The sequence below is a fragment of the Mesoplodon mirus genome (genome assembly GCF_964341445.2).
Source record: "Mesoplodon mirus genome assembly, chromosome: 2".
NCBI lineage: Eukaryota > Metazoa > Chordata > Mammalia > Artiodactyla > Ziphiidae > Mesoplodon > Mesoplodon mirus.
Genome location: NC_138977.1, coordinates 218026391 through 218098479, shown reverse-complemented (window position 1 = coordinate 218098479; position 72089 = coordinate 218026391).

The following is a 72089-nucleotide window of genomic DNA, read 5'->3' as shown; positions in this document are numbered from 1 at the left end:
AAATCAGTGAAATTACTTTTACTGGAGCAAAAGAAACCTCTCAAATCTAAGTGTTTTTCTTCTTAAAAAAGCATAATTTGTCAGACATTAAAATAACAAAAGGGCTTTGAGAAAGGATTATGGGTTTCTGATGTTTCACCACTAGAATAGATTTACTTTATATCCGACTGATGTTGTAATCTTGCATTCTGAGGTAATGTTTTAGCTCTTTCTCTTCCCATAAATAAAGATTTCAATGATAGCACTTCATTCCTTCTCTAGAGCATTCCTTTGGATTTTTTTCCTCTCAGACTTGTAAACCATTTCACCAGGAAGGAGTACAAATTGGATGCAGGACTTCTGTCGGGGGCAGGGAACTCATTACCAGAGGTTTTCATTGCTAGGAGCTTAAAATGGAAAATGTTTAAAGTCTGGAGAGTTTGAATGGAAATGCTTTGCATCAGATGCTTTTGCTAACCACGAAGAGGAGGAGAAACTCTGCTTTTGAAATGGAGAGTTCAAAGTTCTCGTCTTAAACCCAAAGGCGCCTGGCCCTGGGATTTCTCTGAGCCTGAGACTGTCGATGATGAATACGAACTCAGGTAATTCTGATTTCAGAAAGAAAGCGCCTCTTTACAGCACTGACCCGCCGATCGCATGTGTCTCCTTTCCCTGTTGCAACCTACAACTCTCTCCGGACAGTATAGATTTAATTAGGGTGAAATCCCTTTAAAAATTCACATACATATCCCTTCCCCTATAAAGCAAACGCAGAAACTACCCAGGCTTTGAATATCTTTTGAAACTGAACAACTGTATGTAAATAAAGGGCTGTTGTTTACCAACAAGAGGACAAAAACCCGGGCACCCCTTCAGTTCCAGGCCACTGCAGGACACCTCTCCCGGGCAGCTTCATACTTATTAGCGTGATTGCCAACTTTGGTTTGTTATTCACAAATTCACCCTGAGCCCAGCCTTTGAATGCAAGGAAGAAATGGTGTTTATGTTCCAGATTTTTTGCTTTATTCTCAGGACTGAAGTAAATGATGAAGTATTTTCTGCCTCAGCAGAGCCAGCAGGGAAGAAACGCATGGTGTAATTACCTTAAACAAGCAGGCAATGGAAATTGCTTCTGGAGCTGCCTGCTAGGAGCCCCGGGGAAAAGTGGGGGACACCGGATGTCCGTCTACACTCAGACTTCCACGTGTCTACTTACATGGGGACTTTAGTCTTTCCCCTTTAGGAGGGACCCATGATGTATACCTTCAAAGGTGGCCTGTGCCCAATTTAGAGACAGAAATGCTCTCTCCAGCCAGTAAAACACATACTATTAATTGGGTATTACTTTGATTTTTCTGAAAGATGAAAATTGATGAACATGTTTAAAAGTTTTTAAAGAAAAATCATTGTAGTCAAGCCACACAAAATGACAGGAGCAAATCTAAACTTTATTAAAAATAATCTATTAAAGGGGCATCACTTATGATAAACACTTATGGATCTGAAACAAAGATAGCTTCAGACAAAGATTTTGATCGGGACAAATCAATCAATATGTACTTTATCAAAAGTACAAATGGTATTCAGTGTTTGACCTTAAATAATCTCCAACTCTGATATCTGGTTTGGGATCTGGTTCCAATATAATCATCTTCCTTCATAATCACTAAAAAGAGCCTATCAACTATGTCTCTGTTTTAAGCAATTGGGGTTATCACTGGGGTTTAGGCTTAAAAGCAATATTTTTATTAAACAGTCTTCAGAGCTTCTCTACCAAATAATGATGCCTGATTGTCCTTGCAGAGGTCTGGGGAGGGCGGTAACTACTGCAAAGGCTTGGGCAGTGCCCCCTCACCCCCGCCCCCATCCCTGGGGAACAGGGTTGCGGGGGTGGTGGGGTGGTGGGGTGGAGCCTGTCTCCTGGCTCCCCTCCCTGTTTCTCTCTCTGGAGAGGGCGGGCAGATTTCTTTCTCCTAACTTCTATACTTCTCCTAAGTGTGTGCGGTGTTCCTTCTACTACTAAGTAATGTGAGAATAGAGAATCAAAGAGGGTTTTTGAAGGGGGACAGATTAATCCCCTCGGATATGCCTGGAGGCAGGCAAGATATCTTCTGTTTTGTTTTGCAAAATTCTGCAATTAGATGTGCAAAACTTCCATTTTTAGTAAAGATTTTGTTGACAAATTTCATCCACTTCAGAGAAAGACACACACACACACACACACACACACACACACACACACACCCTATTTCCAGGAAACGATTTTGAAGAGAATGTATTTTTGGACAACTGAAAGATTCCTGTGCCACCTCCCCTACCTGGCGGAGTGCCCTGGTCTTCAACGTAGAGGGTGAGCCTGGAAACTCCTCAGGGTGGACACTGCTTTAAACACAGAACTTGGACATCCCCTTCTTCATTTCAGCCCTAAAATGACCCTGGCAGGTGTCATTATTGCCCCCATTTTACAGATGAAGAAACTAAGGCTCAGAGCAGTTAAGTGATTTACTCAGGTCACACAGAGTGTAAGTGTTGGAGACAAGATTCAAACCCAAATGGCTTTACTCCAAATCCCAACCTCTTTCCTCTGGGTTCTCCTGACATCCTGCAGGTTTCATGGAAAAGAAAATGCAAGTTGGACATGTAATGCCACTTCAAGCTTAATTGTAACCACGATGAAAAGAAGTCTGTGTCTCTCTTGTAACTCAAAGATCGATATGTGAAATGGAAGATAATTACAGGTCATGACTTAAATATTTAGTTTCTGCTTAATGCGCACAGAATTCAGATATTAGTTTCTCATAAATCAGTGCCCTTCAATTTATGCTCCTGGTCACAAATAAACCCTGGAGGTGAGCTGTAATCAGTCAGGCTAAATGCGCTGTCCCTTGAAGTACTTTTCCCCTTCATGTGAAGAAAGGGACTTACTTCTTGAAATATCACTGACACCAGAACATCTTTTCCCCTCCCTCCACTACCAGTTCAGAAATTGGTGCCCACACTTTCCTTTTCTAGTGTTGTTTCTGAGGGTCAGTTCTTTACATCATTTGGCCAGGCTGCATAAAACAGCATCAAGTTGTGCTTTCTCTTTTTAAAGCCTCCAGGGGAAGGGAGGGGAGTGGACATGTTCTGGGCTCCTGCCCCACGCCCACGTTGTGAGCTGAGTTACGGCACTTGGTCTCCCCAACAGCGCTTGGTAGGATGAATTGTGATTCCTGTTTCCTGGATGCACAAACTGGTCTCCAGGAAGTTGAGAAGCTCATGTGCCGAGGACACTGAATGAATGAAATGCTGTGCCCTTCCAGCCTCCCTACCATCTCCCTAACAGGTCAGGAAATTTACATCTTGATGCAGAATGTCCTTGCCAGAGCCGCCTGTCACAATCCTGGAGGATAGGCACTGTGTACAGTCACAAATCCCTTCCTCAAGCCCATTTTGAAGGTGGGACATCTGTGAGAAGGTGAATGATTTATCCAAGGTCTCCCTACATTTACTTAGTGGTGGAGTCTGGATTCAAACTGGGGTCCTTTTATTCCTCATCCTAAGCTCTTGACACTTAAAACCATATTTCTGTCAGTATCATTTACATTAATTAAAGTAGGATAGGTTAAAGAATAACAAGATTATGGCTGAAGATGAGGGCTATTTCACCTCTGAATCCAGTACAAGCCTATGAGAAGGAAGGTGTCTTCAGAGCTTCATCGAATGCTAGACATTTAGTGTTAATTTCTTACTGATCAATGCATCAGGGTTCTTCTCACCCCAAGCGTCCTGGTGAACACTGACTGTGTCCCCACTTGCAGCCCCTAAGTTCCCCATGACTGTTAGGGCTTTATATATTTCTTGAAGTCACATAATTAGGCTTAAATCACTAGTCCTCAGGGTTTTAGCTTGTGCATGGCTAACACGAAAGAGGAAGCTGACAGGATATTTAGCCAAGAACAGAACACTTTTCCGGGACTAAGATGTTATAACCTCAGCCAAACCTGGACCTCAGAGGCCGCCTGGACCGCAGTGGACCAGAGCATTTATATTGTCCAACCACTGCTCTCTGCCACGCCTAGTTTGAAGAGAGAACAGGCAGATGCAAGAAGATGGGGTAGGGGCCTGGCAGTCCCAGGGACCATGCCTCAGGGCACTTGTGCCCCAGTCAGGCTCCCACAGGTTGCTGGCACTAGTGGCCAGGATGGAGCTTGCAGGACTGTGAGGTGATCCAAGTTTCTGTTTTATGCCCCCCTTCGTGGGTCTTCTCAGAGCTCACTGGGGTCCCTGTGATTGGCTGCCCGGCCATACTCCAGCTCTTTGTGGCCTGGGCCTTTTGGACTGTACAAATACCAAAAGTGATGATTAAAAGCAAGAGCGCTGGAATCTGACAAACCCAAGTTTGCTTCCTAACCACTTAATTGCTGTGTAACCTTGGACAAGTCAGTTAACCTTTCTGAATCTTAGCTTCCTTGTCGGTAAAATGGAGATAATAATACTGCTTATTGGATAAGGATTATGTGAGATCATGTATATAAAGTACTCAGTGCCTGGCACATAAGTAAGTACTCAGTAAATGGTAGCTTATTATTTTTATTAGCTGTGTATTTTGAATATACAGCTTAAAGAATACTAGGCTTAAAATTGTGTAAAGAGCTCTGATCCATGCTACGACACTGGATGAACCTTGAAAACATTATGCTAAGTGAAAGAAGCCAGACACAAAAGACCACACATTGTATAACTCCATTAATATGAAATGTCCAGAACAGGCAAATCTATAGAGACAGAAAGTAGATTAGAGGTTTCCAGGGGCTGCGGGGAGAGGTGAAGGGGAGTGACTACTTAATGGGTCCAGGGTTTCCTTTTGGGGCGATGAAAATGTTCTGGAACTGGATAGGGGTAATGGCTGCACAACATTGTGACTGTACTAAATAACACTCAACTGTATACTTTAAAATGATAAATTTCATGTGTATTTTGCCACAGTTTAAAAAAATTGGGTAAAGCAGCAGTCCCCAGCCTTTTTGGCACCAGGGACCGGTTTCATGGCAGACAATTTTTCCACAGACGGGGGGTGGGTGTGGAGAGGGGGGAGCAGGGAAATGGTTCAGCTGGCAACGCGAGCCATGTGGGTATGGTTCAGGCAGTAATGTGAGTGACGGGGAGCGACGGGGAGCAGCAGATGGAGCTTTGCTGGCCCGCCTGCCGCTCTTCTCCTGCTGTGCAGCCCGGTTCCTAACAGGTCTCGGACCCACACTGGTCCGTGGCCTGGGGGGTTGGGAATCCCTGGTGTAAAGAACACTCACTTCACACATGTCTTTATCCAACTGAGGTCACATGTTTACCTTGATAGTCATAGAGGCAGGATCAATCTCTGTACTCATTTACCCTAAAGATTAATTTGTCAAAATCAAAAGCCTTCACATTTTAAATAGAGCTTTATCATTTGCTCACATGAAACCACATTCCCCACCATACTGTGAGGTAGGCAACAAGTAAAACTGCCCCCATTTTACAGATGAGAAACTTGAGGATCAGTGGAAGTAGGACCAGTTGTGGTTGTTATAGGTGCTGTTTTATAGCATTGACCTATTTTTGGAGGTCACAAAGCTAATGGCTGTTGGAGGCTAGACTCAAATTTTTGTCTTCCGGTTCCTGGGTCAGTGTCACATTTCTTGACCATACATTGTATATTACACATACTACTTTATTTTTATGTTAATTATTTATAAATGATACTGTATTAGTGCTTATTCCTGGCTGACTCACAGGGAAGGCAGATTTCATCTTTGCGGAGAGTTCGCATTTGGACTGGTGGCTTCCCTTATTTAACTGAAAATTACCGCTTTCACTCGGGGCCATTAGCATATCAAAATGGTGTTTGTTGAGCCAGGAAAAGTGATACATTATGCTTGCATTTATTCTTTGGTCCCCAAAGACTAATTGTTGGTTTGTGTTTTTAAACATGCTTTCAAGTGCTAAGAGCCCCTAATGAGTTAAATTAACAAACCGTTAGGGTTAAGAATAATGGTGTGACTGCACCAGGATAAGACAGTGACTCAAACACTACAAACCCCTCTATTTCTGATGCTATTTGTCACATGACAGAGTGTTTCTTCTACATTGTTATTCAATCCATACATCAATCTTTTGACGTGGGGAACTAAAACTGCCATTTTACAGGTGAGGACATTGAGGCTTAGAGAAACGAAGTGGTGCCCATTCAGAGCTCGTAAGGGGCATACAGTTGTGGGTTGTGATACCCCCAGAGCCCACCCCAGAGAGCACCTGTTTGCTGATGGTGTCACACATTTGGTCAGGTTTTGGACATGCATGGCACTTGTCAGGTTTCTATTATAAACTGCCCAGAACCCACCTCAATACTGGCTTGGAGGTGATGTCCCCTGATTCCACTTGAAGACCTGACTTATTAGCAGAGGGCAATCTCTTCATGCAACTAAGTGACCCATGGTAAGCACCCTACGAAGCTGTTAAAAGAAATGTTGGGGGGCTGCCCCTAAAATCTGCTGAGGTGATCAGCTGATTTCTCTGAGTGGATGGAAACCCAGCCCTACTCCCCAGTGATAAAGCAGCAGCCATGTTTGGAACATCTGGAGACATCCTCTGAGTGGATCTGTTCCCAGGGGGCCTAGGATATCACAGTTTCAGGATGAGGTTGTTAATCTTAACTACCACCATCATTTCAGCTTCCTTGGCATTGGGTGCTTAGCGCTCCATGTATGTAGGATATTGAATCATCTCAGCTGTCTCATGGGGTCAGTACTATTGTTTTCCTACCTTGCAGAAGAAGGTATTGAAGCTCAGAGCAGGTGAGTGGCTTTCCTGAAGGTACAGTAGCCACTGCTCATGTGTCTCCTGCCGTACTTGCTAGCTTCCTCCCTTGGGTGGTTCTAGCATCATTGCTTGTTCTCATGATCTGCTCAGCTGAGCTCCAGAGGTATCAGATTCATCACACCCTATCAAGCCAGGGCCAAAGCTAAGCTGAGGAGGTCGGTGAGAATGAGTCAGGAGGTTCAGGTCACTGGCAGGGCCTAAATCAACCACACACAGCCCTCATAGTTTAGGAGACTGGGGAAGATGGGCCAGGAATCACTCAAAATCAAGGGCCTCTGCTCTGAGGGAGGTGTGTTTCGTTGCACTTAGCAAAATAGATCATCTGGCCCTGTCTGAAGTTTTCTAACCAAAAAGTCTCGCTCCCCAGATTCAACCTCAGCATGGCCTATGTGCTATTCTGAGCCATACAGCACTTATGGGGTCTGCCTGGTGCTAGGGGGATTGCGCTGCTTCTTAATACGTAATAATCATCATCACCTCTCAATTACTTAACAAATAGACAAGCGCAGGGCCATGTTATTTCAAAAGAGCCTCCTGGGAGTAGGGCTGGAGATCTCCAAGTGCTACCCAGAATTAGCTGGGAGAGGGCAGGCGATCAGATCTTTTAATATGTACCCAGGGGAAAGTGCACATATTATGTACTAATAACTTAGGCAGTGTCATAAGTGTTCCATGCCCTTTCCCTCTAAGCTCTGACCTGGGAGACACCCTGCTCCTTCTTTTCTTGCTAAGAAAGAGCCAGTCCATGGATGAGGATTCAATCAGGACCCTTCTGTTATTAGCACAGGTGATGAATGGGCTACCTTGCTCTCAAACCTAGCAGACCTACCTCTAAGTTGGAGACCAAGTAGCCATTCAGGAAAGATGAAAAAAAAAAAGTGAAAAGGAAAAAGAAAATCAGTAAATGAAATAGTGTGGAAAAAAGAAATTAAATTGTTTGGTGTTGTGTAGACCATTAAAAAAAAAGTAAAAAAATGAAAAAAACAACAACCAAAAAAACTGGATTGTAAGACATCACCCTCCCCTTTTTGGAATTATAGTAGCTACCTTGTGTTTGAGTTTGCCAATAAGCGAGTACTGCTAAAATTCTATGAAACAGATGCTTTGGGCAAGTTAAACATAGCCCATTTTCTTGAGAAATATATTATTTCCCAAGGCAATTTTTAGTGTCTTAAACAAGCACTGTTTCCTATGAGAAAGTAGGAACAAGTAAGACCTTTAGTTTTATATCCAAGAATTGATTTAGATTTAATGTAGATTGCAACTCTGAAAGGAGCTTTGGCTTTTCTGGTGCCACGAAAACTAAAATTAAATTTGGCTTTAACTAAAAATTCTCAGTGCAGGGCCTCCCTGGTGGCGCAGTGGTTGAGAGTCCGCCTGCCGATGCAGGGGATACGGGTTCGTGCCCCGGTCTGGGAGGATCCCATATGCCGCGGAGCGGCTGGGCCCGTGAGCCATGGCCGCTGGGCCTGCGCATCCGGAGCCTGTGCTCCGCAACGGGAGAGGCCACAACAGTGAGAGGCCCGCATACCGCAAAAAGAAAAAAAAAAAAAAATTCTCAGTGCACAATGAGGATTAAATGTTAGGGGTCTGGCTGCCCATGAAACTTTTGATTTTGTTTTGATTGGCATCTCTGAACACTCAGAGCAGAAGGCACATATTTAATTTACAGGAATATGGAGACTTCAGGTACTCTGCTTGCTAGCTTTGTGTGGGTCTTTACACCGAGTGAATAGCTGTGCACTCCTCGTAGAATCAAGGACTGAGGAAGTAAAGGGGAGAGAAGAGATTACCCTTTCAGAACCCCGATTCCCACTAGACCAAAGGTAAGCTCTTTGTAACTATTGACCAGGAAATAAATCCTCTTTAGTATTCCACAGATGCAGGAAAACCTCTTCTCCCTCTGCTTTTCTTCAACGCTTCCTGCAAACACATAGTTCATACTGACCTTGCATTTCTCCTCACAGACTGCCAGTTTGGAACTTTCTTGACCTTAATTGCTGATTTTTTTTTTTTTTTTTTTGCCTCTTCAAAACAGGAAGTGAAAATACCTCAGCTGGTGAGTTAAACTTTTCTGTCCAAAAAATGTTCCAAACCATTTACCATTTTCAATTCACCCGGTAGGTAAAACAGTAATATATTGCAATCTTAGTCATGTCATTGTAGCCTCTCAAATCTCACATTCAGTATCTTAAAACAATGCTTTTTATTATATTCAAGGAGTAACGATGTAAGTACTTTAGATTTTTCTGTTAAGAATTAGATTATGACTCTACGTGATTCTAAGGAACCCATCAATATTTTTGAGGATATATATTTTTTTCTTATTAATGCTCTGCCCAGAAATACTCAACTTCACTCAACTCACAAGTCTTTGCCAGCGGTAGCTAATGATCAACCACTGCAGAGGTGGTAGAGGGGGAGTGATGATTAGCACATATATGTTTATGTTATTTAAGTAGAAAATCCATGTGCCATTGGTAATGAATTGAAGGTTAAGTGACAATTTTTCTTTACAACCATTCTTGTCGTATAGTCTGTGAACTGAAAACTGGATTAACCTTTAATTACCCTCTACGATCTCTCAACCCCAAGACAACATTCCCACTCCTACCAGTAGTATTTGCATATACAATTTAATGAGAGAAACATCTGTTTGCATATTTGGTATCATTAATATTATGCAGATAAATAGAGATGCACAGTGTGATGGGCATTCGTGTTAATGTCTCATTTTCTTTCTTCACTTCTAGTCTTTCTTCCTCCACCCACTGATTCAGCTAGACTTGTATTAATTAGAAGTAAAGCCTGTCTAGAGCCAACAGCCTTGTGCAGAATGCACAGACGCACTAGAATCTGAACGCCTGCAAAGCCACATTTTATTCAACTGGGGAAAACACTGCTGGGTTTTACGAAATGTACACTTTATAGGCTTGTGTGAGTGTCTGCATGTGTGTGTGTGTGTGTGTGTGAGATTTAAACAAAACTATGCTTTCCCCTCTTTAATCAAAATTTTAAAGAAATCCTTTGTATGTCTGTCTTAGGAAACATTTGCTTTCATACACAGCTTTCCTCTTCAATGACTGTATCAAAAACTTCCTATATGGAGTTTGACAATTTTAGCACTGACAGAGCCCTTGGAGGCCAAGCCAATCAAACCTTTATTTTTGAGCCAGGCTAAGTGACTTGCCTACAGTCACCTTAATGGCTAGTGATGTAGCTGGGCCTGGGCAGGGGTCTGAGCCTCTGGACTTGAAGCCTAGTGCTTTGTTGACTGAAATGTGCTGCCTCTCTATGTGAATGAAGTTTCAAGACATTTACAAAAGCCAGTAAACCCATTTCAAACAGTTTGCTAGAAATTCTATGTGGTTATTAACTGAGGCCATTTTAAAGGTGTGCACATATGCATTAAGAATATAAGATGCACTCTATAAATACAATCTTTATCAGTAAAGGTTATGTTTTGTGTATAAGTGTTTTGATTTTTGCACGTGCAACGCTTCTGTTTTTGCATTGATCCAAAGATAATGAAAGATTCCTTAAAGATTTTCAGGGCTTTAATTTCACGGTACATTTTTCAATACTTCTTTCAATATGAAAATAAAGTGCTGCTTCTTTATGCTTTTTAAAGTAGAAAAACTCTCAGTTCTAACTTAATTTCACCCCCTTCTGATCATAAGCCTTGAGCCACGCACTATCCCCTTTAGTACTTCCAGCTTCCCAGCATATGCCGTGGAAATTATTTGATAGAGCTACTCCCCATGACTGTATTGTCTCATGAGAATGAAGAAAATTCTTGGCTTTCATTAGTGAATCCATCCTCATTAATTCAAACTAAGTGGTGGTGGTGGTGAAGGGGCAGCCAGATTAACTAGTGAATACTTTGAACCATAGAGATTTTTTATGGGAATGTACTATGCTTACTTCCATGGATGTTCTGTAATTAGAGCTGGGCTGTGACTCCAAAGGTCTTTAGGATACATGATTAACTCAGTTGGTTTGTGATTTCATATCCATTATTTGCAGGCAAAGGTGCATTACTAGACTATTGGAAGCAAATTGTTCTCTAAACACTTTCAAAATTCTCCTTGTACCCTACCTGCTCACTTACACTATCTGTAAAATAAAAAGCATTTCTAGAAAAGAAAACAAGGGAGAGCTAGTTCAGATAGAATATGGGTTACTGTCATTTCCAAATAAGTAAGATATTTACCACATTCTCCAAGTAGAAATGGATACAATGTCACAATTTGATTTCAAAAGACATTTTGAACACCTGATGTGAAAAGAACACTGATCGAGAATTAAGTTTCTGTCTGAAGAATCGTCATTCTGTGCAATCATTTTAGATGCTCTGTCTTCTACTGTTGTCCGGCAAGTAACATTTAAATACTAGGTGAGAATGTCTCCCTGCCAATTGTGACTGTGAATGCCTGACACACCAATAATAACAATATTCAATGTTCATTAACAATAAACATTTGTTGGATGGCTGAATGGATGGATGGACAGACGGATGGATTGTGGTAGCGTGAGGCATCCTGACTCTGTTAGCCACTTCTAGAATCTGAAGGAGCCCACTATTTCCAATGACCTAAGTACAAATTCTAGTCCTCGGGCAAATTTTCGTAAAGAGAGGTGTCACTGTAATTCATGGCTTCTAGCAATAGCTGTTCTATTATGTATTTCATGGGTATCCAAATATGAATTCCTAATCACTCTAGAATTGCTTGGGTAGCAAAGTTAAGGGGTGTGTGTGTGTGTGTGTGTGTGTGTGTGTATGTTTTGGGGGATTCATAAGGAATCTACCAAAAATTGCATTTAATAGACAATTAGAAAGTACAAATTAGATTCCAGCTTCCTGGTGACCCATATATTTTGAAATTTATGCTACAACTTATTCTTGTTTTTATTTTGTATTAGACTTGACTTATAGATGCTCTTATTGTGTTTCTGGCTGTGTTCTAAAATCTAGAAGTTATAGTATATGCTCTTGGGTATGCTGATTTATGGGTCATGAATACATTTACTCCAAGACAGGAGGGAAAAGATGTTAGAAGGTTCAGGGCCAGATTTCCATTGTGGGGTGTTAAGGGTGCATCTGCTGATCCACTGGTTGGAACTTCTTTGGCTCCTGCCGTAATTGTAGTTCACCTGTTTCGACTGATTTAGGTCAGAACTCTTGGCAGGTGATCAAGCTTCTGGTTGCATTAGGAATTGGAAGCACGTATGCCTTACTTAGATGCACTAGAAGAATCTCTGGGGTAGACCTTGGGTTTCCACGGGCCCATCAACTCTGGGGCATTTGTCGCTGTCAGCAATACACTGGGGCGAGGGAAGAAAATACTAGAACTTCTATTAACATATTTTCATGAAAAAGATAAGAAATAAAATAAGCATGACTAGTACTTATTATAATGGATTAAATCGGTATATACATATAATTTAATCATACATATACTGAGGATGATCAAATCCTTTTTTCAGGGATGGGGATACATGGTCAGAAAAGTTGGGAGACCTCTAGTCTATGGGAAGATACACTGCATTTCCCAGGACAGCTGATCAGGGCTCTTGTCTACCTTTCCAATTTTTTTCTCCCACTCCTTCCCGATCATTTCCTGTAGCTCTGGACAGTCTGGATACCCCACCCAACATTCAGATCTGGGCTATGCTGCTGTGTCCCTCAGGGCCCTTGCACCTGCCTTTTTTTTAACCTTAGGTTTTCTTTTCCCTCTGCTTAGTGAATCTTCATTTTACTTTTGTAAACAGTTTCCCGTATTTTTTGGACTGTGTGGGTCTTTCTTTTCAAGGGCCCAACCATCCCCTCCTCATGTCTCTGTTACAGCTTTATGAGTTTATTGCCCTGATTGTCTTCTGGACAGCATGAGGGCAGAGATTGTTTCTTGTGCCTTGGTGCATAAATGCTTGTAGAATGAATGAATGGAAGACGTGAAAGTAGTCTTCACTGACAACTAGCTGCACTGTTTGGACCCTGTGGCTTGTTCAGGTCACCAGGAGGGGTCGCTGTTGGCACTTCTTGCAACGGGGAGAGCCTAGCTGTCAGATCTTGGCTAACAGTGAGTTCCTTCCCAATATGGCAGAGTCTAATTTCAGGTTAAGTTCTTCCCTACCCCTTCTCCCACACAATCACTTAGGAAGGGGAGAGAGACTAAGCCAGAAGGCAAAGCAGAGCCTTGGACTTTATGATGAAAGTTTTTTTTGTACCTGGGATACCCTGGAAATTGTAGTCTGGGAGCCCCTGACATGTGGGTCCATCCTTGGATGGAGTCACAAATGCTACCGGAGAAATTGTTGATGCTGTCTTGCTTCTTCTAGACCAGAGAAGTTGTTCTGGAACAAGCAATGGAATATTAAAGAGGGTTTTGCAAATATCACTGGCTGAGAAACAGCAACCAACACCCAGGAGCAGATTTTGTGAGGCACAAAATCACTTCGCTGCCTCTGAATGCAGCTGGGTTGGAAGGTTCATTTGGCTTCCCTTGGTAAACTGGATAGAAAAATGCACCAAAGTAGGCGAGATCTTTGTATTAACCATAATGTCAGAGAATGCATTGCCATTTGCCATGACAAACTGTGCTTTTAAGAGGCAAGCAGGAAGGAGTTGCTGCAAATAAAAAAGGGGTACAGGATGTTTCAGTCCCATCCTTTAAAATTGCTATTCATTTTTTCCACTTTATTTTAATTCCAGGACATTTTTATACCTTGGTAATAAATTAACATTTCAAAAGTACTTTTACCTGCTGAGATGGTTCATTCTGCTAATATGGGTAACACTGTGGGCTCGAATAATTAGTGTAAATTGCCTTTGAATAACACAGAGCTGGGAACAACTCTAACTTGCCAGGGCTTAATGCCCCTTGCTGTACAGGATGAAGAGTCCTTAATGGGGCCTGGAAAAACAACTAATACCTACAAATCAAAGGAGAAAAGCCGTTTTTGATGCATTTGTCTGAGAGTGTGAGTTTTAAACTAAATTGTTAACACTTCCTCCCCTGCTGAGGGTCATGGATTAGCTAGGCTGGGAGATTCTTTGAGAATCTTTCACACTGACCAGGGGAGGTAGGGGGTTCCAAATACAAGTGTTTTCTTAACCCTAATCCCCACCTCCCTGACCAGGACAGCTCTGCATTTCCCTCTAATTAGGTGAAGAATTAGGAGGTGGATAAATGTGCTCGGGGATGAGGATAAAGTGATTAGTTCACTCCAGACCATGATAGCGATTTTGAGGCGCTACTTAGTTCCTTTCAAGATGATAACTTTTCTCTTTTCTACAAAAACGTATTCGAGCAAACCTCAAACATGTATTTATAAGCAATGATAATTATCTTCGGGCAAGTTTGGGACAGCATATTGACAAACGATTTTTACTCCCCTTTGCATTTATTTGCTTTTCATAAGATTTTTATCCCATAGAGGAAAATCCAGAGCAGTTTCTAATCGGACTCAAGTTTTATAATTATTTGTGCAATCTGAACACAATCTAATAACCTAACCAAAAAATAATGCATTCACATTTAAATGATCCTTTCAATGAAAGGGTGGAAAGGACACATTGCTTAGGAGCTGAGATAAAACCTTTTTGACACTTCTTCTGCATATGAATGGATACTACTGGGTATGCCTTTTTTTTTTTTTTTTAAGATCTTGTAGATGTTCTTCACTGAAGTGTAATTTAAAATTTCAGGCTGATGAAAGCAGTTACAGAATAGCTTCAAACTTTGGTGATATTAGCAACCTTCACCCATGTCGACACTCCCAGAGGTATCTAGATTTCTAAATCAGTTTCTGCACACAAAACCCACAGCCAGGTACCAAAAAGAACATATCGTCTTTTACACTCCGTTCCAGAACTGCATGCATCAAATTTTCCTCTGCTTTTGCCATTTCGCTCGCTTATAGACTGAATGTGTCACCTTTTAGTCTTACCTAGTACATGTCTTTTTGTGCTATAAACATATAATGAAGATAACCTCAGGAAAAGGAAAAGTGTTAGTGATAAATAACAAAGCGTAATGTTCTTCTACATCTTTTCCGAGGGCGTTGGAAGGCCCCAGGCTTTTTTCCCCTTGGTTCTGTTTGAAGACCCATGAAAGGCAATGATCTAATTGTGACCTTTCAGAACAAGTTCTCCCTGTTTCACCCTTCTTGGACGTTCATCTCTGAGGATTATAAATGAGCCAGAGCAAAACAGAGGTGAAAAGTACAACTGTAGCTGTGTGCTGGGTCTCCGGGCTTAATTTTTCTTCTCTCTCTCTCTCTCTTTTTTTTTTTTAAGTTTAGGGTTTTATTTTTTTTAATCTTATACTTATTTATTGAAATATATGTTAATTTTTCCCCCTTTTAAAAAAATTGAAGTATAGTTGATGTATAGTTAGTTTCAGGGGTACAGCAAAGTGATTCAGTTATACATAAAAATGTACATGTATTTTTTTCAGATTCTTTTCCCTTATAGGTTATTACAAAATATTGAGTATAGTTCCCTGTGCTATACAGTAGGTCCTTGTTGGTTATTTTTTTTAATATATAGTAGTGTGTATATGCTAATCCCGTACTCCTAATTTATCTCTCCTTTCCCCTTTGGTAACCATCAATTTGTTTTCTGTGTCTGTGGGTCTATTTCTGTTTTGTAAATAAGTTCATTTGTATCTTTTTTTTGTTCGTTTTTAGATTCCTCGTATAAGCAATATCATATGCTATTTGTCTTTCTCTATCTGGCTTCCTTCACTTAGTATGATCCTGTCTAGGTCCCAGGCTTAATTTCTGAGTTAGTCTCAGCCCACTGGGAGTAGACCCTGCCCCTCCAGATCACCTTATGGTGAATCATAATTATGGGAGGAAGGCACACCACATTATTTGAAAACAACAACAGCAACGTCTTTTAAACTGCTCTAAGTTTTCCTTTCCATTCCTACAAATATCACGGCTGGTTTAAGGTGTGATGCCCAATTACGCTATACAAGACAGATCACACTACATTAACCAGGATTATGTTGCCTCTTGATCTTATCAGCTTTGTTTCCTAAACTACAAAAAGATCTAACACAGCGCTGGTTAGCAGTTTGGCTTAGACAGTCTCCACAGTCATCCATCACTGTCACTGGTTAGCAAGAGGCATTAGGCACCAAGCAAGGAGGCAGGGTGCTGTGCTGATGACTCTTCCCAAGCCAGCTCTCTCATCTCCCACTGATGTTTGTCCTTCCTCACTATTGAAACTTTCTTTTCCTTGGTGAAAAGAAATCTATACCTTCTGCCTTATGAAATCTTAGGCAGTATGTTACACACTTCAGTTGTTTGCTTGTTTTTAAATTCTTAGCAGCTATAGATAAGACAGAGGGGGAACATAGAAGGCAAAATATACATTCCTAAGCTAAAAAGAGGGTAGAAAGTCAGATGCCTGAGGGAGAAGAGGCTAATTAGCAGATTAAATCTGACCAATACCATCCTCTGGGTTCAACTTGGATAAACTGTGTGCCCATAATGGGGATTCTCAGAAGAAAGATACGGTCTAGCAACTGGGATTTAGCATCTTTTTTTTTTTTTTCCCCGTCAACTCTGGGATTATTCCAAACTTGTCCATTTCTGTTTTCTAGTCTGGCTCTTTTAAAGAGCCCTGGGAGTTAGCTAACATATCTGGATTCTGACCCACTGTAAATGGGAGCAGACAGCGCCTGCGCTGGGCACTTACCTGCGTTAGGCAGGTATCACGGCTGCCTTGTCGGGAGATGTGAAACAGAATGAGATTTGTAAACAGAATCCATTACCCTGTTTGTGGTCAAAATCTGATAGGATCAAGTAACTGGTCTCCCAGTAGAAATATCTACGTGTCAAGGAGTAAACTTGATAATTGTAAGAATGTAGTTAACGCAGCAGGAGAGAATAGCAAACCAGATGAACATTTCTGTTACATAATTACAAGTTCAAGGAGTTCGGCCTCTTATCACTTTATAGTGAGTATAGAAAGTAGGAGTGATCTTCTTTAATTTGTAATTGTTTAACTGAAATGTGAGGTCCAGCGGCCTTTCTCTTACCCTTCCGGGCTGGCAGACATTGGTATGCAGAATCCATGCGAGAAGGCACAGCACACTACCAGAGGGAGACGTGTTTGATTATTCTTTAAAACCAACTAAGAGAAGTTAATCTCATTGAACTTCTTTTTATTCAACAAAAGAGTTGGATGTTTCCAAGTCTAATGTGACTATAATGTTCATTAAATGGGCTTCTTTACACCTTTAAATGGATTAACGGCACATCTTCACAGTCTAATTATTATACATGTCATTCAAAAAAATCACAGATCTAATTCAGGGGAGGTGATAAAGGCCTTTCTTTTACAATGATGGAAAAGACACTGCAGTAAATGGGTGTGATTTTTATCTGGGCCATTTTTTTTTTAAAGGGCACATGCTGCTCCGAGGAGGTGGGAGGGGAGGATGTGGTGAACATGCCAAGTGTTTCTGCCCTGGTAATTTGCGTTTGGAGATTTAGGAGCTGACCATGTCGGAGCTTGCCCCTTCCGGACTCACCGTGCCAGGTACCTTAGCGGTTCCTCCCACCCAAGCCTGCTCGGCTAATGACTTCAGTCTGTCCAAGACAGCTCTTAGGCAGATAAGCGATAAATTATGGACAGCCCCCTTTCAGTCTCAGGCCTTTGGGGCTTCTCTGAGTTCCTTTACCCAGACCTTTTTTGAAAGGCAGAGACACCCTCTCATCATGCCCCAAGAAATAGCAGTTCGGTTTTCACACGTACATTTCACATATACCTTTGGGCCCGTACTTGTCTCCTTTTTTTGCTGGGGGAGCATTAAACTTGGCATAGTCTGGCAGCTCACTGGTGTCCTAAGAATGTCATAGGCCTTGCTTGGTGCAGGTGGGTACAGAATGTTCTAGAAGCCATCCAAGAGCTGGAGGGACATTTCTCTCCCTAGGGGATGGGAAGTCTAGAGGGGGAGCCCTGGCACCCCACAGGGAGTGATTCAGGCCTTTTCCGGTTTAAAGCTGAAGAACGCAGAGATTTGTCTTCATTCATTCATTTTGCCAGTATTTACTGGGAAATTATTCTAGGTCAGGTACTGGGCATAGCCTATGAGATGCAGCGCAAAGACAAACAGACAATTCCTCCTCTCAGGGAGCATTCAGTCTGAGAGATACTGATATATAATTTTGTAAATCAAAGGAGTCCCCAAATTTTCTGGACGAGAGGGGCTTCGAGTTGACAGTCTGGTTAGAAGTTGACTCTAGAGGACTTGCTTTGAGGTTGTGATTGCCTAGAAAGCTCACACAGTTTTTATTTACATTATACCTATATGGAGTTGCTTTGTAGTGGTGGATGGAGACCTGAGGGAAGAAATGAAGCACCTAACCCCTCTCTTGGGGCCACTACGAGACACCTTCCTTGGAATCATCAACAACCTTTTTACCTCCTAGGGATACTGGGGAGGGATCACAGGTGAGGACGTAAGGTGTGTCTTTGGAGCATCTTCATGGCATCATGGAAGAAGCATACACTGTGTCAGGTAACCCAGCGGGGAAACGACAGCACGGCTACTTCCAGTGATTGGCCTGTCAAGTTACTCATCTTTTTTTTTTTTTGTGGTATGTGGGCCTCTCACTGTTGTGGCGTCTCCCGTTGCGGAGCACAGGCTCTGGACGTGCAGGCTCAGCGGCCATGGCTCACGGGCCCAGCCGCTCCGCGGCATGTGGGATCTTCCCGGACCGGGGCACAAACCTGTGTCCCCTGCATTGGCAGGCGGACTCTCAACCACTGTGCCACCAGGGAAGCCCTGGTTACTCATCTTTTTAAGTCTCAGTTTTCTCCTCTGTAAATAAGGATAATTATACCCATCTTTCAGTGTCCTTGTGGGGATTTAGAAACAACACATATATAGAGGGTCTAGCGCAGTGCCTGGCACATAGTAGCTGTTCAGTAAATACTAGTCCCCCTTTTCTTCCCTATCATCTGTTCCCTTCATCACCCTCCTCTTCTTCCCTGTCCCATTATTAATTCTCACAGTGAATCGTTTTACTCTGAGTTAGGTCTTACTTCATGAACAAAGTGTAAAGCTCAAAGCCTATCTGTACTGGGGTCTTTGCCTTCCGAAAGGAAACTCCTAAGACATTCAAAATCCTAAGGAGCAGTGGAGTGGTGCCCAGTGGGGTTGACATTTGGGCAGATGGACATGCCTTTGATGTGGACAGCCGCAGAGCCACATGACCACAGATTCTCACGGCCAGAGGCCCCATTTCAGGCTCCGTGGTCTCACCCTAAGCCTGTTACCTCAGATGCCACCTTAGGCCTGGCCAGGGCCTGACTTACAGCTCTGGATTATGCACAAGGTTGGTGTGGCCCGGGCTTAGCACGTGCTGTCCCCAAGCCCGAGCTGCCCAGGCTCAAAGCTGAGATGTGACACTTTTGCTCCCATCGTTGCCCATCTTCTGGTCTCCTTTGTGTCTGGTGTTCCACAGGATACGGCAGCAATGGGTGAAGATACTCTTAGAAATGCCTGCACCAAGGCAGTAAACTCTTTCATAAATCGTTTAAGATCCATGCTGTACCAACATCAATTATGAGAATTAATTGCCCCCGAAAGCATGAGGAATTGTGCTACAGAGAGTCAACATGAGCTCAGGAACAGTAAGGCTCTTCTTCCTGTCTTCTGAAGGCACGCCAGGCAGGTACCTCGATAAAGCAAACATCAGCCTTTTGTTGTGTGCTAGGTACTGTGTCCCCATTTCCAAACTAATAAATACTAAATGAGTAAACAATTTTGTTTTCTCTCTGTGCTGTAAAGAGTCAGTTTTATTTGGCCAAGTAACTGCAGGGAATATCATTAAATACTTTTCCAATAGTGCTTTCTCTAAACCAGAGTCTGCTCTTGGAGTGTGCCTACAGGTCAATCTAGAAAGTCAAGGTGGAAAGAGGTGGGGTGCAAACCCAACTCTCTATAAGAGGCCCCCTCAAAATTGGAACTGTCCTCACCGAGAGAGAAATCGACAGTGGAGACATGTATTGTTCACTTACCCATTTACTCACTCACTTGTCTTATTACTTTAATGACGTACCGTGGAATATTAAATTTCAGGAATTCAAATGTTACCCAAACAAATACATTTTGTAAATAATAAAAAGCCAGAGAAAAATTTAATTATAAAAATCTGATTTCAGGATATTTAATAGAATTCTAATATTTTATTTTTTATGTATAGACTGTATATATGGATATAACTTTTATAGCATAAATGTGTGGTTAGATATATAAATAACCTGCATGTTACACATGAGATGATATGAACACCAAAAGTCTATACTCTTTAGCCAGAAAACAGATTACTACTTCAAGATTTTTCTCTTCCAGGGCATTCTGTGAGATTCCTATTTCCATCTTAGATATACTTGATTCATAAGGTAGGAAGAGTTAAACAGCCGCATTATGTTTTAAGTTAATTTTGTCCTAGGTCTATCAGGTAATAGACAGCATGCTTTGATTTGCACTTATGCAGAGATCTGACACCAGCTTCGATGCTTGGGAGGGAAAAGGATCTTTGTTCAGGAAGTTACTTATTGGACAATTAACATGTGGAAACTATACTGAACGGTATGTGCAAATGGTAAGTTCACGTTGAATTTCCAAAGGGCGGAGGCTCATTCTTCTTATAACAAGACCGTGACAACTCTTGCTGATGGAATAAATGGGATCATTATATTTCAGTCTCCAAGTGATTATCAGAAATGAAGCTTTGTGAATTCTTTCCTAATGGGGCCACCTGTCACCCTTCCGTCTTTGTATATAATGGTATTTTGTTTCTGAAGACCTCGGCCCAAGTTTAGCTCTTCCAAATGTGAGGGACCATGTCCTGACTCCCCGTCTTGCTGTGATGAATAGATATATTTTCAGCCAGTTATCCACCTTCCACCCAACACGTGATTCTGTGCATCCAAAGTGACTATGGCAGGTATGTAAAGCGACAGCAAAGCCAGGTGTTCCACCATCATTGCTTGCCCATCAGCAGATTTGATTGCTGAGACATCCGCAGCAGGAGGTGACTCACCTCCCTGCCCCCATTCCCCCCACCCCCCCAGCCTGCTGCCAGCTGCTCTGGGCTTGTGGCAGCTGCATCAGGCTGTTGCAGACACTGAGAGCTAGCAGTGGCTCTCTGTGGCCTGAGGTCAGGTGAACTGGGCTTCCAGGACCTTACTCAGGGACTCAGCCAGAACGCCAGCTCCACGTCTCTTCTACTGGCAGGCTGGCTGCGTACGCTCAAGGCTTTTCCTCTGAGGCTGGACAGAGGATGCAACTTGGCCCTGAGATCACTTGTGTGACCCACAGGCTCTTAGGGGTGCAGCTGTCTTGTAGATCTCTGGTGGATGATTCAAGATTTTTCTCTACCAGGGCATTCTGTGATGGCCCTATTGCCATCTTGTTTGATCTGTGAGATAAGGTAAGAAACGCTAAACAACTCACCATATTTTACATTAATTTTGTTCTGGGTTTACTAGTTCACGCTGAATTTCCAAAGGTGAACGCCTACCTCTTCCCTTTCTCACGGGGCCAGAAGCCTGCGTTATTGGGTCCATTGATAGCTTTAAATAGTAGACTTTTCCCAGAGCGGGTGTGGGGTGCGGTGGGGACCTCCGAGGGGTGCGGCCTGGCACAGTGTCCTTACCAGGGGTCTCCTCTCCTGGGCAGAGCTATGTGGACAGAAGACCAGGCCCACAGGAGCTGATCCGATAAAGTACTTTCATTAGGTTGTGCTTTGTGCTTAGTTCTCTGAAAGAAGGAGGGGAAATCCTCAGAAGGTCTTTTTCATTTGAGTGAAAAGTGCTTTTCAGGGCTTGGGAGTCGAGACTGGGAAATAATATTTGAGTGCAAGTCCGCACAATCACAAGTGCCTGGGCGAATTTCCTTACCTCGGGAATTACAGTCCTATAGGTCCATGTGGATCTGGGCCGTAACATTATGGCGAAATATAATTTCACGGTAATTAGGACTTCTCACAACCCACTTCCTGAAAGGTTCAGGTTTGTGCTAGTAAGGCAAAGTTTAATTAGTAATCAAAAGCGTTCACTCCAAATATAGGAAGAATCCTCAGGACTTTCTTATATCACCCAAAGATGTCCTTGTTCCAAGCTGGACCCAGTGAAAGTGAGTCCCAGACTGACATCTTAACATATTTCACTCTCAAATTCTCTTGCCAAGCCTCCTTCCCTTCCCCCAGCTGGACAGACGGTCACATCACTGCCCGAGTGGCTGAACTGAGCACTGCCATCCTCATGCAGCAGGTTGTGTGATTCTGATCACAGCCCCCCAAATTGACACCTGTTGAAATAATATTGGAATCACTTTTGTAACTAATCGCTACCCAGACGTCGGCTCATTTAGTCTGACGATAGTAAACCCAGGAGACTCTGTTCCTGCCCAGGCTGATGCTCCTAGCCAAGTCCAGGCTTGTTGTCTATTATCTGACAAGCCCAGGACAAAATTAACACTAAATATAAGGTAATTTAATTAATTTCTCCCATCCCAACAGGCAGGTCCCAGCACCCTAGCACCCCAGGCCTTCTAGAAAGCAGAGGGGCGTTGCACCCCCAGCGAGTAAACACTCGGGTTGTGCTTTCATTATTTTAAGTGGGCGATTTGCAACCAAGGATTTCTATGAAACTCCTCCTTTGAGCACTAAAGGAAAAGTATAGTTTTTTCTTATCCTTAAGGACATGTAATAAATTGTGTGAAAATTGTTCACGGGAAAACATACCTTGTAAGAGTCAGGATTCTTCAAGGAATATGTGTGTGCTTTCTGGAGAGGAGTGGGGAAAGAGAAGAGTGAGAAGGGAGAGGAGAGAGAGAGAGAGAGAGAGACAGAGAGAGAGAGAGAGAGCGAACGAGCGCAGCAGACCCTGGTTTAAAAGGAACAATAATAATAAGACAGTCTGAAAGGGTCAAAAAAAAAAAAAAACATACCAAAGAAGCTATAATAAATATAAGAAAAAATACACTTCAGAAATTGTTTTATTACGAAGACCTTCTGTGAGCCGATATTTTTAAGGGACACAAAGGCCCCTTTTATTTCCAAATTTCAACAAAGCTGACCCTTGACTTTCATCCTCAGTGAAGTGAACAGCAACCTATTTAATTATTCCTCCCGTTTTCCTGCTCTCCAATATTAAGCCAACACAAAGGACATAAGGCAACAGGTTATGAGCTTTATGAATGCAAATTGCAACTCCTCCGTCTGTAAAGATGAAGTAGACAGTTGAAAAGTCTGGGTGGGAAAAATGAGGCAGCTTGTGGCTGTAAATGTGAGCAAGCTGAGCCCTTTGCTTGTAGTCCATCACTGGAGGTCATGGGGGAAGGTGGGCTTTCCGCCCATGTCCGTGGAGTGGGAGAGTTTGCTGAAAGCCTGGCCCATGTTCTCACCTGGGTCTCGCAGTGATGAGGGACAGCCACGCTGAAGGCTGGCTGGGCTCGGTGCGTGTGGCTGGGGGACGTGGATGTTCTCCAGGTGAAGCCGATTAAGTTAGGCATTAAAATGATAAGGAGGGGGCCTCCCTGGTGGCGCAGTGGTTGAGAGTCTGCCTGCCGATGCAGGGGACGCGGGTTCGTGCCCTGGTCCGGGAAGATCCCACGTGCCGTGGAGCGGCTGGGCCCGTGAGCCATGGCCGCTGAGCCTGCGCGTCCGGATCCTGTGCTCCGCAACGGGAGAGGCCACAGCAGTGAGAGGCCGGTGTACCGCAAAAAAAAAAAAAAGAAGCCTGCAGACCTCATTAAAAGGCAGATCAGCGGGATGGACCAAAATCATTAAATATGTTAATTTGCAGCCAGGAAATGAAAACTTGGGGAGAAGCCAGTGGCTGACGGCTTGAGGTTTCATCTTGGCTCCATGGGTTCCCTCCTTGGGCAACCTTGGGTGCTCGGGATACCAGTTACCTTGTCTCTTTTGTGAGGGAGCTGGTGTACGTCATTTAAGTTCACCCCCATTCCATTTAGTTGATCATTCGGGACTCTAGTCCCCTTGAGCAGGTGCTTCTCAGCCAGGGACATTAGAATTACCAGGGACCTTTTCAATATCCCAGTGCCCAGACCCATCCCAGACCAATTCCATCAAAATCTTGGGGGAACTCAGGAATCAGCATTTTTTTCAAATTTTCTAGGTGATTATGTGGCCAAGGCTGAGGACCACCAAACTCTCATTCTTTCTAAAAAATAGGAACTAGAGACACCTCACCTCCCCCCACACCCCCCAGCCACCAGCTCCCGTCCTTGAGAAGCACTGGCATTTTCTTGATGGGAAGGGATCAAACAACTTGCTCCAGCTCGCACTCGATTTCTGGACAAATAGCTCAGGAGAAAATGGAATCAGACAGATCACAGGTGTAGATAACAGCAAATGTCAGGGGTCTCAGATCTGCCTGGTCAGCTTGCTGATGGACAGAGCCGGAGAAGGCCAAGCGGGCCATGCCATGCCGAGGTGGAAGGCGTGGGCTGTTTGGAGGAATTGGAGCCCATCTTTGCTTCATAGACTGGAGCTCCCAGCCCCTAGTGAAGCACAGGCATTTCTCACCATGGTCCGTTGACTGCCCTCCAGGAGGGAGAGAAAACCGAGACCATAAAAAAGTCAACATGAAAGGCAGGTTAGGGTAAATTACTCTTTTAGGCAAACTGCACTGCCCTGCATGGACCCAAAGCTCATGTCCTCCCCAGAACCTCAGAATGTGACCTTATTCAGAATGGAGTAATTGTAGAGGTGGTTAAGATGAGGCCATCCTGGAGTAGGGTGGGCCCTTAATCCACTGTGACCAGTGTCCTTATGAGAAGATGGGGACAGGGAGACACACGGGGATGACACCATGTGTGTTAGTTTGCTTGGGCTGCCGTACAAAATGTCATAACAGAAATTGGTTTTCTCACGGTTCTGAAAGCTAGATGTCCAAGATCACGGTGTAGGCAGATCTGGTTTCTCGTGAAGGCTCTCTTCTTGGCTTATGGATGGCTGCCTTCTTGCTGTGTCCTCACATGGTCATCCATTGATCTGCTACCTGTGTCCTTATGTCCTTCTTTTTACAGGGACACCAGTGGTATTGGATTAGGGCCCACCCTAATGATCCCATTTTAACTTAATTACCTCTTACAGGCTCTATCTCCAAATACAATCACATTCTGAGGTGCTGAGGTTAGGGCTTCAGCGTATGAATTGGGGTGAGGGAGACAGAATTCCGCCCATAACACCAAGTGATGAGGATGGCAGAGATTGGAGCCACATGGTCTACAAGCCAAGGAATTCTAAGAATTGCTGGAAGAAGCACGGAAGGATCCTCCCCTGGAGACTTCAGAGGTTCTGCTGACACCTTGATTTCAGACTTCCAGCTTCCGGAGCTATGAGAGAATAAGTTTCTGCTGTTTTAAGCCACCTGGTTTGTGATCATTTGTTACACCAGCCCCAGGAAATGAATACAGCTTGCCTTATGCTTTTTCCTCTGAACGTCTACGGCATGACTTAAATGTCTAGACACGGTGAAAGCTCACACCCTCCAATCGAGCTTGTGCTGTCCCCGCAGGCTAGAGCGAGGGGCAACAGGACAGCCTGAGGAGCGGATTTCTCACCCGTTGCTACGGCTGCCGTCACTGCCACACTCCACACACCTTTCCACAGGGGAGCCTAGGGAAGGCTGGGCCAGGCTGGGAGAAGCAGGGCTAGCCCGGGGTCATGGTCAGGAGGGATGCCTCCTGTCGCGCCTCGCTTTTTACTGGGGAGTGGTCCTTGGAGCGCAGTGCTGGCTGCACATCACTCATCAGAAGTCCTGTGTGGGGTCAGCTCTCATCTTGGGACTGAGGGGTGATTGTAACAGAGGTCTGTTGCCTATTTATTGCTCTCAGCATCCAGCCCAACCTAAGCTCCTTTGCCAGAAATGACGCCTGGGACCCAGGCCCTTGTGTGGACAGAAACACTCAAGTTGGGCAGCAGCAGACCCACACCACTGGCATCCTGGTGAAGTGACGGGTCAGTGTGGACCTGCGTTGTCCAGTAAGTTCGTTTACAAAAGGAGATTGGTGTGCTCCGCCCTCCCCGCCTCCTTCGAAGGGTCTAGCTGACTGGCTTTGGACCATACAGGCAGGTTTCTGACCATGGAAGGCCCAGAAAAGGGGAATAGGCCACAGAGACTACATGGGGAAAACATGTAGCAAGAAGCTCCGGCTGCAAAGGACAGAGCACGACATGAACCCCAGAACCTCCAGACAGTCGAGCTCTGCTGGGGGCCATTGAAAAAGCTGAGGCTGTGCTCACCCTGGCAGAAACCTGTCGAATGGGTTTAAACAGGGAAGTGAAGACACAGGAAAGCAGCTCCCGAGAGGTGCTTTGCCCACAGGAAGCCTGTGGTCCTGGGCTCTGCTTCTTGCTGGATCCAGGCACGGGGAGGCTTTGCAGCTGCCACCCCCCCTCTGGGTCTCAGTCAAAGGAGAGAGTTAGGATGCACGACCTCCAACCTTCTGTGATTTGGTCACTTTTCTCTGCAATCAGTGAAAGTAGCAGGAACATGCATAATTTGGTTTGGTTCGTTTGTTTGTTTGCTTGCTTTTGGCTCCTAACCTTGCCAATGAGTCCAGGTGTGTAAATCAGGCCCTTGAAGCCTCTTTGAGAAGAAGGAGGACCCGAGGGGGGAGACCAGGCAGTGCTCAGCATCCATCCCCGCTGCGTAGCTGCAAGTAACGAGCACATAGAAGGCTGTGCAGACCCCAGGGCTTGTCTGAAACTCTGCTTCCAGGGGCACTGGGTTTAAGAGTGATTTTTAAATGCAGGAGAAAGGGAGAGAAGGGGCCGAGGAGAGGAAGGGACCCCAGAGTGGAGAACTGCCCCAATTAGATCAGCAAACAGCAGGCAGCCTTTCTCCCCGGCAGGAAGCACCCCAGCACACGATGAGTGACAAGAAGCCGCTGCGAGGTGCCCACTTTTTCAAAGGGAAAATGTAATATGTAAACAATCAACATCTTAACAAGCTATAAACAACCAGTCCTGACTTCTAGCAGATTTACTGATGCCTGAGTGACTAAAATTCACAATGTTTTTTCAAACCAACTCTGTTAATTTGTGGCCTGGTGTTCATTAGGGACCGCCTCCAGCTCCGCTTCCAACTTAATGATGCAGGGCTGGGTCTGAGGCCTTTTCCACCAGGGGTGCGGGCCCAGGGCAGTTCAATGTTGACTTCTTCTCTTTCTCACCATGGCTGGCCTTGTACCTCACAGGATAGGATATGTTTGTTTTGTTTTAAGATTCTAGCGTTTCAAACATCACCCATCATTTATCACTCATCTTAGATGAGCAATTGCAGGTCGATGCCGGTGGGATGCTTTTCCTCCTCTCTCCACCACACCCCCTACCTCCTACCCCCCAGGGAAATCAAGAAAAACAAGAGTCTACTTGTCCAGGCCCTCAGAGACTCCTCGGAATGGCTGGAATCGTCACAATAAGTGGTAGTAATAGAACCATATACAGGACCATAAATACAAACTGCTCTGTGGAGTGGCAAAAAATAATGAAGTAATTAGGTGAACTATTACCAGCACCTGTGACTGATTGGTACAAGCACGTCTGGGCTTTATTATATTATTATTTGTCAGGAACAATAAGCAGATTCTGAAGTTGCAGAACTTCAGCCCTTGCACCCAGCTTCCCTCTCCCAAGGGCCCCAGTCACCCCCAGGGTGCGTGGTCCAGATGGGGGAGCTGTCTGCCCAGCCTGTGGAAACCCACGGCGGGTAAATGCGAGTCCTGCTTCGCAACCCATTAGGGTTAATGCCACTTTAATTAGCAATTGATGGGCAGCCTAAGAGGTGCTATTTAATGCGCCACTTCTAGGCTAAGCATGTGTCCCACAGACAGACCCAAAACAAGAGACCATCAAGGGAATGGAGACATTCAAAGCTACTCACTACTGGCTCTAAGTGGAAATGACCGTTTGAATGCTCAAACTGCAATCTTGTACTTGGCAGGCTGCCCTTTCTCCTTGCTGGGATTTCTGCACCGAAGTGCCCAACTGCCAGTAAAAATAATAATTTGATGATGATAATAATAGTTAACGCTTATAGTATGACTATGCACCCGGCCCTGTTTTAAGCACTGTATACGAATTTATTCATTTACTCTTCACAAGACCAGTGAGATAGATACTGTTATCATTCCCATTTTACAGATGGAGAAACTGAGGCACAGAGAAGTGAAGTGACTCATCCAAGGTCACAGAGCTAGGATTCCAAGCCAGGGAGTTTGGTGGTAAACTACACACTCTTTTTTTTTTTTTTTAACATCTTTATTGGAGTATAATTGCTTTACACTGTTGTCTTATAAACTACACACTCTTAATCCTCTGTCCACTGCCCCTCCTCAGTGGGTTCCTTATAGGACTATGGACCAAGGGATACCCACAGTGTGTCTGGTGGAGGCTGGGAAAGAAGGAGAGAGGTGAAGAAGTGGAAAAGAGTCATGCTAAGAACCAAGGCAAGAAAATAGTTTCTCAGACTTGTCAATGGACTTAGGAGAATCCAGTGCCTTCCCTTAGCTGGAGAAGATAGACCTCCCTCCAGGTACAACCATCACACATACTGAGGCACGTGCTAGAATTCTCAGCCTCATCTAGAGAAATGTGTGATGTTGACAGAGTACATCTTTTTGTGAGAGCCTCAGATGCACCCAGGCTCCTCTTGGGTTTCCTGCCACGCAGAACCTCTCGGGGTCCACAAAATTTGACTGGCTACTTACCTTAAGGATTTAATTTTTAAACCAATTGAGTTCATTGAGTTGCTAGCCGGGTGATTCTGTTTTGCAAGTTTCTGTCCGGTGGGAGAGTCATTTGCCATTTCTGGCAGAAGGAAGCCGAGCAGTGGACCTCGCTGGATGACCGCAGACATGTTACCCAACCTCTTTGGACCTCAACTTTCTTATCTGTAAAATGGGAATAATAACCCCTCTGCCTCACAGGCTGACTGTGAGGATTCAAGGAGTTCATAAATGTTAATCACTAATTACTATTTCTATGTACAAAGGTGGGTTGTCCATGAAGCCAGTGAAACTTAAGCTTCAGGTCCTTGTCTTGCATTCTTGTGCGCCTCCTCCCCCAAAGCACTGTATCTCATCCTCATCATTTTGTCCCTTTTTTTTTTTTTAAATTTTGGCCGCACCGCTCGGCTTGTGGGATCTTAGTTCCCCGACCAGGGATCGAACCCATGCCTCCTGCAGTGGAAATGCAGAGTCCTCACTACTGGACCACTAGGGAATTCCCTTATTTTTCTTAAAGAGGGCCCCAGCTTGTATACGCTTTGAGCCCTTCAAAACCTGGATCCACCTGGAATTATCTAGAAAAGGAAGCAGCTGATTTGGATAACTGCTGCAGTCCCACGTAATGCAAAAATGCAAGCTTCTAGGTCTTAGACATGAACACACGTGTGAAGGACCCTCCTTTGTGGATAGGGGCACAAACGTCTTTCTAAGCAGACAAGGAGCCATAGAAGATAGCATGTGCTAGCCTCATGATAGAGCGACCAACTAGTCCCAGTCTTCCTGGGACGGCACCAGTTTTCAAACCTAAAGCACTAAGTCTCAGAAATACGCTCAGTTCTGGGCAAACCGGGACGGTTGGTCACCCTCCTTGTTGAGGACAGACACATGTCACTGTTATTCACCACAGAGCTCCCAGGTAGCTGAGTGCCTGGCGCCCAGTAGGCGCCCAGTGACTCTTTGTGGAGTGAGTGGTGTGTAAACCAACCATGGTGCCTTGTGAGCTGGAGGAGGGAGAGTGCATGGTGGGCTGGGGGTGGGGGAGAAAGTAGATTGCATGGAAATCCAGTGTGAAAAACAAGCCTGTGGTGGTGAAGTTGGATCAAAAAACTACCATTACTGGGAGGGCGGGCTGTGGATTGTGACGAGAGAAACCGCCCCCCCACGCCCCCCGCAAATGCAGGTTGGCTGCCTAGACCAGGGACAGTTTCTGTTCACTTCTGGGTACCTGATAACAAACAGCATGTCTTCCACTGAGAATCTGCCCATCGTCATTTTCTCAGAAAATGCTCAGAAGCTGCCGCTGTGTCCTGTGTCCAGGCAAAGCCCCCAATACAAGCTGGATCTGGCAGGGGGTGGGGTCAGGGGGTGGGAAATGGAGCTGCAGGCAGGTCTGCGGCGGGCTTTGGGCATGCGGGCGAGCTGCTCAGGCCCCGATTCCACATGCTGTGTAGACTCCAATTACCCGAGGACTTAGAGATCAAACAGCCCAACTGTGCTCCACCATAAAAGAGGAGCTCAGTTTTACTGTGCGCTACACACGTCAGCCAGACTGTGCAAAACAATGCATCGCATTGATGTCCTCCTGAGCCCCAAACCTTCCTGAAATTGTCTCCTCTTATTCCAGCAACATCTCTATAAAGTGGACGGTGGAGAGAGAGATTTAAAAGGACTGCCCAGGATAGCACGGCTACCACACATGGCTTGATCCACATGCTCCTACTTTGCTAAGGACAGAGAATTTAAAAATTGTCACTGATTTGTATTTTCAGGTATATTTGAAAAGTGTAGCATTGGAAGATGAGGAAAATTATATCGGCCCTTAGCTGAGCTCTGGCATACATGCTGAGGACTTGAAAGAAAACAGGAAAGCCAGCAAAAGGCCAAGGGCCAGAGACTGGAATTTTTCAAATTTTATTTTTCTCCTTTCTCATAGTACAAACATAGTACGTCATAATTAGGATTTCTAGTGAGGCACGGCACGACCAAAAATTAGTCTGTTTTTTTTTTCAACAATAATGTCAGTTCATAGGTAAATATTCTGGAAAATGCAATCACTTTGAACATATAAGATTAAGGAAAGCCGAAAGGTTTGGGAGAAAAAATTTTCTTTGTAGACCTCTAAATATGTCGGCAACAATGGAGATCTAAGCCCACAAATCTAATTCGTTTTTCCATATACCAGTATTTTAAAACATACTTTTAGCCTTCAGGACAAAAGCTATTTAATTAAGAATAGTGCACTAAAGTGATAAAAAAATCTCAGGATGTTTTGATAGGTGACTTCACCTGCATAACAATCAGGTTATTCATGTTTCTACTTGTTTATGGGCTTCTCTATAAATGAATGATACAGGTACCTTAAATGGATCCATGGTCCCCTTTGATGTAGAAAGTGAAAAATAAATGTTTGAGATGTAGTTGAAGCTCTATCACAACATAGGGATCAGGATTATAGCTCAAAAGGCAAAGGCAAATATCTTTTAGGCTGAGCATTCTTTACTGAAAGCATGCATTTATAATAAAAATTGACCTTAATGTTAAGAGGAAATGATCTTGCAGGGTTTTCTATTTTGGAACTAATACGCTAAATTGTTTCTCATTTGATGGTCTTAAAAAGCATTTAATATGATTTTGAAAGCAGCATTTTTCAAGCACTGTAAACATGCTAGTGTAGAAAACTAGAGAGAAGCAAAACTGTCTCATTTGTGAGATTCCTAAACAATTTGTCTTAAATTTAGTTGTTTACTCTCAAATATCGAATGCTCTTCCCACCATGCCACTATACCCACACATTGTTTATTTAGTGATTTTTGTGAAATGTACACCTAAATGACTCATGGTCACACTTCAAATTGTCTTGAAGATATTTAAAGCTGAAATAATGCAAGAACTCAAAGTGCTCACTCTATTTTGAATAACTTGCCACTATAAGAATAAACCTGGAGATATTTATTTTCTGCTACTAATTTTGGATCTATTAATTCTTTTACTGTAATAGCCCTCAGCTAGAAAGTTAAAAATCTGATTGTTGATAATCGTGAAATAGGATATTGTAATCCATTACAAAACGTCACTATTATGCATATGTGTAAGAATTAAGATGTCTTATGAATTAGCACCAAACAAACGCTGGATAAAATGAGCCACCTGCCACAGAATCTTCTCCTGTGCAAATTCAGCAATGCTAAGCAGGTCCTCCGGGTTGTAGAAGTCATGGCCAGATCATGGGTTTCTGCACACAGTGACGGTTTCTGTGGGAAAAATGTAGCAGGGAATGTCATGCTACTTACCTTGCTTTATACCACAACTGTTGCAGGCAGAGATTTCTCCGACTGCTTCCCAGTTTTGCTCCGGATCGAGAGAGAAACAGTTTCCCTGACTAGTTACTTCTTAGGTGTTCCTTAGGACATAAAGATTTTGGAAGATAATTTGGCATGCTGTCCTCAGTGGTCCCTCTCAGTTTAAAGCCTTAAAGATGGACAAACGTACCTTGGCTTCTCCTACAGGCTCTGAAATTCGGAGCAGTCAAACTGGCTCCAAAACCTTTCCCGGGAAATGAGCACAGTTTCTCGTAGAGCCACTAGATGGCGCATGACAACCATTTGTGCCAGCCACCCACGGGCTTCCCATCTGTCAATAACTTCCCAAATGTGTTCTAAAACAATTCCTCAGATGTGTTGTCTAATAGCGACAACTTCGCTATTAGATTATCATCATTTCAATCTTTATATGGAAATTTAAATGGTTCTGATTTATGTTTTTGAATTAGACGAAATCTTCACTGGAAGAGACTATATCAGAAAGTGCATTTGCTATGTACCAACGTTAATAAACACTGGCCCTTAAAGCTGAATTAACACACAAATATTAAATGTTGGGGCTTCCCTGGTGGCGCAGTGGTTAAGAATCCGCCTGCCAATGCAGGCGACACGGATTCGAGCCCTGGTCCGGGAGGATCCCACATGCCGCGGAGCAACTAAGTCTGTGTGCCACAACTACTGAGCCTGCGCTCTTGAGCCCGCAAGCCACAACTACTGAGTCAGTTTGCCACACCTACTGAAGCCCGTGAGTCTAGAGGCTGGGCTCCTCAACAAGAGAAGCCACCGCAATGAGAAGCCCACGCACCACAACGAAGAGTAGCCCCGCTCACCGCAACTAGAGAAAGCCCGCGCACAGCAACGAAGACCCAAAGCAGCCAAATTAAATAAATAAATAAATAAAAATGTTAATGTGTATCTTACCCATTTATCTACCAATGCTTCAACAAATTTTATTAAGTGAAAACTGTGTAGTAAATGTTACCTGTGCTTCTAAAATGTTGAAAGAACTTTTTTTCTTTTTTTTTTTTTTGCGGTACGTGGGCCTCTCACTGTTGCGGCCTCTCCCGCTGTGGAGCAAAGGCTCCGGACGCGCAGGCTCAGTGGCCATGGCTCACGGGCCCAGCCGCTCCGTGGCATGTGGGATCTTCCCGGACCGGGGCACGAACCTGTGTCTCCTGCATCGGCAGGCGGACTCTCAACCACTGCACCACCAGGGAAGCCCTGAAAGAACATTTTATTACCAGAAATCAATTAAGTATCTGAAAATAAAGACATCAATTCCATGTTTTACAGTTGGGCCACCAATATAATGTTAAAACTAAATACGTGCTGGAATTTCAGCAGCTTCATACTGGACGTAGAATAAATCTGAAATTCAGGGACAAAAATGATCAAGTGAAGCACTTTGTAGATTATTTTCCCCCCATAGCAAAATATGACCACCCCCTTGCCTTAATAAATGTAAATGCCTATAAAGAAAATAAACTAGTAAAATATACAAGTTCTATAGTAGGGTCAGTTTTCTCTTTTGTGTCCTTTATTACTAAGTACAGGTATGAGATAATGAGATGCTCTTAGGAATGAGTATTTTACAACATCATTTTTTTAATCTATTTGTTGATAAGCCTTAATAATAACAGCGGCTTTATCATGGTGTTCAGAAGGGCGTGAGAAGAACTGTTCAAAAGTTAGTTCCACACCTGTGGAGATAAGCAACAAATCTCTAAGATCCCTTCCACTTTTAAGAATCAATGGTTAAAAAAAAAAAAAGAGCATTTAAATTCTTTCACCCTTCTCAAAATAGGTGTGATATTTCTTCTAGGCCAGTCTCTACCCCAAAGAAAAGAATGGTCTCACTTTTAGAATTACTGGCTGTTTGTTTGAACTGAAGAATTAGTTGCATTTCAAAATAAAGACATGCCTAATGAAATGATTAAAACATACAGAGCATTAAATTATAAGCAGATGGGGATGAGAGGGGGTGGGGGGAGGTGAGTTTTCTAGAGACCCGAGACCAGGAACACTGACAGCTTTGGGTTTTTCTCCATAATACAGAAGATGATTGTTTAAGGAATAAAAGATAAAACCACCTCTGAAAGATAAATCTTTTTTTTTGATAGACAGGAATATGCAAGAAGAGCCAGAAAGTAAAATCCATATGTATTATAATGGTTTAAAGAGATGGCTGCTATTGAAGGAAACTGGATGTTCACAATGATGCTGGGAAAGGGAACCAGGATGCTTGCAAGTGTATCATCATAGCGAGAGGTCCTATGGGAGCGAAAAGGATCAGAAGCGCCCAGAATAAGTCATGGTTCAGGGTTTGCAGTCTTCAGAAAAAAGGCACCTCCTCGGCTGTTGTCTGGTCCCAGTTATTCATGTAACCCTGTCTTTCTTCCCTCCTCCCCCAAATTTATGATTTTAAATGCCGCCCCATATAGTTAAAAGATAAGAGTTTGATGAGATCAAGTTTAGAACAGCTAAAAAAGAAGTTTGGCGAATGGGAGCAATTCACAGACTGTGCAAATTGTCTCAGTGACACTACATTACAGCAGAATCCATGAGAGTTTTATCACGGGTTTCTATCAGGCCGCATTCAGGGGGAGCTGGTTCCCTGGAAACAGGCATTTTTTTTTTTTTTTTTAATCTATGTTGTGTCTCTCTCTTTCCTGGATATACAATGGCAGTTTTGACCCATCTGAGTTGCCCTCGCGAACAGCGGCACTGATTGTCTTCGAGTGTGGGTTAATGGATGTAGGTCTAAAGATAAAGGAAATAAACCCTCTAAGATTTTGTCTAATTTTTAAAAGGCGTCTCACCTTCCTAAGTGGTGTGTCTTTGTCCTGGATGTCTGCAAGGGAGAGGACGGCCCTGCTGTGGCGACTGTGGCTGGTACCCGGGGCCGGGGCCAGGGCCGGGCTCAGAGTGAGGGCCAGGGTCATTTTCAGAATTGAAAGTAGTTCTTGCTTTAATAACAGAAAGAACACGCTGAAGATGAGTGGGGTGCACACACTCACATACACACACATACACACACAGACACTCGCTCCAGGGAGGAATTTGCTGCCCTTGGTCTCTTTCACCTAAGACCCCATCTCCCATCCGTTTGAGCTGCCCCTGTGCGTGGCCGCAGCACTTGTATGTCTGGCCACGTGGCCGAGAGCACTGCTCTGAAAACTGAGCAGTTACTGCAGGATCTTGTTTCTCCAGCACCATCCGTGGACCTTGAGCACCGCTAAAACCTAAAGTTGGAGGTACAAGCTATCCACTCCACTCTGCCTCGTGCCTTATTGAAACTCTCAGAGTCATCTCTGCCAGGAGACGAGGTCTGTGTGTTCAGCAGCTGAGGGAGTGTGTCTCCTTCCCAAATAATTTGCCCCATTTACTGGGAAGGTCGGGGTTCCATGGAAGGCTTAGCTACACCCAACCCCATTGGCCAGGTTTGGGAATAGTGACGCCCCTTCCCACCTCCCCTCTCTGACCACTGTAAGACTCTTTTTTCTCTGATTTTTTAAGTTCTGTTGAATGCGTCTGAGAGTATGATTCTTTCAGTCCTTGGAAAGTAAATGACCATAAATGTATACATTTAACATTTATGTACAAAATTTACAAATAATGTGCACTGACATTCTACCCTTAAATTTGGAAATTTGACAGTGTTCCCATTCCTTTATGAGAAAAGAACATTTTTGCAGAGGTTGAGACCATCTATCTCTATTGTCACTGGCTAGAGTGGAGGGTGAGGGCCCAGAAACTGGGATGGGGGTGGGGAATTACTTGGCAGCTGAAAACGCAGTGTTTCAGGGCTTGGTGAGGACATGAGACAGAACTGCCTGGTGGGGGGACAGTGTGGGGAGAGTTATGCTCCCTGTGGGGGTGGAAAGCAGCCGAAGACCCATGAGAATGGCTCCTTCCCTCTGTACGTCTGTGGCCCTGCCCACCTCTTCCTGGTCCCTGCAACATCCTACAGGAGCAAAGAGATGACTGCAACTCTGCAACCAGGCTGGGAAGAGGCCAGACCCTGATCTTAGGTTCTGGCTCCGCCCCATCAGGCACACCCGCGGGAAGACCTTGAGTTACGTCCTCCAAAGACTCAGTTGAGTGGTTGCCATCATCGCTGTCCTCCTCCTCCTCATCTTCATCATCATAGTTGTAGTAGAAGCGAACCTACTGAGAGCTTTACCTCCTTTAAGGTACCGTTGTAAGCACTTCACGTGCATCGTGCCATTTAAAGCTCCCGGTCACCCTATGAAGTAATTGCCATGTTCACACCAAGTCCTGGTCAGAATAGTGCTTGGCTCATAATAAGAGCTCCAGGAAGAACAGTCATGGCCAGCATTCTGTATGAGGCACTTGTGCGGGAACAGCCCTTTGAAAGAGGACAGAGGTACCACAGAGTGATTCATCACCACGAGTTCATTGACTCCTGTTCAGTGTCCTTGTGGAGGATCCCAGGCTGCTGGCCCTGCAGGTCTCACTGCACCGGCTGTCACACTGGGCATTTAAAAGTTGGCTGGCTCAGTCTATAGGGGGTTCAGAGACATGCATGGGCTACCCTGGTCCTGGAGACCTGAGGATGAGGAGTAGAGATGAGATGCAGAGTGACAGAAAAGTGTAAGGGAGAGCGGCACAAGGTACATGTCTGGAGACATATGCCTGTCACACCCTCAGCTCCAGGCAGTATGCCGGGCCCGAGGAGCATCTGAGGAGGTGGTTAAAGATGCAGACACCTGGACCGCATCCCCAGAGTTGCTAATTTGCTGAGTCTGGATTGGGCCAGGGAATTTGCATTTTAATCAAGCGTCCAGGTGCTCCCAAAGCTGGGGGTCCAAACTTAAAGGATACAGATCAGAGTGGATGGACTAGGGACCAGAGGAGGGGGGAGGCTTTGAGTGGCCCTGACCTTTATCACAACTAAGGTCATTTTTTTTGAGACTAGTACTAACTTTTATATCAAAACCAGACAAAGTCAGTATGAAAAAAGAAAACTATAGATGTCTTACCTATAAACATAGATGCAAAAACTCTAAACAAAACATCAGCAAGTGGAATCCAACAATGTATAAAAAAAAAGTTTTCATGATCAACTTGGAATGCAAAATTGGCTGAACATGAAAAAAAGCTATCAAATCTTGATTAACACATTCTAACATATATATATATACACACACATATATAGGTGTATATATATATACACACACACACATATATAGTTGTGTATATATATATATATATATATATATATATATATATTTGAAGTATTAAGACTCTGAAAGAGTTATGCCAAGTTTGAAAAATAAGGCTAAAGAGGGGAGGCTGATTCTACCAGATAGTAAGATATCCTACAAAATTATATCCTTACAACTAAGTTCATTTATCTCAACTCCTCACCTGATTAAATATGGAATCGTAAGAGATTGAAATTGAGGGGGCCTCCCCACACTTTCCAGAAACATAAACTGCAATTCTTCAGCACTGGGTGCCTGGGAGGAGAAAGAGAGACAAGACAAAACCATGCATCCTGCCTTTGGGAACTGATGCTCGGAAGATGAAACAAGGCTCAGATTAGCTCTGAGGTCCCCGGAGCGCAGTTCAGGGCTCTGACCAGCCAGGAGGAGGCTGAGGGGCGCGTCTCTCAGCCTGTCATCCAGCTGCCTGGATGGAAACAGCTGAACTTCAAAAGAAGCCTGGGGTTTACCCAAAGGCAGCTGTGGTTGTGTGGGTGGGTGACGCACCCAGGGGAGCTGAAAAAAGAGCTGAAGAACAGGAAGAGAGAGAGAGAGATTCAGGAAGGAATGAACAGCCTTAGGATTGGGCTTTATTTAGGAAGGAGGTGGGCATACTTGGAAATGTCTTCCACATTTGTGTTTTCATCAACACTGAATTGTAAAATCAACCTGATAATCCCTTGAACATCCATGCAGAGAAGTTGTTTCACGGTAATTCCACCTGAAATCCTTTCCTGCACTCATACTTGAAGGATTGCCGTTAAAACGTCCTGGGAGCCAGGAGGCAAAGAACCTGGGGCATCCATGTCACTCCCAACAGATGCTTTGTGAGTTCTTTTTTCCCTTAAGAGGCAGTGATTCTAGAGAGTCTGGCTAAGGGGTGGAGAAAACTCCAAACAAACAAAAGAAAGCCACTCAGGATTTGGAAGACAGAACAGCTAAGAGCCCGAACCATGTTCTGTCTTAGGAAGACAACAGAAGACAGAGCTCCTAGCAGTTTCACAATAGGCGAGATGATGTTATCGAAGGAATCGCTTTCAATGGCTTAAGTTACGGGAGGGAAAACATGGGCTCAGAGCTTGAAGAAGTTAAAAAAAAAAGAAAAAAAAAAAAACCAAACGAGGGATTGTGCAGAGCAAGAGAACAAGCAAAACAAGGGAATGAACTGCCAAAGAAAGGGGAATTTCCATCCCTGGAGCTATTCTGAGCGAGAGGAGGGAACTCTTTATTACAGGTTGTTTGGAATAATGAACTCGATTCCAGCGCGATGCATGGGAATGGACTAAATGACCCTGGCCAAGTTCCTTCCAGTCCAAACAACTCCATAATTATTGACCCAGATGGCCAAGGGTTGGTCTCAGAGGAGGAAGAGTCCATTTTCAAATGACTTTCAAGGGCTCAGTTGCCAGCAGTGCTTTGTCATTGACTGGATCGTTTTCAAGTCATTTTGTTTGGCAAAAACTCCAATGGGGAGGCCCACTCAGCAACTGGTTTTGAGCCTTTGCCGAGGGTCTCCAGGTTTCAAATATTTCTGGCCAAATTTCATTCCCAGTTGCATCATGCAGGCTCTGGAAAGGTCCCAGAGGTCTCCTGCAGAATTCTGCTGCTCCCTGGAGAAAAGGAGGTGGCAAATGCCCTCCATGTTTTCTCTTGCTAGAAAGTTCCATCCATTGGCCTCTAAGGCTGGTTGATGGAGTTTCTCCCCAAAGATGTTGAGCAGAGTCTACCTCGATCCTGTTTTCAGTCACTTGGAGTGAGCTGAAGATGACTCTGGCCTCCTGGTCTGCATTTTTGCTGTTTTGTCACCTCTGTAGCTCGACATGAGGCTCACCCCCATGCCCCCCAAAAAAGTCAAACTCCCAATTGGTTTGAATTCTCCACTTCTCTCTCATCTTCCAGTCTCGGGGAGACAATTTAAAAAAGAATTTTAGGAAACTGGCTTCAACCTTTTATGTACTTATACAATTAATATTTCATGACAATAACTTAATTTAAAAAAAGCATCAACCCTGATTTTCTCAGGCTTCAGCAGCATAAGGGATAAATGACCCCGCCTCCCTGGCTCTGGTCCCCCTTACATAACACGTAACGTGTAGGGCCTCTTAAAGCCTCAGAAGTTTCTTTTTTTTTAAAATCAATTTTATTTTATTTTTTATTTACTTATTTTTTAACATCTTTATTGGAGTATAATTGCTTTACAATGGTGTGTTAGCTTCTGCTTTATAACAAAGTGAATCAGCTATACATATACATATATCCCCATATCTCCTCCCTCTTGCGTCTCCCTCCCACCCTCCCTATCCCACCCCCATGCTAACAGATATATAATGAATCTCAGAAGGTTCTTTTTTTTTTTTTTTTTTTTTTGCGGTATGTGGGCCTCTCACTGTTGTGGTCTCTCCTGTTGCGGAGCACAGGCTCCGGACGCGCAGGCTCAGCGTCCATGGCTCACGGGCCCAGCCGCTCTGCAGCATGTGGGATCTTCCTGGACCGGGGCACGAACCCGTGTCCCCTGCATCGGCAGGCGGACTCTCAACCACTGCGCCACCAGGGAAGCCCTCAGAAGGTTCTTGAAAGAGCTCTCCCAACAGTCACAGAGAGTCAGTCCACCCTGGTTCCCCGCCCCAGGAAGCCGCATGGAAGGGACAATTTGTCACCATCCCTGCTGCCAGGACCCACAGTGACAAAATGGGTCTCCTGACAAGCTTGCTGCTTCCAGGTGGTTCCAAAGTGGCAAAGCCAGGGGCCCCAGCAGTGCTGTATTCCTCAGAGTCCTCTGCATGGTGAAGACACAGGTTCAATCCTACTGAAATGTGGAAAGACCCCTCTGCCTTAGCCTCTACCCATCCCACACTGTCTCTATGTCTCTGTAAATAAGACTCAGACACCAGTCACTCTGCTTGGCCAAGGTCTTAGTACCTGGTTCAGAGAAAATTCTCCCCCACCAGGAAGAGCAGAATGCCCTCCTGCACTGGGCTCCCAGGGGCCCTACCCAGTCAAGTCAGAATTCAGCTGTGGTTCTTGCTGGCATTTCCAACTCCAAAACCCATACTTTTTCTTTAGCTATACCCTACGATTCAGTAATTCCTTCTCAGTCACTTTTTCTAGGGAAATAACTCTGAGTACAGGAAAGTTCATAGGCACAAAAATATTTACTGAAATATCATTTAGGAGAGTAAGAAATTAGAAGTCACTGAAATGTCTGACCATTAAAAAATGGGTGGGTAAATTATGAAACGTCCCCTTCAAAGGAATGGTACACAGCCATTAAAAGTTGTTTACAGGGCTTCCCTGGTGGCGCAGTGGTTGAGAGTCCGCCTGCCGATGCAGGGGACGCGGGTTCGTGCCCCGGTCCGGGAGGATCCCACGTGCCGTGGAGCGGCTGGGCCCGTGAGCCATGGCCGCTGAGCCTGCGCGTCTGGAGCCTGTGCTCCGCAACGGGAGAGGCCACAACAGTGAGAGGCCCGTGTACCGCACACACACACACAAATAATAATTGTTTACAGAGGCTTTGTAGTAACAAGGAAAATGTTTGTCAAATAAGATTGAGTGAAAAAGGCAATCAGAATACAGAATTTTATATTCAAGTGATTGTAATGATATTAAAGAAAACTGAAAATATGCCTAAAAGGTCAGGAGTCTTTACGTAGTAGAATACTGGGTGATTTAACAAATACATCTCTTTTTACTTTTCTGAATATATCAAATTTCATCCAGTGAGAGTAGCCCTTAAATAATGGAAAAATAAGTGTTAAAAAAAAAAAGAAAAAAATCCTCATCCCCATTTCCATACAGGTGAAAATGAAGCCTGTATGAGCTGGTGGAGGACACACAAGTTCAGCATCCCCACTGGACACTCCGGCAGCTAATGTTCCTTCCTAAGTAAACATGACAGGGTCTAAATGCCACACCAGAAGATTTGCCATCAGAAACGTGGTCTCTGTCAATTCCGAGTATTTACATGACAGTATGAACACCTGTCATGGGTCCAGCCTTATCTCACTGAAAATGAATATAAATTAATGCCCATTTAGGAACTCTTTACAATTCCAGAAGGAATTATTATCTCTCAGGTCTGCCCTTCCTCTGCTATACTCAACTTGGGGTGCTGACGCTGGGACTCCACACACCCCGTTACTGCTCCGCGAGCTCCCTGCGAGGCTCGGCCAGGAGGGAGAGCAGAAGGGAGATGGAGGAGGAAGGAGAGACTTGCTCTCTCCTCTTGGCTTCCTGTTTCTGAGCACCTCTGCAGAACTTGCTGCTTCACGCCGGCAGCTGCAGTTCCTTCCTGAGACATAGCTGAATCCATTTTGCAATTTTCCCAACATTTACAGCACTAGCCTCGTGGTGCCCCTTTAGAGACACATATTCTGGCCAGTGCTTCCTCCTCAGAGGTCTGGGTCCCACCCCACTGCTCCCTTTTCTAAGCTTCTAAATTTTAATAATCCGAACTTTCCTTTTGTTCTTCCATCCCTAGGGGTGGTTGTTGCCTTCTGCAGTAGCTACCTCTGCAATGCCTTAAAGTGGTCTTTTTAAGCCTTTCAGTTACTTAATAATTTTTTTAACCTTACTAAAACTTCTTTACATTAAATTATCTCTGTTCAAATAGCGGGACTGGCTTCTGTGTCCTGAATGTACCTTGACTGCTATGATACACATTTCCGGAAGGGGAGAGTCACTTGGGTGACGTCAGGATACCTAGACTATCAGTTCATTATCCATTTCCTCTTACAGATATTCAACATTACCTCAAATGAATCCTTCCTATAGGCTTTGAATCTGCTCAGATCTCACAGAATAAAAATAATCCTTAATTGATTCCCAATCCCCTGCCAGTGGCCACCCCCTCTCTTTCTCATCCTCTCAATAACCAAACTTCTTAAAGAGTTCTTTACTTCTTGCAAACACCTCCATTGTTGCCCTACTGCCATAGTTTTTATCTATTGCAATGGCCTCTTAACTGATCCGCCCTTTCCCCCTTTCCCCTCTCCCACGGCATTCTCTAGATTGCAGCCAGAGCAATCAGCTAAAGAAGAAAATCTAAGTATGTCACCTCTCAACTTAAAGCATGTCAATGACTTCTTTTTAGTCTTAGAAAAAAACTGAAATCCTTCCCAAGACCTCCAAGGCCCTGGCCCACTGTCAACCTCACCTAACACCCTTCTCTTTCCTGTTCTCTGTTTTCCAGCCACCTGGCCTTCTCCTGTTCCCTCCTGTCCCAGGGCCTTTGTACATGCTAGTTTCATCATCTGGGATGTCTATTGATTCTTCATACCTCAGTGCAATGATCATTTCTGAGGGAAACCTTCTCTGATTCCCCCTCCCATGCCCTGGGCTTGGTGAGGGCCCCTTTGCAGAGAACTATGTACCTACCTCTCCTTGGAGACACTTCCACAGTTGCAGTTTTACATTTATTCTTGTGGTTGACTGGATGATGTTGGTCTCACCACAAGTTGTATGTTCTAGATCGGGGACCATATCTGCCTTACTACGCCCTTGAATTCTCAGGCCCAGAACTGGTTTTCCACACAATAGATATGTATTTGTTGAGTAAATGAATGAGTTTGATGATCTCAGGATGCAACCTTTTCGATACCTTTACACCATGGAATCTTTCTGTATATTTAAATGGAAAATGTTGCCTGGATGTTAAGAAATACTGTTTCAAGCTGAATGACTACAGATTAAACCACTACAACCCGAAAAGGAAAATCCATGACAGAATATCTTCCTGATTTAAAACCAAAAGAAACTTCTTTTAGGCATCGTTTAAAATTAGAAATGTATTTTCAAACAGGAAGAAGGCAGATATGTGTTTCATTTACTATCTAAAGCAGAAAAGTTAGATATGTTATAGTAATGGAAGCAAAACCTTTGATGAGAAACAAAACTTAAGTACAATTTGCTGCCTGAATTCAGAAGGGACAACTAGCTAGAAGGGTTTAGAAAAGAATGTCTTTTAAAAAATACACTTTTTATTTTGACATAAATTAAAATTTCTAGAAAAATTGAAAGATAACACAGAGAGATCCCATATACCCTTCACGCAACTTCCCTCATTGTTAAACGTCTTATATAGTCATGGCACATTTGTCAAAAGTAACCAACATTTGTACGTTGCTATTAACTAAACTCCAGAGTTTATCTTGATTTCATGAATTTTCCCACTCACATCCTTTTTCCGTTCCAGAGTCCAATCCAGGGTACCACATTGTATTTAGAAAATTTCCTTCTTCAAGGAAGATAAAGAGGGGCCCCAAACCTATTACTGATAATATGAGGAGCTGAGTCTAAATTCACTGGCTGAGATGAACTGGGAACAATTTCTGTTAATAAACAATAAAAGTGTTTATTTTTAATAAGTCCTTATTGAGCACCTATTGTATATGTTACATTATCTATGTATATTTTATATAATATATATTATAACAATAGTTTTGTCTCAAGCAATCATACGCACTACCTGACTTAATAGTGACAAAATCCCATACCACTGGTATAATTATCACTTGTTTTACAGATGAAAGAACTAAGCCTTGGGGAGTTAAACTTGCTCAAGATTATACAACTAGTATAAGACTAGTCTCCAACCCCTGTCAGCTTGACTCCAAAGTTTAGCATATTAATCACCATGAGAAAGTGCCAGTTAATGCTCACTACATGGATATATCAGTGGTCCAGTTATCTATTGCTGCTTAAAAAACCATTTCAAAATTGGTTATTTAAACAACAGCTGTTTTAGTATGCTCATGATTTTGTGGGTCAGATATTCAGGTAAGGCACAGTAGAAATGGCTCATCTCTGCTTAGATCGACTCAAATGGCTGAAGATGACTGGCATGGCTCACTGGGCATTACACGCCGGGGACCCTAGTTCTGGCTCTTGGCTGGGTTCCTTGACTCTTCTCCATATCACAACTTTTGGCCTGGAGGCTCCAAAATGCATTTTTCATTTACATGTCTGACACTGGGTTGGAGTAGTTGGATGAGCTGGGGCTAGTTACGCATCTCTCTTTCTCCAAGCAGCCTTTCTACGCAGCTAACTTGGGCTTCCTCACAGCAGGGTGGTCTTTAAGGAATTTGTCTTAGATGGCAGCTGGCTTCCTTCAGAATGACCATGGCAAGAGGTGGCCTGGAAACTGACAGAATATCCCTTCTTTATTGGTCAAAGCAGTCAGAGTCCATCTAGATTCAAGGGAAGGGGAGACAGACCCCGCTTCTGGATGGGGAGGAGTGTCAAAAAATGTCACCATTTCAATTCATCATAATCAGATACATCAGAATTACTCTCAATGTTTTGGAATACTATATATATTTTACACTGTTTTATTTCTTTTTAGGATAAACACTGCTTATAAATTTAATGTTATCACTCTTGTATGAGTTTTCATGTTCTTACAACAGTAACTATACGTTAGGTAACTTAGAAATGTCTATAGTGATCACAGCAGGACATCGAGGTGGAGGGTAGATAGAACAGAAAGGGTAACAATATTCTGTAATTTACAAACCCTGATGGTTAAAACATAATGACTCCCAGGAGAGTAGTGGACAGCTGAAGAAGCCTTGAAATGGGATGCTGTTATTAATGTTTCAATCTCCTCTGTTTTTATGATTTCCTCTCTCTTGCTTACCTTTATTTTTATAAGGTGTTGGGTTTTTACTGGTTTCATTGGTCTTTTAGCATTGTATTCCTCTAAATATCATTGTTCTCTTTTACAACTTCGTAAGCCCTTTTCTGGATTTTTAAAAATTAAAGCTTTTAATTTTGAGATGACTGTAGATTCAAACAAGTTGCCAAATATGATGCAATTTTCTTTTTTCTTTTTCTTTTTTTTTTTTTTTGTCGTTACTTGGGCCTTCCACTGCTGTGGCCTCTCCCGTTGCGGAGCACAGGCTCCGGACGCACAGGCTCACCGGCCATGGCTCACGGGCCCAGCCGCTCCGCGGCATGTGGGATCTTCCCAGACTGGGGCACGAACCCGCGTCCCCTGCATCGGCAGGCAGACTCCCAACCACTGCGCCACCAGGGAAGCCCTGATGCAATTTTCTTGTACCCTTTGCCTAGTTTCTCCCAATGATGACATCTTGCAAACTATGGTATAATATCACAAACGGGATATTGACATTGATAAGGTCAAGATGCAGAACACTTCTATCACCACAAGGATCCCTCAAGGTGTCCTTTTATAGCCACATCCACTTCCTTCCCAACCCAATCCCCCTTTAAGCCATGGCAAGCACTAATCTGTTCTCCATTTCTATAATTTTGTCACTCAAGAATGTAACATAAATGGGAAGATGTATGTATGTAACCTTTTGGGACTGGCTTTCTTCACTCTCTGTAATTCTCTAGAGATTCATTCAGATGGTTGTGTATATCAAGAATTCATTCCTTTTTATTTCTGAGTAATATTCCATGGTATGGATGGACTGTAGTTGAATCATTCACCTATTGAGGAACATCTGGGTTGTTTCCAGTTTGTGGCTATTCCAAATAAAGCTGCTATAAACATACACTTACAGGTTTTGTGTGAACACAAATTTTCATTTCTCTAGGATAAATTTCCAGGGTCCAGTTGCTGGGTGGTATGATAGTTGCATGTTTAACTTTTTAAGAAACTGCCAGACAGCTCTATTTACAATAGCCAAGACATGGAAGCAACCTAAGTGTCCATCACCAGATGAATGGATAAAGAAGATATGGCACATATATACAATGGAATATTACTCAGCCATAAAAAGAAAGGAAACTGAGTTATTTGTAGTGAGGTGGATGGACCTAGAGTCTGTCATACAGAGTGAAGTAAGTCAGAAAGAAAAAAACAAATACTGTATGCTCACACATGTATATAGAATCTAAAAAAAAAAAAAAAAGGTCATGAAGAACCTAGGGGCAGGACTGGAATAAAGATGCAGACATAGAGAATGGGCTTGAGGACATGGGGAGGGGGAAAGGTAAGCTGGGACGAAGTGAGAGAGTGGCATGGACTTTATACTACCAAATGTAAAATAGATAGCTAGTGGGAAGCAGCCACATAGCACAGGGAGATCAGCTCGGTGCTTTGTGACCACCTAGAGGGGTGGGATAGGGAGGGTGGGAGGGAGACACAAGAGGGAGGAGACATGGGGATATATGTATATGTATAGCTGATTCACTTTGCTATACAGCAGAAACTAACATACCATTGTAAAGCAATTATACTCCAATAAAGATGTTAAAAAATGTATATATATATACATATATATATAGACATATATATACACACATATACATATGTGTGTGTATATATATGACATAAATGGATCAAACTCTACACACAGTTCTGTATTCTCCTATTTTCACACAATACTGTTGGCACATATGGACTATTAATGGCTGCTTAGTATTTCATTATATGGATGTGCCATAAAGAATTTAATTTTCTTAAAGCAGACATTTAGAGAGTAACCAGGTTTTGTTATTGAGGTCATTAAGGTGCTGTAGTAAACATTTTGTCCAAAAAAAAAAAAAAAAGAAAGAAAAACAAAAGAAACAGCCAGACAATTTTTCAGGGGGGCTATACCATTTTACAGTCTCGTCAGCGATATAGGAGTGATCCAGTTTCTCTACGCCATCTCCAGCATTTGCATTTTTGCTATTTTAGTTTTAGCCATTTTGATAGGTGTGTAGTGATAGGGCATGGTTTCAGTTTGCATTTCCCTAATGGTTAATGATGTTGAACATCTTTTCATGTACTTATTTGCCATCTGTATATTCTCTTCAATGAAACGTCTGTTCATGTCCTTTGCCCCTTTTCTAATTGGATTGTTTGATTTCCCACCATTGAGTTTTGAGAGTACTTTGTATATTCTAGATTCCAGTCCTTTGTTGGGTATATGGTTCGCAAATATTTTCTCCTACTCTGAAGCTTGTCTCTTCATCCTCTTGTCTTTTTTGCAACAAAAGTTTAAAAATTTTATGAAGTGAGTTTATCAAATTTTCCTTCTGTGGTGTGTGATTTTGGTGTTATATCTAATTCTTTGCCTATCCCTAGATTCTAAAGATTTTCTTTATTTTCCCTAAAACTTTTAGTTTTATCTTTTACATTTAAGTTAGTATCTGTTTTTTTTTTTTTGCGGTACGCGGGCCTCTCACTGTTGTGACCTCTCCCATTGCGGAGCACAGGCTCCGGACACGCGGGCTCAGTGGCCATGGCTCATGGGCCCAGCCGCTCCACGGCATGTGGGATCTTCCCGGACCGGGGCACGAACCCGTGTCCCCTGCATCAGCAGGCGGACTCTCAACCACTGCACCACCAGGGAAGCCCCTTAGTATCTGTTTTGAGTTAACTTTTGGATAAAGTTCAAGACTTAGGTCAAGATTAATTTTCCCCCCTATAGGATATCCAATTGCTCCAGCACCATTTGTTAAAACGACTATCTTTTATCCATTGAACTGCTTTTGCACCTTTGGAAAAAAATCATTTGGGCATATTTGTGTGGGTCTATTCCTGGGTTGTCTATTCTGTTCCATTGATCTATGAGCCTATTCCTCTGCCAGTGCCATGCAGGCTTGATTACTGTAGCTATATAATAAATCTTGAAATCAGGTAGACTGATTCTTCTCACTTATTTTTTATTTTTAAAAACTTGTTTTAGCCATTGTAGTCCCTTTGCCTTTCCATACAAATTTTAGAATAATCTTGCCTATATCTACAAAGATCTTACAGAGATTTTGATATGAATTATATTTAACCTGCTTATATATTTGGGTAGAATTGGTATCTTTTCTATGGTGGGTCTTCCAATCCATGAATAAATATGTCTATTTTTTTAGATCTTTGATTTCCTTTATCAGTGTTATATAAATTCAGCATACAAGTCCTGTACATATTTTGTTAGATTTATATTTAAGTATGTTATTTTTTCAAATGGTAATAAATAAGTGGTATTATATTTAAAATATTCATGTTATATTCATGGCTATTATTTAGAAATATACTTGATTTTTGCATATTTATCTTGTATCCTGTAACCTCGCTAAACTTGCTTATTAGTTCTATGAGTTTTTTTGGGTCGATTTCTTGGAATTTTCTATGGAGAAAATCATGTCATCTGTAAGTAGGTGCAGTCTTATTTATTTCTTTCCAATCTGTATGTCTTTTGTTTTCTTTTCTTGTCTCATTACACTGGTTAGAAAGACTGGCACTATGCTGAATGAGAACAGTGAGAGTGCTTTGTTCCTGATGTCGGGGGAAAACACTTAGTCTTTTGCCATTAGATGTAATGTTAGTTGTAGGTTTTTGGTAGATGCTCTTTCTCAAATTGAAAAAGTGCTCTTTAATTCATGTACCAAAATGTTCATTGCAGCTCTATTTACGATAGCCAGGACATGAAAGCAACCTAAGTGTCCATCAGCAGATGAATGGATAAAGAAGATGTGGCACATATATACAATGGAATATTACTCAGCCATAAAAAGAAATGAAATTGAGTTATTTGTAATGAGGTGGATGGACCTAGAGTCTGTCATACAGAGTGAAGTAAGTCAGAAAGAGAAAAAGAAATACCATATGCTAACACATATATATAGAATCTAAGAAAAAAAAAAAAAAGGTCATGAAGAACCTAGGGGCAAGACGGGAATAAAGACACAGACCTACTAGAGAATGGACTTGAGGATATGGGGAGGGGGAAGGGTAAGCTGTGACAAAGTGAGAGTAGCATGGACATATATACACTACCAAACGTAAAATAGATAACTAGTGGGAAGCAGCCGCACAGCACAGGGAGATCAGCTCGGTGCTTTGTGGCTGCCTGGAGGGGTGGGTTAGGGAGGGTGGGAGGGAGCGAGATGCAAGATGGGGGAGATATGGGAACAGATATATATGTATAACTGATTCACTTTGTTATAAAGCAGAAGCTGGCACACCATTGTGAAGTAATTATACTCCAATAAAGGTATTAAAAAAAAAGTGCTCTTTATTGCTATTTTTCTGAGAGGTTTTTTTGTTTGCTTTTTCTTATCATGAATGGGTGTTGAATTTTGTCAAATGCTTTTTCTGCATATGTTGATGTGATCATATGATTTTTATCTTTAGCTTATCATTATGATGGATTACACTGATTGATTTTCAAATACTGAACCAGCCTTGCATTCCTAATATAAGCTCCATTTGGTCATAATATATAATTCTTATATTGCTTAATTCTACTTGCCAATGTTTAAGGACTTTTGTACCTCTACTCATAAGGAATAATGGTCCATAGTTTTCTTTTTTGTACTGTCTTTGCCTGGTTTTGGTATCAAGGTCATACTAACTTCATAAAATAAATTGGAAAATATTCCCTCCTCTTCTATTGTTTGAAAGAGATTGTGTAGAATTAATGTTAATCCTGAAACTTTCGTTAAAATTCTCCAATAAAACATCTGAGTCTGGAGATTTCTTTTGGGGGAGTTTTAAAATTATAAACTCAATTTTCTTTTCTTTTTTTTTTTTTTTTTTGGCCGTACGCGGGCCTCTCACTGTTGTGGCCTCTCCCGTTGTGGAGCACAGGCTCTGGACACACAGGCTCAGCAGCCATGGCTCATGGGCCCAGCCACTCCACGGCATGTGGGATCTTCTCGGACCGGGGCACGAACCTGTGTCCCCTGCATCAGCAGGCGGACTCTCAACCACTGCACCACCAGGGAAGCCCTAAACTCAATTTTCTTAATAGTTACAGGACTATTCAAATTATCTATTTTGTATTGGATGAGTTGTGGTAGTTTGATTTTTTGAGAGTAATTGGTCCATTTCATCTAAATTGTTAAACGTATGTATGTAGATTGAAGTATTTCCTTATTGTCCCTTTGATGTTTTCAGTGTCTTTGGCAATACTCCACGTTTCATTCCTGATATTGATCATTTGTGTGTGTCTCTGTTTTTCAGTCTTGCTAGAGTTTGTTAATTTTATTTCTTTTCAAAGAACCAGCTCTTTGTTTCATTGATTTTCTCTATTTTTATATTGGTTTTAATTTCATTAACTGCTGCTTTTGTCTTTATAATTTGCTTCCTTTAGGTTTATTTTGCTCTTCTTCTAGGTCCTTAAGGTGGAAGCTTAGATTATTGATTGTATTTTTGATTTCCATCCTTTTATTCCCAAATTACTTTTCTTGTTACATGTGAAATGAGTTTCTTGTTAGACAGCACATACTTGGGTATGTTTTTTTAATATACTCTTCTAATCTGTGTGTTTCTGTTGGTGTATTTAGACCATTTACATTTAAAATTATTGTTGATATGTTAGGTCTTAAGTCTGCCATTTTCTTTCTGCTTGTTCACTCTGTTTTAAATTTTTGTTTTCTTTTTCCCAACTTCCTGTGATTCACTTAAACATTTTTTAGAATTCGATTTTGATTTACCTAAAATCAAAATTTGAGTGTATCTTTTCCTAGAGCTTTTTAAGTGGTTGCTCCAGGTATCACATTATATATACATAATTTATCAGTTTACTAGTGTCACCATCTTACCAGTTTGAGTGAAATGTAAAAAAGTTATCTCCCGGGCTTCCCTGGTGGCACAGTGGTTAAGAATCCGCCTGCCGATGCAGAGGACACGGGTTTGTGCCCCGGTCCGGGAAGATCCCACATGCCGTGGAGCGGCTGGGCCCGTGAGCCATGGCCGCTGAGCCTGTGCGTCTGGAGCCTGTGCTCCGCAACGAGAGAGGCCGCAACAGTGAGAGGCTCGCATACCGCAAAAAAAAAAAGTTATCTCCCTTTATGTCAATTTATTCTTCTTCATATAATAAGCTTGTGTTAAATATTTCATTTAATACATTTAGAAACATGTCAGGCAGTGTTATAATTTTTGCTTCAACCATCAACCATAATTTAAGACTCAAGGGAAGAAAGAAAGTCTATTGTATTGACCCATATTTTTGCTTGCTATATTCTTTCCTTCCTCCTGGTGTCCCAAGATTGCTTCTTCTATCATTTCATTTCTATTTAGAGAACTTCTATTAGCCATTCTCTTAGGGTAAATCTGCTGGCAACAAATTCTCTTTGTTTTTCTTCATTTGAAAAATGTGTTGATTTCCTCTTCATTCCTGTAGGATATTTTTCTTGGATATAGGATTCTGGGTTGTCAGTTCTTTTCTTTTAGCACTTAAACAATGTTATGCCACCTCCTCTGGCCTCCGTGGTTTCTGATAAGAAATTCACTGTCATTAGAATTTCCTCAGTGTGTTTTTCAGTGATTTCAATATATTTTTTTTCAAGTTTGACTATAATGTGTCTTGAAGTGGATTTCTTTGGACTTATTCTGTTTGGAATTCACTCAATTTCTTAAATCTAAAAATGTATGTGTTTTGCCAAATTTGGGATGTTTTAAGTCATTATTTCTTCCAGTGCTTTTTCAGCCTCACTCTTTTTTTTCCCTATCCTTCTGGGAGTCCAATGGCATAAATATTAGACCTTTTATTAAAGTCCCACAGGCCCCTGAGGCTCTGATCCCTTATTTTCAGCCTAATTTTTCTCTACTGTGCAGATTAGGGAGCTATTATTTTTCTGTCTTCAAATTTAATGATTCTTCCCTCTGTTCCCTTCATTCCATTATTGAGCCCATATAATGAATTTTTAAAGTTATTATACTTTTCAGAAGAACCATTTGGTTCTTCATTATATCTTCTATGGCTTTTCTGTGATTCTCTGTTTTTTGAATTTGTTTCAACTTGTTCATAATTTCTTATCAAAACATTTTTATGACGGCTGTTTTCATATCTTAGAAATTCTAATATCTCTGTCATCTCAGTGTTGGCATCTATTAATTGTCTTTTTTCATTCAGTTTGATATCATCCTGGTTCTTGGTATGATGAATGATTTTGATTGAAATCTGAATATTTTTAGTATAATGTTATAGGACACTAGATCTTGTTTTTTTTTTTTTTTTTTTTTTTGCGGTACACAGGCCTCTCACCGTTGTGGCCTCTCCCGTTGCAGAGCACAGGCTCTGGCCGCGCAGGCTCAACGGCCATGGTTCACGGGCCCAGCCACTCCGCGGCATGTCAGATCTTCCCAGACCAGGGCACGAACCCGTGTCCCCTGCATTGGCAGGCAGACTCTCAACCACTGTGCCACCAGGGAAGCCCTAGATCTTATTTTAATCTCCTGTTTCAGTTGGCTTCCTTTGAGACTGCTCCAGCAGGAGAAGGGGAAGGGGAGAGAGGCACCACCTTGTTACTGCCAGGTTTCTTCTTGGCCTCTGTTGACGCCTATTTGAAAGGTAGGGGGATGCTTCTTGTTAGTGCTGGGAGGGTGTGGGAGTTCTGGCTCCCCACGAGGCCTCCAGTGACACCCCAGAGTGGAGTGGCCTCTGAATGTTAGAAGGTTATCCTGACTCTTCAAGCCCACCACTTCCGACACCACCAGTGGATTGGGGTAGCGGGGACATCTCATTACTGTCAGGTGGGGTTTGAAGTTTAGGGTTACCACATGACCTTCACTGATCCTGCAGCGACATGGGGGTTTGGGGTGGGGAACTCCTTACTCCCTATAGGGAATGAAAGTCCCAGCTACATGGCCATCTCTGACAATACCCCAGCAAGGGTGGGGTGGGGTTTGGACACCTCCTTACAGCCTGGTGAGGGATGATGTCTAGAATCCCACTTGGCCTCTACTGTCATGGGTGGGGCTGGGGCCACAGTGTTTTCTGTGATATTTAGTTACAGCTGAGTAGTTGTTTTCTAAAAGTTTACTACTTTCTTGCGAGGCTGCCCTTTCCTTGTCCCTTGGCTAGAGAGAGCAGGCTTTTTGCTGAAGCTTTTCAGTCTGCATCTGTTGGTATTTGCAGGTTGCCTGCTTTGCCAGCACCCAGTCTGGGATGTCTGAGGCAACAAGAAAAATCATCACTGTGCTGTTTTTCAAGTCCTGGGATCCCTAGCCTGTCTGCCTTCTCCTCTCTGCCTTTCAGAGTCTTCTTATGCTTGTTTTATATATTATGTCCAGGATTTTTAGTTGTATTTTGAGGGAGGGATAGAGAAAAGTACACTGACTTTATCTTCTGAAGCTGAAGTTCTGTTATCTTTATTTTTAAAGAATATAAAGCATTTTGTTTAAAAATAAAAATTTGAAGTTATAGTTTGCACTGTAGGAAAACAAATACAGCAAATATTAAACAAACTTAGATGTGAAACTTAGAGATAAATATTCAGCATGGTCTTTTAAAGAAACCTGCAGTCATTAAGACTATCAAAAACCTTCACAGAATAAAAAGAATGTTCCCTTATATTTAGAGTTCTTTATGCTTTCTTAAATACTTTCTTCTATTTTATCTTATTTGATCCTGCTGGGAATCCTGTGAAGGAGGTAAGGTATATATAATCACTGCAGTTTTACCGAAGGGGACATGGGACCATAAAAATCAGAACAAAACATAGGACCCATTAAAGATTTATACTAAACAATTGGCATATTTGTTTCCCTTCTCTGAAATAAATAATTCTTTTTTATAGAAAATCATAAAACTAATCTTTCCTGAAGGCTTTCTTCCCTATCATCTAAAAAGAGAATATTTTACCTACTCTAATGCTTCCAGGTTCCAACCATGAGAAGACTTGTTTGGAATCAATGAGAGGATGGGAATTTACTACTTCTCCACCCCCTTCAAAAATTCCGCACCATAACTTCTCCAACTCATGAATCATCTTTTGAAAGTCTTGAGTTATATTCTGAATCCTCATCTGGACCCAAGCTGGAGAAATGGCATCTTCTTTGAATTTCAGATTCCTTCCGTGCAATAGAGGCCAAACCCTGCTGCGTTTCCCCTACCTGCTGCTGTATGGGCGGCACGCTGAAGCATGGGAACTATTCTGAGGAACATGTGATGCTGAAATGAGATGGTGTCCATTCTGACCCTGAATTACAGGCAAAGCCAATGTTTTCTTGGGCACCAAAGATTTTCCCATGACAGAAAAATTCCTCAAGTGTGAGTTTCCATCGTCTGCCTCCATACCTTCTGCAGGAAGCAGACTTCACAGAGGAAGTGGTCCTAGGACTTTCTCTCGGAGATACAGCATGGAGAACTTCTCTGTTTAGTTTGGTTTCTATGTACAGATTTAAGAGATTCAAATGTAGAATCTGTTGAAGAGGAGAGGGAAATAAAACAATACCTTAAACATGAGGGATCTGTTATAAAATCATAGGAAAGGAAATGTTTGAGAGTAAGGAATTGAGTGGAATGCTGAGTTTATTTAGGTACTCAATAATGGCTCACCGACACATCCAAGGCATTACGACATGGAGAAACCATTTTCCCGATTAAGCCAGCGTCTGGGTCTTTTGTTTATTTTATCTGTTGCCCATTACTTCTGTCTGAGGCAATTGCTGGCAGCAGGAAGACTCAGCCTCTGTCCACAGGGAGCTTCCAGCCCTGCTGAGGAGGCCAGACATAGAGACAGGAAGATGAGAAGCTGCAAGGGAATGGCACAGACGAGACCCTGCTTCTGTTATTTTTGGACTGGGCTGGCCCTAGGAAGTAGACCTGGGATGTAGCAGGGGCAAGAGGGTCAGCCAAAGAGGAGAAGGGAGGAAAGGTGCGAGGGTGAGTCTCCACCTGTTCTTCAAGGGCAATCAATGGACATGCCTCCAGGGCCTCTGCCAAGGACATAGTTTATGGAGGGACATAGTGGAAAAAGGGGCCCAAGAGACAGGACAGGTGAGACTGGGACTTTCTTTGGCAAGGAAGGAGCGCTCTGAAAGGCCAGTGGGGAAATGAGAGACACACAAAAGGAAACGCATCAGGAAGATGAATCCAGCAGTGGAGTAGAAGATGGGTTGCAGAGAAGAGACCTGCGTCCAGTGGTGACAGGTCATTTATTTGGAAAGAAATGTTCCCTTTTTGGTTAAACAACAAGACTCTGCAAGGGAATAATTAATTTGCATCCTCTTGATCTGTTTACAATTAATATGGTCAAATAAATGTCCAAAAATCTAAATTCAGCCAAGTTCAAGCTTTGTCAACCCTGGGGATTCCCTAATATAACCATGAAGATATTATTCAACATCCTCTGAGCATCTTCAGAGGCCCTACACCGAATTACGCTCCTACATCCAATTTGGGTTGCGGAACTGAAATTAGCATTTTTTTTACTCACAAAAAAAGAAATATCTCACAATTTTGAATGCTAAGTTTTATCAAAATTATAAAATTTGCTTCACTTTTTTTTAATTGAAGTATAGTTGATTTACAATGTTGTGTCAGTTTCAGGTGTACAGCAAAGTGATTCAATTGTATATATAATACTTATATATCCATTCTTTTCCAGATTCTTTTCCCTGATAAGTTTTTACAAAATATTGAGTATAGTTCCCTGTGTTCCTTGTTGGCTATCTACTTTATATATAGTAGTGTGTATATGTTAATCCCAAACTCCTAATTTATCCCTCTCCCTCCCCCTTTCCCCTTTGGTAACCCTAAGTTTGTTATCTATGTCTGTGGATCTATTTCTTTTTGAAAATAAATTCATTTGTATCATTTTTTTGTAGATTCCACATATAGGTGATATCATATGATATTTGTCTTTCTTTGTGTGTCTTACTTCCCTTAGTATGATAATCTCTAGGTTCATCCATGTTGCTGCAAATGGCATTATTTCATTCTTTTTTTTTTTTTTCGGTACACGGGACTCTCACTGTTGTGGCCTCTCCTGTTGCGGGGCACAGGCTCCAGATGCGCAGGCTCAGCGGCCATGGCTCACGGGCCCAGCCGCTCCGTGGCATGTGGGACCTTCCCAGACCAGGGCATGAACCCGTGTCCTCTGCATCGGCAGGCGGACTCTCAACCACTGCGCCACCAGGGAAGCCCCATTCTTTTTTTATTGTTGAGTAATATTCCATTGTGTTTGATACATCAGCTGCTTATCCTTCAAGGGGAAACATTAAATAATTCAAATGCCTAAACAAGAAGCCCAACTGCCAAGTTTATATAAGACTAGAAGGAGGTTGGTTAGGTTTGCTTCAGCATTGAGAAGCAGGAATGCCCTTCAAGACCAGATGTTACAAACCTTTCACTTTAGAGGTGAAGCTGTCAAGACCAGAGGGGTTTCAGGCCTGCCACTTGTCCAGTTGGTGGCCAGGCAGGACCAGGCTGGATCCACTCCATAACTCCACCTTCTGGTGTTCACTGGGGTACCTGCTCAAACCCCTGGCTGCCGTGGTCCTTGCCGGGCCCATTAGAAAATAGGTTTGAGCATCATTTCCCTGGTCTGGGGTCCAAGTGGAAAGTTTCTCTAAGGTCCCTCCCAGAGTGAAGTCCCATGAAGAGTCTATTCCCAAACTCTACCACAAGTTTATTTAACTTTCTTGTTCTCAGTTGCTTCTTCTTTAAAGTGGACTGATACCTGCTGCATGCACTTTCCAGAGCTCTGATTAGGATCAGGGGAGATAGTGCATGTGAACTTTCTTGGAAAAGAGTAATTCATGATACAAATATTTCTTTTTTTTGTTTTGTTTTGTTTTTTTTGCTGTACGCGGGCCTCTCACTGCTGTGGCCTCTTCCGTTGCGGAGCGCAGGCTCCGGACGTACAGGCTCAGTGGCCATGGCTCACAGGCCCAGCCGCTCCGCGGCATGTGGGATCTTCCCAGACTGGGGCATGAACCCTTGTCCCCTGCATCGGCAGGCGGACTCTCAACCACTGTGCCACCAGGGAAGCCCCATGATACAAATATTTCTATGTTAGCTGATTTATCCTCCAATCAACTGTGGATTGCTTTGATATAAGTAGTTGGGAAATAGTTTTTAAGACCCTAGGTTAAGTGCTATTATTCATACTGAAAGCTTTGGTCAGACTTATACAGGCCTATAGGGTGTTAGAAGAATATGATAATTATTCTAAATATTTTCCATCTCACATCCATAAAGTTTTTCCCAGGACAGAGAGGAATGTCTTCCTTTCTTGCTCCCAGAAATTTGACTCAACAAAATTTACTGAGATACCCTGCTGTAGGAAGAATTATGTTAAGTGCTGAAGAGGTAAGTGAAGAAAGCCCAGCTGCCCAGAGAAAACTCATGATCCAGAAAGGGGAGGAGAGTTATTAGCATCCCAGGTTGAGAATCAAACATGAAATAACTGCCGACCTGGGCTGATACACACATGAGAGCACGGGGTAGAGCTGCTCTTCTGAGAAGCAACTGATTGACAAATCAGACTGAATTTGGGGGCATCGATGCCTGTAACTTTCAGGTTGGGGCTATTTGAAATAATGACCATCTGTTTACTCTTAAAGTGCATGTCACACCTCTCCCCATCAGCAGTCACACTGGCCTCTTATGGCACTTAGTTTTGACTAATCTGGAGAATCACCATCCATCCATTTGCAGTGTCCCACCCAAGGCTTGCCTGGAGTAATTTTCACATGTGCTCACATAATTCATATTTTAGACCTTTCTAAGTGGAGTGTAAGATCTCTTTAGCCATTTTCTTTTAATGCTTTTGCAGAAATTTAATTTAATTTTTTATACTTTTTTTTTTTTTTTTTTTTTTTTTTTGCTGTACGCGGGCCTCTCACTGTTGTGGCCTCTCCTGTTGCGGAGCACAGGCCTCCGGACGCACAGGCTCAGCAGCCATGGCTCATGGGCCCAGCCAGTCCGCGGCATGTGGGATCATCCCGGACTGGGGCACGAACCCGTGTCCCTTGCATCGGCAGGCGGACTCTCAACCACTGCGCCACCAGGGAAGCCCTAATTTTTTACACATTTTTATCCAACTTCTTTGAAAAAAAAATTAAGGCACTTAACCATGATCTGATGAGATAACAAAGTTATTTGTATTAGTTTGCCAGGGCTGCCTTAACAAAATGCCTCAAACCACAGAAATGTATTCCCTCAGAGTTATAAAGGCTGGAAGTCAGAGATCAAGGTGTTGGCAGAGCGCACTCCCTCTGAAGGCTCTGGGGAAGGACGCTTCCTTGCCTTTTCCAGCTTCTGGTGACTGCTGGCAGTCCTTAGTATTCTTTGCATTGTAGCTGTATCACTGTAATCTTGGCTTCCATTGTCACGTGATATTTTTCCTGTGTTTCTTTCTGTGTCTTCTCCTCCTTTTATAAAGACACCAGTCATTGGATTCAGGGCCTACCCTATTCTAGTATGACCTCATCTTCATCTAAGTAATGATATTTGCAGTGACCTTATTTCTAAATAAGGTCACATTCTCAGTTTTCAGGTGGACACGAGTTTTGGGGGGACACTTCAGCCTACTACAGTAAGCAAGAGGGACCCTCAGCAGTGGGACAGGGGAAAGGGCTTGCCAAATAAAATGAAGAGTAAGGTTGACATCCAGGGCTTCCCTGGTGGCGCAGTTGTTGAAAGTCCACCTGCTAATGCAGGGGGCACGGGTTTGTGCCCCGGTCCAGGAAGATCCCACATGCCACAGAGCAGCTGAGCCCGTGAGCCATGGCCGTTGGGCCTGTGCGTCCGGAGCCTGTACTCCGCAACGGGAGAGGCCACAACAGTGAGAGGCCCGCGTACCGCAGAAAAAAGAAAAAAAAAAAAAAAAAAAGGTTGGCATCCAGAGTCTGCCATAGACTCTTCCACACTGTGTTAGCAGGTGGGCTGCAGGCTCATGGTTGTAGTTCCTCATGTGGTCAAGTTGCTATCATCAAGAGCTTGAGCTCTAGGGTCTGACCACCCGGGTTTGATTCCTGGCTGGTTTCACCAATGTGATTTGGGGCAAATTAGTTAATCTTCCTGTGCCTCAATTTTTTCATCTGTAAACTGGGATTAATGGCTTCTGGGGGAATAATTAAATAATGTATGTAAAGCACTTGGCACAAGGTAAACTCTCAGTGAAAGCCAGCCATGAAAATGTTGGCTTTGCAAAGTCTAGAAGGCAAAAAGTAAAGGAAGCCGCAAAGGTCTGAATTGGGAGAGGATTTCAAAGGAGTGATAAAGTCTGGCTGAGGAGTTTAGGAAAGCCTCCGTGGAAGGGATGGCCATTAGAAGGACTTGGATGTTTGGAGATGGGTGGGCACATGGCCTATCTAGCAGTCAGGAAAGTGTAGGGTCTGGGGGAACAGGGGCAAGTCTGGTTTGGCTGGAGCAGAGAATAAGAGAGGAGGTGTGTAGGGCTGATTGGAGAGGTTGGCTGGGCCCACCCTGGACATCAGGGTGAAGATCCTGACCCAACTGGCACAAGTGGTTATGGCGCCACCTTGCCTAAGTTCTGATGCCCACAGAGAACCACGAGAGAGGGCACTCCTTGGTCTCTGCAGGAGCCTCAATCACCGCATGCCATGTATCTCTGTATTCCCACTGCTGTTCCTCCTCATAGCTGTTGGTTTTCAACCCTGTTGTAAATTTTGTGGCTCTGCTTTGATGTACCTCAAACCGTTCCTCATCTCTCCTCTTTGGTAGAACCAGAACTGCCCACCGTTAGGGTTTTACCCTACCTCAGATGTTTTATTCCAAACTCCTAGTTTTACAACCCTGTGTCTTCCATCTCTCCGCCCCCTCACTTCTTTATCTATAAACAGGGTTATATATGTGACTTTGTGTCTGGTCCACTGTGACCCCTGGATCATTTCCAGCCTGTCTCCGTGATCTGTAGGCATTCTAAATCTTATCTTGGCCTAACGTGCTTCTTCCCTCTCCGTGAGGCACTGTGACGTGCTCGCATGGTACTGCACTGTATCGGGGCTGCAGCAAGCTGCTCTCCCCCCAGCCACAGACCATAAAATTAAGAACGGCAAGACTCTCTGGATTAACTTCATTCGCCTGCCTTTAAATCCATTAAAGAAAATGCCTGTTTGAATCATTCTTTTGTGAGCATATTTGTAAATAATGCTTAAAAAACACTTCACCTAATTATTCTTACCACAGCTGAATGTTAATAGATTGAAGATGAGATTTATGTTTAGACAGCATTAAGGTACTCATTTTTTCTCAACAATAGGAGCTGCCATTGACAAAATTAAAACAGAAGACGTAGTTTTTAAAATTAATTTGCAGCAGGCTTAATAGTTTCTCTAAGCAAAGCCAGTCTCTCCTCAGCTGCCTAAGAAAAGCCATAAAAATTTCTGAGAAGAATCTGGAGTTTAGGATTCCACACTAATTGTTTCCCCTCCCCTTTTACTTCATCTCCTTTTCTTGTTCATCTTGACCGCAGAGGGACATGCAGTTTCCATATCCAAAATGCCTTCGGCTCTGCTGGGGTAAGGAAGTCAGGGGGAGGAGGGAGCAGGCCAGGGAACCACATAAATAAATGGGAATTTCTACATGGACATGAGGATTTTCGTTTTCATTTTTTAAAAATGAGAAGAAGGCACGAGTATAAATTCCAAAAAGAGCAATTCATTTAAGTCTATCATTTTTGGCAACACAATAGAACGCACATTGGGCTGAACAGTCACAAATCACTTCCCTTCCCACTGTCTGTTTTCTCCACCATATGTTGTGGAGAATACAATTCACATGCTGAAGTTTCGCCTCCTTTCAATGTGAGAAAGCATATTGCTATATCAGCAGCCTGGTTACCGAGCCAACGCTTCTTGGAGCAGTGCGGGTGGGAAGAGAGAGGAAGCGGGGAAGACAGCTAACCCTCCAGTCAGAGTATTTGTTTTAAAGCCTGGGGAACCTTCGAAATAGTTTGCTCCCCAGCAATATGGACTTGAATGAGCCGGACTAGGCGCTTCCCGTAGTTGACTTTCGTTGACTCCCAGGACTTGGATGTGAACTTGATGGGCCACCAGTGCAAACACATGGCATGGATGTCCCATCAATTTTTTTTGCAGTTGTTTACCATTTTATACACAAGGGTAACCTTCCTTCTCCATAACCAGTGGGATGTGTGGGTCTAAAGTATTTACTTAGTAGAAAGGTTATGATACCCCCCATTCTCCCCCATGGCCCCCGGCCTCCTTTTCCCCTCACCTGGTTCTCCATGACCAATCAAAAATGGGACAACAGTGATTGGTGAAACAGACAAAAGGTAACTCCATGACAGCCTCACAGCTCCAACCTCATTAGTACTTTGTCGTAGCCCAAACAGCTGACATACCCAAAATGCACCGCCCACCCAGAGAAGACTAAAGCTGTGACAACTCTTCCATGCCATCTCTGTTCATCACCAACAGGATTGTTGTATGCTCTTTGTATCATGGCTTTCATAGCCTCTGTCCTTCCGTGTAAATGGCACAGATGGCCCTGGTGAAACGAGGCTTTCTAGAGACATTCTAAGCCGACTTAGGATGAGGTTGATTAAGCCCTATACTTTCAGTTATTTAAGAAAAAACCTATGGCCCCACCAAAGAAAGCCTGAGTTTTCATTTACAGCATGACAATGTTTGAAACAATATTTTCAATATATTTCAATATTTAATCAATTGCCGAATACAAGTTGACCTGTAGGAAACTTCATGAAAAACAAGAAAAAACTTTTTTTTTTTGGCTCTTGGGAGTTATAAAAATCACAGGTAAAAAGTGAATTTGATTCCTGAAATGATGCATCAAACTCCTTGCCTAAATTAAACTGAACAGATGTGGAAAAAATGAGTCAGGGGCTCCCCATATAATTCGAAATGAGCTTTCAGGTTCCGCTTCCTATGGCTGATTTCAGCCTAAGCCGCCTTATTGCTTAAAATCTGCAACTTGATACTAAAAGCTTGTCAGAATTAAGTGCACGCTTTATAAGTTTACATTTTACAGTCTGTTTTTCTTTGATATTTGACAGGGACACAGGTTCCCATGTCATCTGGCCTTGAAGTACTTTTAGAACTTTCTCCTGGACCAATTTGAGGAAGCTCAAGATTGCAGTGAGTTATGGGCCTTTAAGCTGCCTGCCCAGCCGCCGGCCGTTGGGCCCACACTTGAGGGCTAACACCTGTTGGCTGGACAGAGCAATTAATTTTTTTTTTTAAATGCAGTAAGCCGCCAAAAATCAAAGCTAAAGGATAAAAATATAATTTTACCTCCTGAGCTTCCAGGGGTGACCTTTGATCTCATCCAACGTTTGTGTGGCAGGAGACACCGATCTTAAATTTTCTTCCTAAAGAAGCACTTTGAAAGACACAATTTCCGAGAGCTGGCCGCACATTTTCTATCCTCTGTCATTTCACTCTTGCGTGATTATTCATATGGAGACCTGACTGAGATCGTCACTCACAACAAACAGCCAGATCTACCAAGTGTCCCCGCTTTAAGAAAATTATAATTGGGAGCTCTTAAATTATATTGCGGTCTATCCCTTGTATGATCGAGTGTTATTTCCCTAAGAGGTGACAGTCGGGTTTTCTAGTTGATGAGTATAATGTGGCATTTTTGTTTCAGAATACGTCTGTACGTTAAATAGATAACTGTGAACTTCAAAGAGCTAAATACCAATCGTGGGCTGGGGCATGGCCACATGGACAGCCTCCCTCCTTCTCCAAACCCTTTGGTAGCCAAGACAAGGTCACTGATCAGGGTAATTTGCAGGAAAAGTCAATTTCTCAAGTACCGAAGCAGGTGTTGTGGCACTCTATGACAATTTACTGAATCTAAATTGAGGAAGTTGAAAAAACCAAAGGTCATGATCCACAGGAAGAAAGGAGGAAAGGAAATCTCTTTGACTGTATTTTTAACTCCTTTTCAACCAAGACACACTCACCAACCGAGTCGATTAACGCCAAAAATAAATAAATGCAAATCAGAATATCTCACTCCAATCAGCAACTTATCTGATTTCTTTAAGTAAGAGGAGAGGAATTCAATTTTGCTTGCATTCACAAGGAAACAAGCCCAGTTTATAGAAGCTCAAGATCAGGTCTTTCGGCTCATGAGTTTAGAAACAAAAATCAAACCAAGATGTCAGAACTTTCTGTCTTTAGAAAAATTAGATATGTAATATATATTGTATGATATATACTACTTAGCATAGAGTAGAAAGTACAGTGTAAAGTATGTAAACGATAAACAAATAATCCATAACCTGGATTTTTTCTTTTAAATGAGCACATTCCCTACTTCCCCACCCTAGGAAAAGAGAACACAGCTGAAATGGAAAATGCTTTTAGGAAAAGGGAAATGTAATATGAGCCTTAGCATCTGTACCGTTGTTGGTATAGCAAGGAGAACATGGGATGTGGAATAAGAAGATTTGAACTTGAATTTTAGTTAATCACTAATTGTGTAATTACAGCTAATCGTTTAACCTCTTTAAGCCTCCATTTTCTCACCTGTCGTACGGATTAAATGAGCTAATATATGGGGGCAACATTTGGCAAACTATACATATTAATTATCATTACTAACCTTTAGGGCATTATTATCCAGAAGGATGATACACACACACTGGTATGCATGAGGCTGTTATAAGCCTTTGAGGTTTAAAACAAATGAATCAATTAGAAGAAAAATGTTAAATAAATAACAGCACAGGTGGAAAAATATTGAAGGTGGCAGGAGAAAGACTGGTATTTGGGTGACTTTTCAAGATTTAGTTAAATTCTTCTTGGGAGGTAGGGAAAAGAGACGGAGCCCCCATACTCCCTAATAGTGGTTCCAACACAAGAAATGTTTTTTTAATGCAGGTAAAATTTTTAAAAACGAGTTACTTTTAGTTAATTCCAACATTCAACCTAAGAAGAAAGTACATTTGCTTGCTTGTCATTTCTCTTATTCCAAAGAAAATTCTCATTAAAACAACACTATTCATGTAACCCGAAGATTTCTGAGTTCTAGTTTGTAGGTCAATGATTTCAAGCAATATGAAATGCAACAAAATTCTCTTCTGGCATAATCTGAATGCCTCCCTGGGAACTCACGTCTTTTGTCTAACACGATGTTGCACGTCATAGTGTGCTAGCCACAAGTTATCATAAATGTCATGTATGCCAACCTCCTTGCTTTATGGATGGGGAAACTGAGGACCAGAGAATGGTAGCAGTTTGGTGACTCTGCGTATGTCACAGATCCAGGGCTGGGAGGGGCTTTGGGTCCAATGACTACGTCCAGGGCTTTTCCTAGTTCCTAAATGTCAAGTGCTTAATGTTCCAGCTAAGCCAGGGGGGACTGTGGAGGATGCCAATGCTACCTGTAGCATTTGGACATTTAAATCTTCTCCATTCATTTGTCTTTTTAATTTATTAGTGTTAGTGAAAATCTTATCTAGAACACAGAGGGCAACCTTAAAAAGCATTACACACTCCATACATTAAGAATTGAAATATAGGTGAATATTACTTCTTCCAGACTCATATTCTCACCTGTTCTTAAATTTTATGATGCTTTAATATTCCTAGTTTAGTTCTGAAGTTACTTTCCATGTTTATGTTACCTCCCCTTGGGTTTAAATATACTTTCCCAAAGGTGCTTCTTAATCTTAACCACGGTGTTTGCACACCTTCTACATTTATTGGAATATTTTGATATTGATCATTGAAAATTCAGCATACAGAAACATTGGTCTATAAGGAAGGCAATAATTTAATTGTCGATACATATTTTTACACTTGAGTATTTAATCTGAAAATAGTTTGCTTTTTTATGTTGGTACTCATTGTTTGGTAAAACAGATATTTTCCAGTGGCCATTCAAATAAATTGCTGGAAAATGAATCTATTTTAGCTCTCAGGATACTATGGTCATTTTGGCTTTCAGAAACTAAGTTCCAAACATGGAGAGAAATGTTTCCTGCGGTGGTCAGTCTCAGAACATTCTAGCCTTTCACTCACACCCTTGGCACTGTGCCCTCCAGAACTGGATGTCTAGTCTAGAGGGTCATTTATTTTAAAGTTTTTAAAATTACATTTTAAATATTGAAATAATTTTACATATGAAAAAGTCACAATAATAGGACAAAGAGTTCCCGTATATCCTTCATCAAGATTGCCTATGTTCACATTTCACCACAGTTACTTTATCACTCTCAATAGAGAGATAGAGATATATATATTTTTTCTGAACCATCTGAGAATAAATTGTAGACCTGATGCTGCTTTATTCCTGAATACTTCAGTGTTTATTTTCCCAGTATAGGGACATTCTCTTACATGGCCACAGTAAAATAATCAAAATCAGGAACTTAGCATTGACACAGGACTATTGTCTAATCTACAAACCTATATAGAGTCTACAGACCTATACATAGTCTACAGACCTATACTTATTCAAATTTCTCCATCTCACTAATTTTGTTTCAATATTTTCAATATTTCATGTCATCTTGCTCTACCTGACTTATTGGCAATTCTATAAACCAGAGGCTCCTGTTCCCATAAAAAGAATTAATTTATCTATTCTAGATATATTAATTATAATAAGTTGTTCCTATTGAAGGAATACTCATATTTAAATTTGTAGACAAGGCCCATTAGAGCACCTTCTAGTGAGTCAATGCAAGTCACACACTCTTGTCTCAAAAGCATGTTTCATGTGAAAATTGTGAACTATGGAGAACAGTAGGGAGGTTCCTTAAAAAACTAAAAATAGAACTACCATATGACCCAGCAATCCCACTACTAGGCATATACCCTGAGAAAACCATAATTCAAAAAGAGACATGTACCAAAATGTTCATTGCAGCTCTATTTACAATAGCCAGGACATGGAAGCAACCTAAGTGTCCATCGACAGATGAACGGATAAAGAAGATGTGGCACATATATACAATGGAATATTACTCAGCCGTAAAAAGAAATGAAATTGAGTTATTTGTAGTGAGGTGGATGGACCTAGAGTCTGTCATACAGAGTGAAGTATGTCAGAAAGAAAAAAAAATACCTTATGCTAACACATATATATGGAATCTAAAAAGAAAGTTCTCATGAACCTAGTGGCAGGATAGGAATGAAGACATAGACGTAGAGAATGGACTTGAGGACACGCAGGGGAAGGGGAACCTGGGACGGAGTGAGAGAGTAGCATTGACATATATACACTACCAGATGTAAAATGGATGGCTAGTGGGAAGGAGCTGCATAGCACAGGGAGATAAGCTTGGTGCTTTGTGACCACCTAGAGGGGTGGGATAGGGAGGGTGGAAGGGAGACTCAAGAGGGAGGGTATATGGGGATATATGTATACATATAGCTGATTCACTTTGTTATACAGCAGAAACTAACACAACATTGTAAAGCAATTATACTCCAATAAAGACATAAAAAAATTAATATTCCCAGCTGAAAGAAAAAAAAGAATTTATCATCATCTTATACACTTTATATTTTTGGGCTTACTTTATGGCTATAAGCACCACACCATGAGGATAGTGATCTTGGACATTTTATTCACTTCTGTTCCTCCAGACCTAAAAATACACCTGGCATATAAAAAGAAATCAGTAAATAATTGTTGAATAAATGAATTAATTGAAAAAACAATTGTGAACTTACCTGAGTGTTTGTGATTTGCAGGGATGGGTTCCCCTTTGCAGGGGTGGAAAGTTAACCACACATCTGCAAGTAAGTGCTTTGGAGAAATAGCTTGTATCTTGAAGGCAGCTTCCCCACTGAGGCTGTGTTCACTTGGGCTGCTTATTCTTGGAGTTTCGATTTCCTCTGGTCAATGGGACATGCAAGCTCTTCCTCCGTGAATTACATGAGGTAAATAAAGCATTAGGACTGGGATTGGCCTGTTAGGGGCCCCATCGCTTATAGACATGGTTAATTTCATCATTTGAATGAACTAATAGGCAAATGCACTTTGTTTTGCATGAAACAGGAAAAAAATTATTTCCAATTCAATGGAAAGCAATTAACACATTGATTTTCCACGGCTTTTGTAAGCAAGCTAAAGGGATCCTAGCCCTCCTCATGAAAGAAAAACTAATTGCACCCTTGTCTTGGAGCTTTCCAAATTAAGAGAATATATTAAACTAAGAGCACAGAACTGAGACAGGGGCTATTTTATTTGTATACTGCAATGGATACTTTGCCTACAGTGCCTTAAATGATACACCTACAAACTTTCTGATTGTCGTCGTTATTTCTATTCCTTGCCTAAGAGGTCTTAAAATAAGACAGCCTATCACAGAAGCTAAAGAAAATTAGAAAGCACCTTTCTTATTTTCCTTTCTTTCTTCCTTCCTTCCTTTCTTTCTCTTTTTCTTTCTTTCTTTCTTTCTTTCTTTCTTTCTTTCTTTCTTTCTTTCTTTCTTTCTTTTCTTTCTTTCTTTTCTTTCTATTTCCTTCTTTCTTTCCTTCTTTCTCTTAGGAAGAGACAAAGAAGGAACACCTCCAGCTTGGGAATGTGACCCCGAGCTGATTAGCCAGGCAAATAAACAAATACAGTAAAATATACAAATAGAGGTTGCCACACCTGCAGGCATGCGGGCTGGGTGAGAGGGGACCACACTGGCCCCATTTCCACCACCACTGACCATCCCGCAAGTGCAGCTGTAACATCACTTCGCCTGCAGCAAGGTCAGAGTACAGCGGGACAGAAACAGAGGCAGCATTGTCTCATGTCCACACGGAATACCATCCAGCGTGCTCTGACCTGCAGCTGCAACACGGCCTCCCCAGAAAGCCATCTGCCCTCACCCATCAGCCACCCTTCTTCCATGAACTCACCATCCATAAAATGCCTGATCTTGGCTTTTTAAACACTCTTCAATCCTTTGGTGAACGTGAGACTTCTAAACTTTCCTATTTCTACAAATTGCCTTTAAATGAGAAGTTATTTGGCCTGTGGTGGGCATTGTCACCTGGAGCTCAATGAAAGCTATGATTAATGAATGATAAAGCCAGTTCATTGAGCCATGACATTGGTACAGCACTGTCGTAAGCAGGAACTAATTATACGTGGAAATAATCATTCAACCTGAGAAAGGTATTTCCTATTCATTAGAAAATACTATGAAGAGATAATACTTAAAAAAGAAAGTTTTCTATGTTATTGGCCAAAAGAAAGGATTATTCCATTCTTTATAATGAATTTGTCAGGAAACCTCAAATTTGGATTTTGGCTTAGTTGTAGGCTTTACGTTCTGGTGAAAAAAAGTGTTACATGATTACTTGATTATAAACAATTTACTGCATGACTAGTTCTTGAAAAGTATATGTATTTAAATTAAAAGTTCTCAATTTGTGTTTCATTACTGAAAAACTTGGTAGGAAAAAAATGTTTTCAAGACTATAACACAAGCTTAGGGGAAAATTTTGGTCATTATTTTTCATTTACTTTCCTTATTGAGCTAATTTAATTATCATAGAGACACAAACATTAGCTCCGGTACTGGGCTTCTCACATCTGTTAGTAAAGATTTGATTAGGGCTACACAAATGTGCTAGATTAAACTATCTAGTTGGTGAAATTCAAGCCACCTGGATATTTTAGCAACATCAATAAGAATAATTCTCTTTTTCAAAATCAGTAAATCCAAGCTATATTAAAAAGAATTAATTAATGAGTGCCAGATAGCGAAAACAAACATTTGACAATGAATCATATTATCAAAGGTTTTGAGGGAGATCCTTCTCAGCTTATGTTTAGATGTCAAATTATATTACCAAAGCTAAACAATCTGTTAAAATTATGTCTTAATGCGATGTCTCCTGTGCTGTACTTTTTTTTTAAACTTCTTAAATATTTATAGTAGAAAAAAGATATGTTGTATTTAACAATGATAATCAAATCATAAGACATTTACTCCAAAATATTGCCTTGGATATTTCCAAGAGCTGTTAACATAATTTAAATCCTATAAGAAAAAGAAACTATTATAAAGTTTGCTTAATGTATAATATGTATCTTTTGAAGCAGCACAAGGCATAATTCACGGGAGAAGCTCCATAAAGATTTGGGGATTGAAAGGATTAATATATAAATATTAGGTGTTTTATAGAATATATAAGGAATTCTAGAATTGGAAAGGACCCCAAAAATCAACTAGTCCAGGGCTGGCCAACTTGTTCTGTTAATGGGTAGATAATAACAATTTTAGGCTTTGGGGGCCAGACGGGCTCTGTCACAACTACTCAACTCTGCCCCCGTGGCTGCAGATAATAGTAAACTCACAGGCATGGCTGTGTTTCAATAAAACTTTATTTACAAAAGCAGACAGCAGACAGATTTTAGTCCACCTGTCGTATTCTGATGATCCCTCATGGAGCCCAACTTCCGTATTTTGAAGATCAGACACCTTAGGTCCTTTGTGGGAAAGTAACTCACCCAAAGTTAAACAGTAAGTTACACAACAAGTGGCAGAGTTAGAGCTGAAATTGGCCTTTCCAGCTTCCAGGCAGGCGCTCACAATGGGCTGAATTGATTGCAGTGACACGTGGACAGGTGGCCACGTCCAAATGGAAGGTCTGCCTCTGTGTTAAAGCACATCCACATGCTTCATGCATTGATGTCTATAGAATTGTGATGTGTAGATGATTCCTCAAGTCTCCAGAGAATAAGTTGCTTTTCAGAGACCTAAGCAGAGTCATAAAGAATATTTTTTGGGAAAGGAACACGAACAGCCTGACAGTTAGTGAAGCATGAAAATGCTTGACTGAAAAACCACACATGGCTTGCTTCCTTAAAGACTATTTCAATCCTGGAAAACTGTTTCTATTGAATATTTATAACAAATATGATTGAATAAGAAGAATTTAAAGTAGAAAAAACCCTGTGTGTTGTGATTCCAAATTAAATCTTATTTTCATGGTTGCCAGTGTTTTGCATTCCCCATGTTTGCATTGTATAAAAAACCCCATCTTGTTACAATGCCCTTTTCCAGCACCAAATAATAAGATTTCTAGATTAACACTTGAGCTGCCAACATGCATTTTCTGGTGGGGTTTCCCCTTTTCACATAACTCATTTTCATTTGGAAGGAAGTGGAGGAAATGGGTCCCTAGGTCATCCTAAATGGAGAAGTGGATCTGGGTTTTTCTTCGAGAACGTCTGTGGATGTTGCCTGGAAAGGCTTGGTAATCACTGCTGTGAAACTGACAGTCCAGAAAGACATGATTGATGAAAGGGAATTGGATGTTTGAGCCAAATGGACCGTCATTAACTAACTGAACCAAGTAAACGAAATGGAGTTTCCAAGGGGCAGTGGGGCACATTCTTCTGGAAAAGGTGGGCCCAATGTTCAGGATGTGTTTCACCGAAGGGGGTGGGGGGAGTGGAGGGAGCCATTACTTAATGGCTCCCAGCTTGCGAAGGTGAAATAACCCACACTATATAGGTTTTCTTTCTTCAGCAGTTCTGTGTTGATGTTGATTCGCACATTTCTCACTGAACAGAAGAAGGTGCATCTTCTCATGTGTCATGCATTTTCTGGTCTTGAAATCACAAAAAAGGTTTCCATACTAATAAATGTAAGTAAAATTCTGCTACTGTAATTGTTTTCTAGCTTAGGCGTTTTAAACCAAGTCAGTAAATCAAGCTGTATTATTTACTACTTTAGCTTGTGTGAGCAAATGAAATTGTATATATGCATAAGATAAAATTATGCACTTGTGTAAAATCATATTTTTTAAAAGGAGAAAAGAAATATTAATTGATATTTTTTAATATCTTGTGGGTTTTTAATTTTTATTTATTTATTAAAATTTTTTATTGAAGTGTAGTTGATTAAAGTCATATTTTTATACCTGGTTCTCTTTTTTGATCAAAATGACAGTAGATATTTTATAAATCTTATTTATTTTATTATGCCTCCTATTAGAACTTAACTTTAAAGTAATAAAAAATAGTTTTATAATACAATAAAAAACAAATCCATACAATTATTGACATATTGGAGCATATAATTTTTTTTTTTTACGTTTTCTAATAAAAAGTTTGTCCTCTCTACCCCACGCCCCCAAAAGAAAAATCCACCAGATTGCTTTAGGTCAAGGATAACAAAAGCATGAATGATTCAGATGAACACCTTTTGAACTTTCCTCAGGAAGACTTGAGTGGTAGGATAACTTAAAATCTTGACCAGAATGCATGCAGGTGGCCATTTCTCGGCTTGAAACATCTTGAAACAGTTTCGGTGCCTGGTAAGGAAGCTCCTGGTGTCAGTGTGCCTTGCTCAAGAGGGAGGGAAAGAGAGTATGCAAATGAGCACATATGCATTAGTTCAAGAGCAAGACTGAGCACCCTAAAGGTTAGAAGCCCAGAATCTCATTACCCTCCTCTCAAAAGATGGCCAGAGTACATCAAGTGACCAAAAATGCATTTCCATTATGTTTTATTAACTGAAGGAATTTTTGTTTTGGTTTCTGTAATAAACTATTAAGGAATACAGGACAGCCTGTAATATATTATTATTCTGCAAGAATAACAAAGACAAACAATTAGCAAACTACTGAATTAGAGTGGATTTACTATGGTGGAGGTTTACCTAAACGAAAGTCTGTGCCTTGATTTTAAGTGTTAACGGATGAAAATCTTGGCTGAGCTGTCTGAGCTATTCCTGTTTATAAAATGGAACTTGTGACAAATGTGTGAGACTTTGTAGTATACATTTTTGTATTAACTTTATTCCTTGCTTCGTGTTATAGTCATACTTATTTTTTAAAGAAATCATGTTATCTTGAAGAATTTCATGTATCTTTAGAAATACTTTAGGTCTTTTTTGGAAGTAGAAAGTTATATGTATACAGTGTGAATTTTACACAGTCATGGAAATTTAAAGATGTTATGATTCACTGATAGGCACAAATTATAAGAAAACCTGAAGTCATTAGCTCAAATAAAGGATTAGAATTAACAATGGAATTGAACCTAGAGTATAATTAATGAAGTCTGTAATTGTTCTTCCTGTGTTAGTTCATTAAGCCTGACTATCGAGTGGATAGTTGGGCATCTGTCTCTAACATCTGTTGTCTCATTGATTCCCTCGGTTGAATGCGTCAGTGCCTGGGAAGAAGGGTATGATTTCCCTCCAAAACTTGAACATGCTGGAAAAAAACTAAAACCAATAACCATTCTCTAATATGACAGCATGATAAAGAACCACCTTGAGGGGAGTTTAGCTAACGTAAGACTTATGTGAAAAAATTAGAGATTATGTTAAAT